The 51,454-nt window shown below is 52.5% G+C and overlaps 2 protein-coding genes and 1 pseudogene across 3 annotated transcripts; 2 read left to right on the forward strand and 1 right to left on the reverse strand.

Moving 5' to 3' along the window:
- Positions 1-11,114: 11,114 nt before the first annotated feature.
- Positions 11,115-22,439, reverse strand: LOC104580330 (vasoactive intestinal polypeptide receptor 1-like; annotated as a pseudogene). The gene is made up of 14 exons (XR_015914041.1): positions 22,397-22,439; positions 21,261-21,410; positions 17,942-18,049; positions 17,554-17,663; positions 17,359-17,453; positions 16,581-16,700; positions 16,288-16,441; positions 15,397-15,433; positions 13,152-13,175; positions 12,816-12,882; positions 12,628-12,719; positions 12,179-12,308; positions 11,562-11,603; positions 11,115-11,207 (listed from the first exon to the last, which is right to left on the reverse strand). The product of XR_015914041.1 is annotated as a vasoactive intestinal polypeptide receptor 1-like (transcript).
- A 3,047-nt stretch (positions 22,440-25,486) lies between these two features.
- Positions 25,487-28,931, forward strand: PRR29 (proline rich 29; the record flags this gene model as incomplete). The annotated part of the gene is made up of 5 exons (XM_010227816.2): positions 25,487-25,586; positions 27,539-27,654; positions 28,283-28,464; positions 28,598-28,665; positions 28,865-28,931. Coding segments are annotated over 5 exons (498 nt in total), but the record flags the coding sequence as incomplete, so codon positions are not given.
- Positions 28,932-30,770: 1,839 nt separating this feature from the next.
- LOC104580286 (1-acyl-sn-glycerol-3-phosphate acyltransferase alpha) lies at positions 30,771-34,896 on the forward strand. Its single transcript, XM_010227770.2, has 6 exons — positions 30,771-30,961; positions 33,266-33,399; positions 33,662-33,837; positions 34,006-34,101; positions 34,358-34,430; positions 34,655-34,896. The coding sequence occupies exons 1-6, from the start codon at positions 30,774-30,776 to the stop codon at positions 34,894-34,896; spliced, it is 909 nt and encodes a 302-aa protein (XP_010226072.2). The 5' UTR covers positions 30,771-30,773.
- Positions 34,897-51,454: the final 16,558 nt, after the last annotated feature.

Genomic DNA, 51,454 nt, shown 5'->3' on the forward strand with positions numbered 1-51,454 from the left:
CCTCACTCAACATCTGCTCAGCAAACACTCCTATATTGGGCTTTTCCCAGGGCACGTCATGAGCTCAGTAGCTGGAGTCTGGCACCAGCTGGGAATCTTCACAAGAGTAATTTTATAATCCAGAGTTGTCCAACAGAACCAAACCTGTCATCTGTGCCACAGACCTAGCCGTACCCCCTTGGGCAACACGCTGCAGTGCATCCTTTGCTGCCCTCTTACGTGCAGGCAATGGGTACTGCTCAATGCAAAAGGCTCCTCAGCAAGGAAGACTTGCCACTCCACCATGCCTCTAGAGCCAGAAGCATAAGACTGAAGAAGGTCCTACACCACCCATCATCTTGGTTAATAATTAAAAAATACCTCTTTTGCCTAGAAAGCCCACTAGAAGTCCTACTAGTCTATATGTTAATGGACAGGGTATGAAATACTAAGGGCATTTTGGAAGAGAGCAAACATCTCTATGTGCAACTACGGAGAGGATAAGCTTTATTTATATAGACAGGTCCCCTTTTATCTGTGGTATCATGGTGCTTTTTACAGTTTTTCCAGGGTCTTGCACACCACATCCTGTGGGTAAGGGCACCCATTCCCATTCATAAGGAACCCAAGCCTGACTGATGGTTCTGGTCATGCTCCATGGCATCAGCAGAGAACATGCTGCCAAGAATCAGTGCCAAGGACGGGCAGATATCAGTGATCACAGGGAGGTGGGTGTGGGCTGGATGGAGAATTGACTTGTACCCATGTGACACCGGTGGACTTGCTTGTTTTTAAAAGAGCATCCCCAGGAAAGAAATCTGCCTTTATCAGGCAGCCTTTATCAGTAGGTAACACACCTGGAAAACAGCAGCAAACGCACCAGACTTGTAGGAAGCTGAACTTGAACCAGAGCCCTAAAGGACTTGATTCTTAATAGATCCTTGAAGATCTATTGATATTCAAAATCCTCTATTAAAATGACTTGAAAAGTGCGTTTTACTAAGGTAATAGTACAGCTACAAGACCAAGGGGAGGGGAATTGCTCAGAGATTCTCCATGCATCCTTATGCTCAGTCCTACACTGCAGAGTTTCAGTGACTCCATTTCATAGTTTGCAGAGTTGCCTATGACTGCATTTAATCATCTCCTTTTTTTTTTTCTGTTTGAAATTCTGCTATTTTATCATGTGCTTTCACCTGTAAACTTAAAGTTAGCAATCATGAGCTTTCTGAAGAATACTCTTAGGGAAGGTGGGAAGTTTTGCTCAGCTTGGAGAAGGCAATTGTTAAGCAATATCAAAATTGAACATTGATCCTGCAAACAGCAACACCAGTTCAGACGCCTCTATATGCTATCGCTTTACGTCTGCTGAGCATATACCCCAAAAGATTCATTAACTCAGTTTCTTCTCTTAACCCTCAACTTCAAATCTTGCTATGGTTAAAACTAAGGTGGGGAAACCTTCAGCCAGTGGTAATTAATGAAACTGGATGCTTACAGCCCCTGTGGGAACAGATTCTCAGGACATAACTAGTATTGACACGATTCCTATCCCCAAAGATAAAAGCAGCAGCAAAGGGAGGTATTGATTTCAAATAGCACTGGGTAACTGTATTGAAAACCTCCCCACCATGCTCCCTTGCTATTATTCCATTAAATTTCAAAGTGGATTTTCCTCAGACCCTACCATAACCCAAGAGCTTGTGATATCCTCAGTGGCAAGGGCATTACTGACCACTTAGGGCCTGTTTCTGCTGAATGATGAGTCTCATATCTGGTGCAGCCTCTTAGACAGAGGTCTCCCTTACTGCAGTGCCCAGTCCCTACACTTGCTTCTTTTCAGTCTGACCCATCATGGGAAGTTTGATTCCTGGCCCTTTGGGTTCAGAGACTCTATAAGACACCAGAGTTTTTCCTGATTTACACCCATTTCATGCTCTGCTTGACCAGCTCTGGCAGCCTGCCCTCAGCCTTCTCTTCTGCCAAGGCCAGCAACCTTGAAACTCAGGTTAAAGGCACAAGGCCATTGAAGATCCCCTGGGGACATGCTCAGGAAACCCATGGCAAGGATGAACCAACCTCTCCTCCTAGGACCAGGAGGCTTCAAGGAGTCAGAGGAGCTTGCTGGGTTCAACAGTGTCCCAAGCATTGCAACCCTGCAGTTGGTTTTGCAGGTTGGGAAGGATGGCATTGCATCTTCTGTGGTTGTACAGTGCTCTCAGATGTTTCGGGCTCCCTCGGTGGTGCAGAGTCCATGCCCTCTCCAGAGGCCTCATGTTGTCCCCAGCAGCCACAGCGAGGCCCCATGCCCTGCTTGCCGCAATCAGACTTTGGTCCCTGGCAGAGCCCTGGGGGTGGCTGCAGCTCCAGCTGCCACGGGCTATCACCGGAGGTGTCTGATTTCAGCAGCCCCATGACTCTGCTCATTCCTCATGCAGTGAGAGTGAGTGCGAGAGGGGAGTGCAGGCAAGCAAGGTCGGCCAGCCTTCCTCCCACTCCTCCTCTTCCACTCACCAGGCTAAATCCACCGTGCTGCGCACCTGGGTCTCCTTGGTGCCAAAGGAACAGTCCTGGGCACTGTGGAGAGGGGAGATGCTAAAAGATTTTCAAAGCGTCCAGTCCCTCTCAGCCTCCTCCACAATTCCCAGAGATACCAGGCAGAAAAATTAGGGTCTGGAGCTTGTGGCCAGGAGCCTCAGCTCCCACACGTCATAGCCCTGGAGCCACCAGCAGCTCGAGGACAGCACTTCCCTGGCAAGGAGCACATTCCTCTCAGTCCCTACATTGCAGTCCACAACTGCCCGCTCAGTGGCCCATCCAAGCAACAATTGCAAGTGCCAAAACTTTGCTGTGGGAACCCGAAACAGGGAGCTGTTGGAATAGAGGAGGAGCCTGTTCTCCATTAAGCAGCTCCATGGAATATGCTATTCATAGGGAAAAAAATTTTTTACATGAAATGATGTCTGCAAACAAAACTGCCTTTCAACAGCCAACTAAAGCAAATCTCCCAGGAACAAATTTCTGCTGCTTCAGCAGCAGAAAAAGCAGAGCTTGGACTAGGTTGGAATCAGCACTTCATTATTTACTTTTCACAGTGGTGGATTTTCAAGTCAATCTGGAAGGGCTCTGGCAGCAGTAGAAATACCCACAAGTGAGCAGCCTTGCACACACACAACCCGCCACGCTTGGCTGCTGCGAGGTGATTCCAACTACTTTATTACCTGATGCCTCTTACGAGAGAGGGACTCTCAACTTGTCAGCTTGTGCATCAAGGAAGGAATAAGGGGTTTTAAGTGTCTTTGCAAAACTCTTATCCTCACCACTTATGAGCTGTTTTCTCAAATTTTTGGACTTCCAGCTAAGCTGGATAACTCCTCTTTATCATGTGAGGCATACGCCAGAGACATTGATTTTGAATAAGCTGCCCATGTCCTCTACATGGTGAGGCCCAGAGGAGCATCTTCTCCCTCCCCAGTTCAGCATCACCAAGCACCAGCAGGTGACTGAGAGCATCTCCTTGCTTAGGGAGGATGCACGGTTTTTGTCTTAGTAAAAAATTCACTTTCACTTTCCATCAATATTTTTGTTATTCTGGCACTATACAAGCGAATCAGCCCCTGAAAAGAATGGGAATGGGTTAAAAACTACTGAAGATGCTGTGTATTTGGTTCCACCTAGCTGAGACTCAAAGGTGACAGAACCTCATTTGGGAGTGCTTGGAAATCATCCTGCCCAAGCCTGTCACTTCAAGAGCACCATGAGACATGAGACACCATGAGACATGAGCCCACCGAGATCCCAGAAGAGGCCAAGATAGAAGCTCAGGGGAAGAATAACCAGAATAATTCAAGAGCCATCAGCAAGTGCAGATCAGCTTCACTCACCGGGAGGCAGCAGAGCGAGGCCAGGCAGAGCTGCAGCTCATATGCAGCACTCATAGCTGTGCTCAGCACAGGGAGGGAGCTGCACTTCACCAGGAATTGGCATGGCAAGGAGAAAATCCTGCATCAAATCTAGAGAGCAGCCAGCTCCAGCAGAGCTGGAGCTCTGACCCGGTCCCAGTCCTTGTAGCTGCTGCTCCTCAGCAGCAAGTCAACACCAGGCAGCTGGAGGAGCACCCAGGACCCCAAGACATTGAAGAAACCCCAAAGCAGTTGCACTCACAACCAAAACCCGGCACAGCACCCAAGGAAGAGGGAAAGTACAACAACAACAACAACAAAAACTCCCTAGCAGACCTGCCCTGCTGCACCCACCCTTCCCAAATGTCTTCTCCTTGAGCACCCCTAGGGCCCATCCTCTCCAAACAAAATAGCACCTCAAGACTAGCTACAAACAAGACCACCTACCCACAAGGTCCCACGTGCTCCATCCCCCACAGATTTACCTCCAGAAAGACACTGAAGGCTGGGCAGTTGATGCAACCAGGACCTGCTTGGACCACAGGGTTGGGGGATGAGTCACAGCTCAATTCCCGGGCCTTGGTCACATGAATTTCAAACACAGCTAGAAACAGGCTGTGCAAGGAAGCAACTTGCATTCACCAAGTGCTTGAGATTGGAGGCATCGAACAATGAGATGCAGGGAACTGTCCTGTCCCAGCCACATTGTGGGTGCCTAAGAAACTGCTTTGCTGGGCTGTGCAGAAATCCTGGCCAACGGCTGCCATGGACAGTTGAAACAGCCCTACCAAGCTCATGAAGTCCTTGCAATGTGCTTCCATCATCCATCTGGATATTGCACTGTCCATCCCAGCCTTCATGCTTGGCTAGGAGGGACTCCCAGTATCTGCTCTCATCCCCTCTGATGTCGTGGCTGTCCTGCAGGTTTTATGGGTTTTAAAAAAAGAATTTTCATGGGCTCAGATACTTGCTGCCTTTATCTCCTCATACAGGACAAGCCTGCAGTTCTCTGAGCAACTCATCACATGAAATGGCAGGGGGATAGAAGCTCTCCAAGCAGTGCCATCCCCATGTTGGCAGTTGGTACTCCTGGCATTCGAGCACGGCAGGACCGTGGGAAATGGCGTGCGGGTTATGGGGCACGGTGCTCCAGGCACCCTCCCTGTGACCTGCTGAAAATGCTCTCTCAAAGTCCCTCTCGTGTCCCTGCCTGAGAAAGGAAACATTTGGGTCTCAGGGGAATGCGCCCAAACCCAGTACAAGGATGAAACAGAACTCCCTGCCGAGCCATGCCCTGTGCAGGGAGTGAGACAACTCCTTCTTTTCCCTTCAGGCACCATCCTAGTGATGTAACAGCTTGAAAAAATTCCCTGATGTGTGTATTTCCCACTATGTTTTTCCAAAGATTCAGAAAAAAAAAAGTGGGAAAATTGAAAGGGCTGATGCAAAATGTTCTCCCCCAACAGAGAGCAAGAAGGGGAAGATGCGAGTATGAAGATTTGCAAATTTGCAAGTAAATGGGGTAAAGAGTAGAGACTGGAGCTGCAGAAACATTTTTAGGATGATATGAGTTTCTATTAGCAACAAGGATAAACAATTCGATCATGCCAGAAAAAAAATAGCCATTTTATAAACAAGTTTGTGTCCCTTTCTGTAACATGATAATGTGAAATTTGAGAGGGCTGATGTTTACTCCATCCAGATGTGTTGTGGTCCTCTTATGTTTTGCTGAATCTGCAAAGATATGTAAAGTCAAGCTTTTCTGCAAAAAAAAAAAAAAAAAAAGCTCTTCTGAGTCTGCTGCATGGTGCTGCATCTCTGGCACTGGTGTATTTCTGAACTCATAGCTTGGTGAAGCTGGAGGAGATATGTGTTTTCAGGAACAGCCCCTGAGATCCCAAAGTGCTTGTGGCTCTGCTTGTCTCACTGGGTAAAATACATTTCCACTGCAGGCAGCTCCTGAATGAACCTGCATCTGGCAGGACTGAAACCCCTGCTCAACCAGGCTTTCCTGGGCCAGAAAGGCTCAAAATTGGCAGCACTAGGGCAATTTCTTTCCCAGATCCCTGGCTCCTTCCCCCTGCGTGCTGCAGAACAGACTGGGGCAGGGAGGAAGACATGGGTCCCCACAGAGGGGACAATGCTGAGCTCCCGTAACTTGGACCATGAGCTGCATGGGGATTCATTTTAAGCAATTTGTTGGCTGTATGGAGGTGAATCTGCCTGAACACAAGCACTTCAGCTGTCTTTTTGGCCGTGGTCATGCCAAGGGTACCTTGATGTGCCGGACAGCGGGGGCGACACATGCATACGTTGCAAGCTGTGAAGTCCTCAGATACTCTCCCAGGCCACAGATGGAAATAGGAGGTTGCAACATCCTGCAGCAACTTATGCTAACCCCTTCCTGCCCAGAGTGGGCGAATGTTCCCACTCCCTGTCCTAGGGGCTGCTCTGAGCACGTTTCCCTGCGGAGTTGCTGCTGGGGGCTGGCGGGAAGGAGGGCATGCCAGGGATTTATCCGGGGGGCTTGGGGCAGCAGAGCGGGTGGAGCGTTAACGCGAGGACCCTGCGCTTTCCCGCTGCCTGGTGGCTGCGGTCGGGTGTCACCCAATGCTGCCCGCTCCTCCCTGCCAGCGTCTCTGATGTCAGGCGTTAAACCCAGCAGGGGGACGATGCGGGGGAAGGGAAGGGCCAGCACCAGTGTCCCCAGCGGTCCCCCATGTGTCTCCAGCCCCCCCTCAGAGGCATCCTCTGGACCCCCTCTGAACACCAGGGGTGGTTTGGAGGTCTGGCTGCCTCCGAAGGACCACAGAGGACCCTGACCGACCAAATGGGGCTCCCAGAGGTGTCACTGCATAGCTGAGCTAGGAGCACCCTTGGCTGGAGTCCTTGTGGCACCCCAGCGCTGCACTATGCTCTCCCCTGCACCCCTAATGAGGTGAAGGGGGGTTATAAGGAGCTAATCCATCCATGCAGTTGGATGAGGGAGATCTGACATGACGTGTTTGTAGGGGCTATATAAATAAGAGGGAGGCAGACGGACAGGCAGACAGGCACAGAGGCCTGAAATCCTTTCCTGGCTCCCCTGGTTCTAGGACTGGGATGTTCTGGCTTGGTTCTTCTAGCCGGGCAGAAGCATTGACCCTGGGCACCTCCTCCCCGCTCCAGGCAAAGATGCCTTGGCCAGCACCCTCGGAAAGCCAGTGTGATCCTGAATGGCCTGTATTTACCCGACACCACTTACCTGTGTGGCCACCGCAGCCCCAGGTCCAGCGATGTTTCTCTGTGCTGAGCAGGAGCGACTCTACAAGGTCCTTTGCCCTGTGTGACGCTAGAGTGACTCTGCTCCACATAGGCCAGAGTGCACAGAGCAGGACACGCTTTCCAAATATTAGCTCAGGTGAGCAGTGGTAGGACACTGTGTCCTTTGCCAGCTTCCTATAATTACTCCTTTTTTCCCCCGAAAACCCGCAATTACATCAAGCATTTTCCTAGCACAGACTGGAGGAGGCAGCTCTGATAAAGGCAGCATCTGTGTGTCCATCTCCGTGTATACAGAGCTCCTGCTCTTCCTGCCCCAGATCCCACAGCGTGGGATGTCCGGAGGAGTTGTCCCAGGGGTTTTGTGCAAGCCCGGCCCATCTGCAGTGTCTCTGCAAACTGCTTTCTCCTTCTGATTTTTCCCACTGACACTCTTGTGGCCCCTGGGAGCAAGCGTGGCAGGATGCAGGAGAGAGATGGACGATGGGAGCAATGGAAGGACCGAGGTGGCCGGTCCCCTCCTGATAAACCCAACAAGCACTGCATGTGGGGCCCAACAACTCTGAGCCTCGTGCACTCGCATCGCTCGCCAGCCGCCTCATGCAGCCCCATGCACCCACGGGGGGAGACCCTGATGGCTGTATGCAGCCAATGGGATTCGCCACCTGAATCCAACCCTGGCACTGCCTCTTCCTGGCTATTCTGAAAATTTGCAACTCCTCAACCTCCCGTTTGCCACTTTCCAGCCTCTCTTGCACCCACGTGTGCACCTGGAGCACCCAGTGGTTGGGGCCGTTCCCTGTTGGGCTCCCGAAAGGAGACACTGCGGAGCCTGGCGCAGACCTTTCCTGCAACCTTGGCTTGCCCAGGCCAAGGTTTATATTTAGACATCCCGGAGGCAAAGCCAAGAGAAAGGCGGATGGTGACTCTCCAGCAGCGCTCACAGCCCCACTGCTCTGCTCACCGCAGTGGCTCCCCAAAGTGTGCCCGGTCACATCCCCCCGACTGCCTCTCTCATCCCACCGGCCTGACTGCGGCCCGAGAGCTGCTGGACAGGGCCGGTCCTCATGTCCTGTGTCCGCATGCGGCTCCTGCCTTGTTGTGGGGACCTGCTCCCCAGTTCACGCTGTTTTGCAGCATAACCGAGGGCACCAAAAGCGCAGAGGGCCACCCCACCAAGTGCCAACTCCCAATGCTGTCCTGGGGCTCTGCTGTCCTCATGTACCCTTGAGCGGGTGGCAGAGCTCAGGGCCAGCAGGGCCCTTTTCTTGCACCCTCCTAACACCAGAAAGGGAAACGCTGGGACCCTCTAGACATCGAGACACAGGTCGGTGGCCTGGCCCAGCCGCGGAGCCAGACGTGTCACTTACTTTTTGGTGCAAAGAGCAAAATCCCAAGGCAAGAGCTTTTCAGACTGGAATTTCCCTCTCCTTCAACTCCTTTGGCTCCGCAAGTGGCTGTTGGCAGAGCAGCTGCTGCTGCTGTCAGATGGTCATGAGTGAAACCTGAGGACACGACGGGTCCTTCAGGTAGCCTCGGCCTGTCTCAGCTGCGGCATTCGTCCCCCGCAGCGCCAATCAAGGGGCTGTGTGGCTGGGGCTGGGCATGGGCACCTCACAAGGAAGAGGCGGAGGTGTCCACCAGATGCGGAGGTGTATTCTGCTGCATTTTGGCCCCAAATAGGGTGAGGGATGACGGAGCAAGACCCCTGAGCCTGGCTCTCCTTGCAGACCATTGTCTCCATTCCAGGTTCTCCTGGATCAGCCTCCGTCACCTTCCCATGGGAAGCAGCTCTGCTGGGCTGTGGACGCTGCCATCACCCATGTGGGGATGCAGCCCATGCTCAGAGCAGGATTTTAAGGACATCTGTCCTCAAGATGCTCCCCTCTCCCCCTGGAATCTCCTTTTGCAGCTCTGGTGATGTTGGGCTACCTGGAAACACCAATCCCTGGGGAAATGCAGGGAGGAGTAGTGGGGACAAGCCAGGATGAAGGCAGAAGCACCCTTGGTGTGATGGGTGGGATAAGGGTAATGCTCAGCATAGCCCAGACACCCATCCAGGGGCTCTTTGCTTGCACGTGGACCTGGGGCAGGATTTCCCTGAGCTGGGGACCCTCCATTGGCAGAGGGCCCATCCCGGAGCTGGTGGCTGCAAGGAGGAGCGAGGGGGCCACCCTGGGGTGTCTGGGCTGCACTCCCAGCTTGCCAGGAGAACAGAGCCAAATTCCAGGCTCTCTCAGCCCCAGGACAAGCAAACGCAGCCCCAACCTCTGCGTTATTCCCATTCCTGCTGCTGATTAACCCTCTCCTGGCCAGGGCAGTGAGGGGGGACACTTAAGGGTCCTCCAGGTCTTGCCATAGAGTTGGGATGTGCACAACTCCCCTTACCTGGCTCTCTGGTTGCTCCCGGAGTCCAGATGGAGTCATTTGGTGCCAGCACCTTGCAGCTCTGGGGGAGCGCAGGGGGGTCCCCTCAGTGCCGGCTGATCCTGCGTCCCGGACGGGCTTTGTGGGCATACGGCTCAGTCCAGGGCTGGATCCGATGACAGGGCTAGTGACAACCTTGCAGGGCTGCAGTGCCACCCACAGGCTCCAGGCAAAACACCCTCCTCCTTGTGGACATCCTGAATACAGGGAGCACAAGTGACTCCCAGCAGGGTGACATGGACCCTACTTGCACCCTGAGCCCTGCAGCAACAGCACCACATGCTTGGGCCCCTTGCAACTGAAAATACATGTGACACGTGGTGGCTTTCAAAGCATCATGTCCACTGTGGCATTGCTGTGGACCTGCTGTCACCACCTGCCTCATGCAACAGCCAGGGAGTCCTGCACCAGCAGCATCTTCCTTACTAGTGATGGAAAGGAATGTTTATTCCCCTGTGATCATGTCCTGGCTGCAGGCAGGCGCTGCCATACCCCCTTGGAGTTTTCCTGTCCAAGGACATAGGATGCTGCTAGCTACGGGGGTTGCTTAGCAGAGCATCTTCCATCCCATATGCAATCAGAGCCTGGGGCTCTGTGTTAACCTCTCAATGCCTCCTCCCACGAACAGGTAGTGATCTTTGGAGATCTACCTGGAAAGTGGCCAATGGATGGGTTTTTATTTAAGAGAGGACACACAGTGTACATAGAAATCAAAACATGGGAAGTTTGAGCAGCTCTGCTGAGATTGGATGGCTCAGTTCTCAGGAAAACACATCCCAGCCCAGAGGAGACACTGGGAAGTTTGCAGAAATGCATCTGAAGGCTCACTTGCTCCCATCAAAAAGCATGGCCGAGGCAGGATCTGCTCATCCATCAAGGATGCTCTTGGGCGAGGAAAGAGGGACCTCAAGGAGATTTTGGTACCAGCAGCAATTTTGGCCACCCCCTTCCCCTTTGACTGGGCTTCTCATGATCTGCAGCTGGGACAAGGGAGGGTGCATAATGAGGCCCCAGCGTGCTGGTGATCTGGGCTTGGACAAGAGCATCTCCAGATCATGGTGAGCTATATCCTTCTTGCCTTCCCCCTGCTGCTCTCTGATCCATGGCCAAGCCCTACTCACTTCTCCAGGCAAAACGGAAACAGTGCTTAGGCATCTTCTCTGAGAGAAGCAATTTCGTAATCAAAGGGAGCAGTTGTAGGAGCTGGAGCATCAGTAAATCTCTCTAGGATTGGGGGCTGCTTCAGCTCTTTCATGAAATGGTAGCTGTGGTTCCTAGCCAGTCCCCAGGCAGAAGACGGAGCATTCTTAGGTTTGCCTAAAACACTGACCAACCTTTGGGCAGCAAAGATATAACCATGTAGAAGCAATGAATGACAAGAACAGCCAGTGCATAAGCCACTAGTGATATCCCCAGGCACATTTCACATCAATTGCTGAGATACAGGAGTGGGAAATCCCTTTTATTGCATTTCTGGCTGCAAGGCTGTAGCTGCAGAGCTGCACTGCCAAGTCCTTGGCAGGGGATTTCCTACCAGCTACCCCTTCATGCTGTGAAGTCCTGCGTCGCCAGGTTGAAGACGTTGCTTTCCATGGACGACTGCCACTTGCCCCAGTTCCTCTTGATCTCAGCCTGGACCTGGATCGGCATCAGAGTAGCGCTGGCATCCACAGACACATCCATGGGTACAACACTGTCCAGAGCCCTGTCACATAACACCCAGGGCTTTTGGGGATGCAAAAAGGGACCTCCATAGATGAAAGCATATGGAGTGCAGGTGCACTCTGCCACACTGTGTTTGCCTGGTCACAGGTTCCCACCTGTAAATGCTGGCCAGCATGCATGCATGTTTGCACATGTTTGGTATGCACAGGTGTTTGCATACATGCATGGCAACATGCACACACTGCCCATTTGTGTGTACACTCACATGCCAGCACCTCTGTGGTAGCTGGTGGGTAGAGGGTGTGCTTACTGCAGGGGGGTACTCACCTCCCCATTGAGGAAACAGTAGAGTACAGCCACCAGAAAGCCCTGAAATGCACAGAAAGGACAAGCGTCACCCAAGGAAAGGGGCTGGAGCCGCATGCAGATGCTCAGCATGTGGCATCCTCCCAGAGAAGAGCTGCCTCTAGGATCTAGCTCAGAGTCTGATGGTAGAAAGGCCTGGAACCAGCTTATGGAACCTCTTATGCCTGCTTATCAACCCCATGTGCAGTAGAAGGATCAGTGTCATCTATTTGCTGCTCCTTATGATCCTAGTGGCCAAGGCCTGCCTGGGACACAGCTTTCTCCTGAAGCAACATGGATCCCCAGCACTGTGATGCATGCCAGGGGGAATGGAGGCCTAAGGGGGCCCTGGTGTGATCTCAGAAGATGATGGGAGAGGTAGGTTAGGATTTAATGGATATGTGTGAATTCTGCAGGCCATATGGCAAAGTCAAGGTCTGCATCCTTGCACAGGGAGCTAAGCCCCAGGTTCAGGACAGCACAGTGAAGAAGGTGCCAAAGTGCAACTACAGCAAAGGAGCTCTGGACTAGCTCCAAGAGAGGGTTTGAAGGAGAAGCCCAAGGAAATGGGCTTTGCTCCTCTCTTCCCCTATTAGCACCTGCTAGGAGCCAAGGACCAGCTCGAAGTACAGTCGGGCGTCCACACCGATGTGTTCAGGGAAGAGTGCGAACACAATGTAGTGCACCCCAAAGAGAGGGATGAGGAGCAACGTGGACTTGGTGAGCCTCCTGGAGAGCATCACAGCATGAGCAGGGGCCCAGATGCAGGTGGTCACCTGTACCCTGATGAAACACTCGCTGCAAGGGCACCCTGCAGCAAGGTCTTAGGAAAGAAGAGCATGAGACAACCCCCAAGGAAGAAGCATTTTGCATAGAAATACCCTCTGAGAGCCAAGACCTTCCCAAAAATATAGATGAAAACCCAGAGGGGGGTTTCTATCAAAGGCAAGTCTCAGATTCCTTTGTCAGGTCTCCCTTATATCCCCCCAGATCTCCCACAAACCCAGTTGTTAAGGAACCACTCAGCCCTCCAAGAGCTCTCCCTTACATGTACTGCTGCTTGTAGTTTTGGCTGATGTCTGGAGAGTGGATCTTCTGCGCTAGCATCCTGATGACATTGAGGAAGATGAGGAAGTTCACCTGGCATGGGAAGCCTTGTCTCAAACTCCGCAGCAAAACCCCGGCGGGGTCTTCACATTCACATGGCACTACCAGGATGCTCTGGGAGATACTCACAGATACGGCCAAGAGGATGGGAGCCTTAATCACCCATCAGTAATTGCTGGTGTAGTCATCCCAGCACCTATGGGAGGGGGAACCAGCAGGAATCTGCTGCCTGCTCACACCTTCAGCCCCGATCTGGTCCCTCCAGCCACCCCATCTCCATTTTCATAGTACCTCTCAAAGACTCTCCACCATAGCACAAATCTTTGGGCACCACCAGAAAATAGAAATAGTGTTAAAATTAAGTGTTGCTCTGGTTCTTCCCCTGGGGTTTGCCACACCAGAGGTTTGTCCCTTGGTGTTCATGGCCAAGCTGGCCTGGAGCAAGAAGAGGGTGGCATCTCTTACCCATGGCTGTCATACTGCAGCCTGGTGATGACCCGATGAGAGAGAGAGGAGGCAGGGCTGTAAGTAGCCTTGCGACGATGGACTTCAGGAGGGCCAACTTTAGCCTCTTCAGAGACCTCCTCGGTAGAATCCCATGGGCTAGTGCTCTAGAAGGAAGGGGGGCCCAAGAGAGCTGGTTAGTTTTCAAGCGGCACTTCCTCCACGTCCAGCAACAGTGCATCCCTGTGTGTAGGAAGGGAGGCAGAGGGGGCAGGCGACCTGCGTGGATGAGCCGGGAGCTTGTGGCAATGCTCAAGCAGAAGGCAGCGGTATACAGAATGTGGAAAAAAGGACAGGCCCCCTGGGAGAAATACAGGAACGTAGTCAGGGAGTGCAGAGATGCGACAAGGAAAGCTAAGGCACGTCTGGAAGGCAAGCTGGCAAGGGACGTTAAAAATAACAAAAAAAAATTCTTCAAATACATTAACAGCAAAAGGAAGATCAGGGAAAACGTGGGTCCGCTGGAGGACGGGATGGGCACCTTGGTTACAAATAACACAGAAAAAGCAGAGTTGCTCAATGCCTTCTTTGCTTCGGTGTTTACCAAGGGCAGCCCTTTAGAGCCCCAGGCCCTAGAGACAAGAGAAGAAGCTGGTGGAGAGGAAGACTTGCCCTGGGTAGAGGAAGATTGGGTCAGAGAGCACCTAAGGAACCTCGATACCCACAAATCCATGGGCCCTGATGGGATGCACCCCAGAGTGCTGCGGGAGCTGGCAGATGCCATAGCTAAGCCGCTCTCCACCATCTTTGAAAGATCCTGGAGAACGGGGGAGGTGCCGGAAGACTGGAAGAAGGCCAATGTCACGCCAGTCTTCAAAAATGGCAAGGAGGACCCAGGCAACTACAGGCCAGTGACCCTCACCTCCATCCCCGGAAAAGTGATGGAATGGCTCATACTGGCCATTGTCTCCAGGCACATGCAGGACAAGAAGGTGCTCAAGAGTAGTCAGCATGGATTCACCAAGGGGAAATCTTGCCTGACTAACCTGATAGCCCTCTATGATGAAATGACCGGCTGGATAGACGAGGGGAGAGCGGTGGATGTCGTCTATCTCGACTTCACCAAGGCTTTTGACACCGTCCCTCACAACATCCTCCTGGGCAAGCTCCGGAAGTGTGGGATAGATGAGTGGACAGTGAGATGGATTAGGAACTGGCTGGATGGCAGGGCCCAGAGAGTGGTGATCAGCGGTGCAGAGTCTAGTTGGAGGCCTGTGGCTAGTGGGGTCCCCCAGGGGTCAGTCCTTGGTCCAGTCCTGTTCAATTTATTCATCAATGACCTGGATGAAGGCACAGAGTGCTCTCTCAGCAAGTTTGCTGATGACACGAAACTGGGAGGAGTAGCCAATACCCCAGAGGGCTGTGCTGCGATCCAGAGGGACCTGGACAGACTGGACAACTGGGCGGTGAAAAACCTCATGCAATTCAACAAGGCCAAGTGCAAGGTCCTGCACCTGGGGAGGAATAACCCCAGACACCAGTACAGGCTGGGGACCGACCTTGTGGAGAGCAGCTCTGCAGAGAAAGACCTGGGTGTCATGGTGGATGACAAGTTGACCATGAGGCAGCAGCGTGCCCTCGTGGCCAAGAAGGCCAATGGAATCCTGGGCTGCATTAAGAAGAGCATCTCTAGCAGGTCGAGGGAGGTGATCCTGCCCCTCTACTCAGCCCTGGTGAGGCCGCATCTGGAGTACTGTGTCCAGTTCTGGGCTCCACAGTACAAGAGGGATGTGGAGCTGCTGGAGAGAGTCCAGCGCAGGGCTACAAGGATGATCAGGGGCCTGGAACATCTGCCCTATGAGGAGAGGCTGAGGGAGCTGGGCCTGTTCAGCCTGGAGAAGAGAAGGCTGAGAGGGGATCTAATCAGTGTATATAAATACCTCAAGGGAGGGAGTGCAGAGGACAGGGATGGTCTCTTTTCAGTGGTGGCCACTGATGGACTAGAGGAAATGGCCGGAAACTGAAACATCAAAAATTCCATAGGAACTTAAGGAAAAATTTCTTAACAGTGAGGGTGACAGAGCACTGGAACAGGCTGCCCAGAGAGGTTGTAGAGTCTCCTTCTCTGGAGATCTTCAAAACCCGCTTGGATGCAGTCCTGTGCCACGTGCTCTAGGTGTCCCTGCGTATGCAGGGGGGTTGGACTAGATGATCTCTAGAGGTCCCTTCCAACCCTAAGCATTCTATGATTCTATGATTCTATGATTCTATGACCCACACGCACACTGTCAGCATAGGGACACCTGAAAGGACGGGACCAGGGTGAGCTGGGAAGTCACTTTGGGGCTGTGGGGAAGCTGCTGTGGCTCCCCTCCATCTCCTGCCCTTTTTGCCTGTGCCTGGTATCAGCCTGGGGTTCTGAAGGTGACAGGAAGGTGCAGCCTGTCCTTGCTTCTCCAGCTTTCAGAAGGGGATGATGACCACTGATGGCGATGAGCCTGTGTCACCCCAGGGATCCTCACGGCTGTCCTTCCTGCCGCTTACCTCTAACCTGGGGTCCCTTGAAGAGTGTTTGCAGCCCCAGGGAAGTGGAACAGATTTTTCTCTATTCCATCCTGACCACATCAGGGCGGATCAACAACAAAGGCTCCAGAGTCTCTTTCATTAACAGCTTGTTGGTGTTAGCAAGTATTTTTTCACTTTCAGCAATTTTCCAGGGACCTCCATCTCTGGCCTCTGCAGTGTGTACATGGCCTCCTCCATCACCCAAACCTCTCTGGTTCAATAGCTCTTTTTCATAGCAATTTGAGACTCAAACATCAGTATGGAAACGCTAGGAGGAGCAGAGCAGGCCTGCTGAAGCCTCCCTGCCTATAAAACAGGCTGACATTTCAAATCGATCTAGTAAATGGTTCCCCTTTTCATGCACCTCTCCTAGCATCTGCCTCCCAAGAGGGGAAGGACCAGGACAGACCACCCAGTGTCCCCATTAGGCACTAGACAACAAAGAGAGCACGACAAGGCAATGTGGCAAGGATGACTATCGGGACCATCTTCTCACTGGCCAGGTGAGTCTCAGAGCAGTGAGTCCCCAGCCATAGCAGAGGACAAGGAGGATGTGTTAACCTTGCTAGAGGTGTTGATGCACCGCAGTCACCCCAGCCCATGAGGATGTACCACCAGATATACATCTTGTCAGAGGTGAAGGTGAGCAGCAGCAGGGTCTGCAGGTACATTCCCTCTGCCAACAGCCAGTAGAAGTTGGCCAGAACAGAGTAGTGGAAGAAGGCGATGGCTGCTTTGCAGTTTACCTAGTGAGGACAGGGAAGGAAAAGGCTCAGTGGTGCCAATAACCAGTTGACCTGGTCCTAGACAGTATCCCGGTTCCTGCTATTCCTTTGGGTGCCATAGCTACCTTCCTGCCTGTGTCCCCTTGGCCAAGCAGCTTACAGTTGACATTGTGCAATGGTCGATGGACTCATCTGAGAAGAGGATGGAGTCTTTGATGAACGTAGTATGAAGGAGGTGAAGAACTGGATGTGGATGGAGTTCCTGGTGCAATGTAGCTTCCTAGGGTAAGGAAGAGACGTACTGTGTCCAGCAAGAAGAAAAATCAGATAGGCAGAGAAGCTTTTTTTTTTTTTTTTTTTTTGCTAGTTATGCAGGCCCTGAGCACTGGTTTGCATCAAGGATGCTCATAAATGCTCCCACTGCTGCTAGAACACATCTGGACCAACACTTCTGAGTGTCAGGCTTGACCAGGACATCTAAGCAAATCTGTCAGGGCAGATGGCCTTACCACGACCCAAGTAACACTGCAATTCATGTAGAAGTGAGGAGGGAGGAATCAGGTCCAGGCTCTGATTCCTAGGCCCCTCCTGCCCCTGGCACAGCAGCTGGGAACCTCTTTCCTTGCTTGCACCCCAATCTGGTGAGCTGTGCCTTGGTGATAATGGGGCACAAATCCCTACAGGTTTTGCTGCTGTGAATTCTGCAAAGGAAGAGATTTTGCCATGGTAGAGGCTGCTTGCCTAGAACTAGGTGTGCTGGGGAACATGCCAGCAGCCACCTCCAGAGATCACCCTCTGGCAGCACACTGAGATCTGCCAAAATGAGAGCTAAAAGGGAAAGCTGAGGATTCAGTGAGTCCGAAGGACCATGTTGCACTTTTATCTATGTTATGCTTTGGGACAGACAAGCTCATGGAGTGGTCAGTGCCAAACCCTACCTGAAGCATGAGAAGATACCAATAGCCAGGAACAGCGCTGCCAGGGATGCAGAGTAGCCACGGGCATAAAGTGCCTTCATAGTGACAAAGCCTTCCTGATCAGCCTTCCCATATTGCATTGCCTGGCAGCACAGTTTCTCCCCCAGGGTAGGGTGATGTCAGCTGCCCCTGGGTACATCGGGGCCCTATACTTGCCTTGGCCTCCATGTCGTTACTGCTGCTGCTGACCTCCAGCTCACAGACATTGCGGTAAGGTGGGCTGGGAAAGCTCCATTCCGACTCTGTGTAGTTCCTTCGGATCAGAGATGCAGCAGCAAGAATAGACCTCAGAAGAGCTACAAGGATCAACCTGGGGACTTTCTTAGGGTGTCAGTGTCCCACCTTTCTGCTTTCACCCATCCCCTGCCACAAGTGTATTAGGCACTGAGCTATAGGACAGGGTGGTTGTCACGGGACTGTCCCATGGAGCTGACACAAAGCTCCTGGGCAAGGAAATGGGTGCAGAGCAGCTCTATCCATCAGTTCCAGGAGGGCCGCAGTCACGATACCATGTTGGATTCAGAGTCTTACACCAGTGTCTCACCTTTGGACTTCTTGAAGATATCGTGGATGTCAGGGCAGGCAACAGCTTGGGACTGGCCAACAGGCACAGCTGACCAACAGCTCACTCCATCCCATTCTGTCAGGCAGCCTGGGGACGGTCAGATGGACAAGTCAGTGCTGTCCTGGCTGGGAGACATTCACAGCAGCGATTCCTAGTGGGAAATGGGGAGAAACTCCTCCGGGCGGGGGAATGAGGGGAAGAAAACACCTGCAGTTCCATGGCGCAAGGGGGACAGCATGAAGCAGGCATGTCAATGGCTGCCCAGCCTGGACGTGCTGTAACGGGAGAGCAGGGACCATCGAGTTGTCATTTGATCTACAGGGCCATGCTGTACCATGTTAGGAATTAGGAGCATCCTGGCTGAGAATCGCATCCTTGGATCTCAGCTCTCCTTTTAGCCCCATGCTAAGCAAGGGCCTGATAATTCCTGCGGCTATGTCAGACTCAAAGCTGCTGCAAAGACACCCTGGGCTACCTGGATGCAGGGAGCACTGGGATACAAGAGCTGAGGTTGGAAGCGACCACTGAAATCACCTAGTCCCCTGCTCAAGCAGTGTCACCTAGAACCCATTGCCCAGGATCAAGTCCAGAGAGCTTTGGAACATCTCCAAGGATGAAGGCTCCACAGCCTCTCTTGCTGTACAAAGATCATCCCTTCCAGGCCGGATGAGAGAGAGGAAATTGGAGAGAACGCAGAAAAAAATGCAGGCAGCTTAGCTGAAGAGCAGAAATCAAAGCCTGTTTCTTGCTGACCTGCGAGCAGAGCTGAGCAGGAATGTGCCCTGCAGGGACCAAGTAACCACAGGGGCTCCGTGATGCCAGCCAGGATATCTCTTCATCCCTCAGGAAGAAGAAAGGAAAAAATACTGCAACACTTGCAAGAGAGCAACTAGCTTAAATACATTTTGCTTCTCTACTTAGCACCAAGCTGTGTTTAAATAACTCTCCAGTTGTCTTGGAAACGAGCACAGTCAAGGAGGTATGAAGCCTTGAAGAATTAGCAGCCCAGCACACCAGGATGACACACAGACATCACACTCACAGGACAGCTCTTCATCGCACATGGACATTATTAACCTTGTAGATACACGTTATTAACCTGGAGTCACATTTATTCTCACTCAGGGAATGGGGAAATCAGACAAATCTAATTAGTTTTCTCTGGTGTCAGCCAGTATGACTGGGAGTACCTTGGCCAGAGTCAGAGCAACACTATTATAAAGCCAAGGTCCATCTTAACTTCTGGTTTGGAGAACTGGTATGATGAATACAACTACTGGGCTAGGACAACTGCTGAGGACAGTTCATTTCTTAGAGGTTGATAAAAAACATCTGGATGTGCCCGAGAAGTAGCAGAGTAGGTAGGCCCCTAGGCAACCAGGGATGGGGAGGAAAGGTTTAAGTCCCACTCTCCACTCCTATCATCTCTGTGCAGCTGTGGGGGTCTAAAGAAACATATTTCTTGGAGCTGTGCAGGAACCGGGACATATGGAATATCCCTTTTGAAGACCAAAGAGAGGATGGAGGAGACTTCAGGTGTGACAGAGTTCAAAATACAAGCAATGAAACCACTGCAAATCATTGCAAATCTGCTAGGTGGACAGGAGCTGGAGCTTCAGCATCCCTGCAGTTCTTCTTGGGTTGGCCACATCCTCGTGTGGTCCCATGTCCCCAGGCTCCTAGACTGCACTGATGCTACAGCAAGCCAAAGCAAATCACACCAGTTTAGCCCAAGATGTCTTGTCTGGGTTGATCTATAGTAGGCCATTTAGTTTGAATGCTTCTGGTGGAAGTCCGAAATTTTCACAAGAGCTACATTACTCTTGCACTGTTTTTCTTGACACAGCAGAAAGTTTTCCACTTCCCTCACCATAAAGTGAAATCTGATGTGAAGTTCCTGCTCAGCATTTATACCTCCTATTTTTTGCTGTTCTAACTAGTATGTGGAGACCTCAAACTGATCGATCATGAAAGCCTCACTGACGGGTTTGCCAGGAGTGTAAATTATTTCTTTCCAATGGTTTTGGGGCAGAAAACCCTGCCTTTCCAGAGAGCTTTTCAGGTACAGGAGCAGATTTAGAACTGAAAACACTGCAAAAGTGACAGCAAACATAACATCTAAGCACCTTCACAATCCTTCTAAGGGTTGCTAACATGATCCTGGAGGCCAAAGTGTCTATGCTGTTCACTCCAACTGTATTGCCACCATCTCTTGGCTTGTCTGCAGAGATGGTGGGCATGCATGAAATGAGATCTGTCCATTGGGATCTCCCCATCACTATCACTTCTCCTTGCTGGACCCTTCCCACAGTGGCAAGCAACGGGAAAGGGGCACAGCCAGTCCAGTTTGGCAGTAGAGACAGACCTCAAGCATGCTTGAAATCAAGGAGAAACCTGGGATTAAATATTGTTTTTAATTATACATTCATGCTTCTTGGTTATTTTCCTGAAGTGAGATCTTTTCCCCTTGATGACATTGTATGGGTTGCAAAATGCACCCTTTCCAATCAGCTTGGCTTCTCTCTGCTAAGCAGGTTATGCCACATCTTTGTGCAGTTCCTTAACCAATCATGCACCTTCATATGCATTTACAGAGATCCTTCTTTTTTATATTTGCATTATATGAAGCACATTGAGTGACACTTGTCTTATTCACTAGGTGATAATTTTTACCCAGAGTTTGAGCCAAGATGCATTTATATGGAGATTGAAATGCAACTAAAAACTGTACAAAAGCAGCACTTTGAAACTGTTTTCCAATAAGTTAGTTTAAAAGTGCCAGAGACATAAAATTAAGTTGCTCAAAACACACTTTGCATTAAAACCAACTGAATTATTAGCTAAGAAACTATTAAGCAGTGATAGGTCCTGCATGGCTTGAAGTGCTCATGTGCAGAGCTCAGTGCACAGCAGCAGGTTGTGAGTGCAAATCACATGTGTGCCATGTCCTGGGGTGCACTTGGACAGGGGGGACACATGGACTCCGCCTATATTGGCTCTGCTCTGGGTTGATTTGATCAAGAGGAGATGTGATACAGCTCTGGGACTTGTCTCTGTGTCCATTTGCACCTCTCAGCCCACCCAGCTCCTCCTGCTGCAGTCTCATTCTCCCTCCCCTCTACAGGCATACGTTGCACCTGCACCTTTTCTTTTCCTGGAAAACAGCACTTTTCCTTCATCAGTGCATTTAAAGGGCATGCTGCAACCTAGCAAGGATTTTTCATGATGACTCCATTAGCAAACTCTCCCCATTCCCCAGCTGTGCCCCTATATGTACCCTGCACCTGGCAGCTCTCACCTTGCAGCCTAGAGTGCTCTGGCAAAGCCGAGTTCTGGCTCTCGCTCCTGATAAGCTCAAGACATTTGGCCTCTTGCTCTTGGAAATAGTAAAAAACAGTGCAGTCGGGATGCATGGCTCGCACCTGGGGGAAAGGGACAGACAGCAGGACATAGGGCACTAAAAGGACTGACCATTCGGGATATTCACCATTTCTGCTGCAGCCCGCCCTGGGAGAGCCCATCTCTGCATTTGCTCTGACATTTCCCTTGGCATTATACTGCTCACCTTGTAAACACCATAAAGAATGAGGGCAATTATTTCCAGTTCCCTCCAAAAGCATGTGATGCTTAAGGGCACCACTCTGTCAAAATGCAAGTGCTGTATGGACGAGCTTCCAAGGCACAAGGGCCTGACCCCATTAGCAGGGCAGACTGGAGCACATTCAAAGTCAGAGCGAGGAAACTAGATAGTTAGTGATAAAAAAATAAAAACAACACTGATTTGGGCATGTCCTTTGTCTGCTGACTGGGGCAGCTCTGCTCATGTTTGACACCAGGATGGGAGATGTTCCTGGCTCCCATCTGAATCCACCCGTGAGTGGCCAGCACTGTTCTGTGCATCAGTTTCCCCATGCGGAGTTTAATTTGACCACTCATTACAACCCTACCAGCATCTGCTGCAGCCCCTTGGCCCAATACAGCAGATGGGACTCCCTTGCCCATGCCGGGGAATGGCATAGCCACTAACTGTGGACTAGTTAACAAGGCACACTGTTCTCTACGGGGAGCAGCTGGTGTTCAGTTGTTCATGAGGCAGGGGCAACCATGCAGCACCTGACAGGGGCACCCAGCCTCACTGCAGCACCAGGGCATGGTGGGGTGTGCAGGGGGCTGCAGTCTGAATTATGGTACTGCTGGGGCTGATGCTCCACAGCCAGTGAGGAGCTGTGGAATGGGGGCAGCCTAGGTGCCCCCGGGGAGCTGTGAAGAAACCCATCTTCAACCTCAAATGAAGCATTTTATATTTCTTTTCCCACTCTCAGGTGCTCTGCTCGCCTGTGGGTGTGAGCACCCAACCCTTCCCCACTTCCTGCTGTCCCAGTGCCAGGGTCCCAGGGACACTCACCCAAGACAGTAGGAGCACAAACAGAAGGAGCAGCAGCTTGCAGGCATCAGGGGGCTGCTGTGGGAGTGTCATGGCAGGAGCAGACCCTGGGCCACCCTGGCTCAGCACCCAATGGAGCAGGGAGAGCCCAGCTCCTCCTCCATGGCTCTGCGTGCAAGGAGGCTCAGCGGGACCCCAGCACTTGGGGTGGCACCCCTCCGCTTCTCCCTGCCCCTTCTCAAGCCTGAATGTTGCAGCTTGGAGCTGGTAGCACCGCAGGCTCCACCCTCCACTCCCCCACCACGCCAGGGGCTGGATGTGCCCAGCAGCACAGGGTAGGGGACAGCCCAGCCTGGCACTGCCCACCGCCCGCCAGGACGCTGGCATCCCCTTATCCGCTCCCACCTGCAGCCTCTCACTGGCTCTGTGGATGCTGCTGGTGCCACCTGGCCAGCAAGGATGGGATGCAGGGACCCTGTCGAGAATCATGCTGCTTTCCAGGCAGCTCCATGCAGCACCTAGGGCTAAGACACCCAAAGGCTGCAGTGGCAGAGAGACCCCCAAATACTCGTGAGAGCACATACCCAGGCAGGGGAGCCCTCAGCGCCAGCTATTGTGGTTCTCAGGAGAACCATCTGAGGCCTTCTCTGCATATTTAAGGAAAATTTCTTACCAGTGAGGGTGACAGAGCACTAGAACAGGCTGCCCAGAGAGGTTGTGGAGTCTCCTTCTCTGGAGATCTTCAAAACCCACTTGGATGCAGTCCTGTGCCACGTGCTCTAGGTGACCCTGCATGTGCAGGGGGGTTGGACTAGATGACCTCTAGGGGTCCCTTCCAACCTTAAGCATTCTACGATTCTATGATTCTATGATTCTATAATATGCCTCAACCTCCATGCTATAAAGCACCTTTAGAAATCCCAGCCCACACCACACCATTTTAATAAAAATAACAAGAAATAATAATTAAAAACAAGGATTGCAGGGAAAGTAGCCGTGATGATACCTCTGGGTTAAAGACCCAGCCTTGGAGCCACAGAGCACACAACCCCCTATTCATCAGGATCACTGCAAGCAGGAGCAAGAGCAGAGACTGAAAAGCACCCAGTGACCCCTGCAGAAAGGAAGAGAAAGCTGATCTGCACTTATATATGGTGTGAGAGGAGGGGAAACCATTCGGGAATGGTGCTTACAGCTGATGCAGAAGCAGAGGGTCGAGCACATGCTGCAGCTGTGCAAGAGCTGCACAGGCAAATTCACCTTTGGAGATGCCCCAAGTGCCCTGGAAAGTGCCAGGTACGAGGTACTTATGTAAACACAAACACAGTACGGATCGGTGGTCCTGGTGACTCCACGGCCCAGTGGCCTCCAGCGACCAAGGTCTCCCTCAGAAGTGTGTGTCTTTAGCGCCATCTGGTGGCAAACACACGGCATGGCAGTGTCCCAAACTGGTGGGAAATAGCCCAATTTTGACCGTGCCCCCACAATGCAAAAGGTCAGAAGTGGTTTGCTCGGCTTGCAAGATGCCAGAAGAACATTTATGGTGGTTGGGCCGCATCTGGACCCAGCAGCAGCCCTTCCTGCATGCCATGTGGCATGGGGACCCCCACACAATGTCTTGTGGCATCTTTGGCCCCCATCCTGCCCTTCCTCCAGCGAAGATGACCTGGGACAGCTGACAGCTTGACCTCCCATCCTGGATTTGGATCATGGATGTATTCCCTGCTGGCTCATGGCTTTACACATGCAGAGGCACAAATGCTCCTGATTGAGGAGGCCTGGAGTGTTTCATCACGGTGTGCTGGTCTAATGTGTAAGTGGAAAACGTGACCTTATTTTCTGTCTGAGCACAGCCCTCTGGACACGACTCCCTTTGTGAGCCTCTTGGAAGAGACCGTTTTTCTTTCCAGTACAAAATAAACATCAGTTTTGAGGGCCCAGGCTCTGCCTCAGCATGGCTGCGTGCTCCAGGCAGCTGCACAGGGACAGCAGCAGTAGCAACCATGCCAGTCCCCAGCACCGTGCCATGCTGACCTGCTGCCATAGGTCTCCGACATGGGTCATACTGGACTACTTGCTAGTACTGAGTGATCAGCAGTGGGAGGAATTCAGCAGAAAAACACAGGTCCTTGCTGAGGTGACCCATGGGCACCATGACAGCCGGTCACAGGTGGCTCAGGACTGTCCTCATCTGTGTTGAGTGGCACCTGGCCCATTGTGACCGTAGCACGTTACATCTCACACCCTTCAACAGGACATCCCATGGGGTGCAAGGGCATTTTTGCCTTTAGGGAGACCAGGAACCTGTGGCATGATGCCCAGGAACCTCTGCCCAGCGGCAGAACCCACTGCATCAGATCCGACATCTGATTATCCCAGGCTCTCATTCCCAGTCTCCCTGCCGATAGCATGAACAGGATGTCCACAGTATCACCCTGCAGAGGTGCCAGGCAGCATCAGGGAATGACCTGTTGGTGGGTTCATAGACAGTGATGAGAAACATCCCTGAAAACTCTGGATCTGGTTGCCACAAGGGTTTGGCAGCTGCCAAAAGTCATTGTGGGTTCCCAGTAACTAAAATGTCTAACAACCTACTAAAGACAGGCTCGCCAGTGAGTGTACGCTTGCATCCCTGAAGGATGTGGGAAAGTTCCCTCCTGATGGAAGAATAGCATCCATGGGCACCATCCAGTCCGGCCCTAGCTGTGCTGGGAGGAGCACACGGGGGCTGGACTTACTTTATGAAATCCAGCTTGAGGAAGCTCCTTCCCTTGGCCAGCCCTCCGGGGAGGGTTTGTTTAGGTGCAGCAGCTATAGCAACGCGCCTGGCTCCCATCTGCAGCCTCCTCCATCTCTGGTTGCCCATCGCCTGCGCAAACCATGGACATGGGGGAAGCAGGGGACCCTGATGGGACCTGGACAGATACTCCGGAAGGGACCTACATTGCCCCCCATGTGGTAAGCCCTGGAGATGCAGCACAGCCTTATCTCCTGGATTTATGAGACACACCAGGCTCACAAGGGTGCAGAGTGGACCATGCACTGGGAAAATGGACCTGGACCGGCAGGACAGAGCAGAAGGAGGGGTGGGTGAGAACTCTCCTTCATCTCAGCCCTGATCTGGCCCATGTGCCCGTGGGGCTCTGCAGGTTCCCCAGCAGCCACTGATGATCCTCCAGCAGCTTCCTGGGACTGTCGGTGACCTGACCCAGCCTGCCAGACCACAGCGCGTCCGGGGAGGTGCGTGACAGCAGATGTGGTGGCATTCCCACCCTGCCACCTCTTCGGTGTTGGCCTCTTCTTTTTTTTTTTTCCCAACCTTATTAGGAGTTAAGTAATATTGTTATAAAAAACAAGTTTTGCCTCCAAGCTGTTTTGCAATGTCAAAACGCGGCAATTTGAGTGTTTGAAAGGGCTTCACTGCTCTGCTCCCCTTGCCCATAAGCAAACCCATCATGTGCCATTGGGCAGATGATGATTAGTGTCCCCATGGGCCCCCACACGATGAGATGCAAGACAAGGGCTGGGGGACCTCACCACTCACCGTCTCAGGCCTGTATCTTGTGTGTTGACACGGGTGCATGGGCTGTCGGCTCTTGGCAGAGACAGCTGCTCTGTGCTTCGATGACCCTTTTTTTGCCTGGCCTGTCTCTTTTTTTTTTTTGCCTTTTTTGCCATTTTTTGGCAGCTCTGCCAAAAATGAAGTTTGGGCTAACTCTGGGCACATCAGGGTGTTCCTGGCGGGCAGTTTGGTCTGTTCTTTGAAGTCCACCTGCGTTCAACCTCTGAAATCCCATTTCACGAAGGTGTGAGCCTTCCCTCACATTTACCATTGGAGGTCAGGGAGACCAAGGCTCCTTGGGCATTCCAGATGTGAGTGGAGGAGACACATGCCAGCCCCAGAGCCCCTGTGACATGGCAAGCAGAGCAAAGAAGGATTATCTCCAATGATTTCTCCCAACCTCATCCAATCCAGCATCCAACAAGCTGGCCCAAGAGGGGACAAAGGAGTACAGGGAAGAGCCAGGAGCTCTTGTGGTCCCTGGAAAACACCATGGGGTGAAGCCCAGGTGAATCCAAAGACCATGTGCTCTTGGTAGGTGCTATGGGACCTGCAGCAAAACTTTGCTGCCGTGAAGATGCGAGTAGCCGGTGATAGGCTCAAGAGGCTCCAGTCTGGGGCAGATGAAGCATTTCTGCTGCCCTTTGGAGAAGGGGAGACGCTGGTACGTGATGTGCCTGCAAGACCCACGCACAGCACCTCAGAGGCCTGCAGGAGGGGCTGGCTGCTCACAGCAATGGCCTGTGGGGATGGATGGGATCTGTTAAGAAGCCAGAGCCAGGCATGCTTCCTCCTCCCGGATCAACGCCTGGCTTCAGGCCTGTTCCCTCCTCACTGCTTGGTCTCTGAGCTGAAGCCACCTCCCAAGATGTGCTGTCATGCTCTTTGCTGGAGGCATGGGTTTCCTCATGGGCATTCTAGGAGCTGGATGAGCTGGGCAAGCATGCTGGGATGCGGCCGCTGCACGAAGGGCACAGGGATGCTGCGACCTCCCTTTCCTAGGGCTCCATCTAACAGACGCTCATGAATCTCATGCACAAGCACGATAGCATGCTGCAGAGGACCTTGGAGAAAGTTCCCCCAGCAATTCACAGACACTTGAAGAGATTTCAGCCATCAGCGGAGCTCTCCCATCTGGGGCTGGACCCACCGTGCTCCCTGCGTGCTGCAGCTTGCCCTGGGATTGCTGCTGGCCCCTGCTCCATGCTCCCTCCTGGTCCCAACCCACAGACACCAGTGCCTGGAGATAATCAGGAGATCTGTCAAGTCGTTGGGAGGTGCCAGAGCAATTCTCCGAATGGGCGGAGAGTCTAATACCAGTACTCCTAATCACCTTTTTTAACCAGCCTTCAGCAAGACAGACCAGATGTTCAGTCTCATTTAAAAAAAAAAGACTGAAATATATGTATTTAAAAGCATTATATAGGCAAAAATCATCTTAAAATGCCATCTGAGCCACCTGGGAGGTTCTGGCTCAGCTCCCACCATGTGGACACAGGGACAAGGCTCTGCGGCTCTGTCACAGCATCAAGGGGACCTCTGCCCAGCTGTCCCTTCACCGAGCTGCATCTCTCGTGTGCTTGCCCTGCTTTCCTCTCTCTCTGACACAGGGCCCCTTGCTCTCCGACAGATTTAATTGAGTTGCTGATGATCCAGAACTCCCAAATGCACCAGGTGGTGATGAACAGCCTGGTAGTATCAGCACTGATGTCCTTTGGGTTGGGGCCATCTCCATCCTCCGCCCAGGTAAGAGTGTCAGGGAGGCTGGATAATACTGGGGACAGGAGGTGGACGTGCCTTCTCCACCAAGGCTCTCCAAGGACTATGTCCTTAGTGGTGACTTTGCTACACCTAAAGCTGGCTGTCTTGGCTTGGCAGGGTGACCATGCCCTTATGGCATGGCTTTGCTTCAGGGACCCTGTTTTGGGGTTGCTCTCCTTTACATCCACCCTTATTCCAGTTCGTGTCCTTGCAGCTGTGCTTGGAACAGCATTGCTGAATTGTCTCAATCTAAAAACTTTCCAAAATAGCCCCATAGCGCCAGGGAGAACAAATGGGAACAGATGTAGAGATCCCCACTGTAAGGCTGAACTCTCACCTGGGAGAACAGAGTGCTGTCTCCCCACAAGCTGGGTTTCCGCACGGATGTTGGTGCCCTCCTGGGATGCTCCTGACATCCTGACATCCCTCCCGTTCGGAGCTGGCTCAGCTCTGGCTACAGCCTGGATGTTCTCCAGCTGCAAGGCTTTGTGTGGGATAGAGCCCACCCAACCAGGCCCTGGGAGAGCATCTCAGCCAAGCATGGCTTGTGCATGCTCGAGGGAGCTGGGCTGTCTAACGGGGCCACACAAAACTGCTTTGTGTCTCCCTGCAGATGACTGTGGTGCCCTGGCACACTAATGGGGAAGAGGAAGCCGCAGTGTTCCACCATCATTATGTCCCCTACCTCAGCTCTGGTGCCTTTGTGGTTTTGCCAGTCCCAGCACCAGCACAGGCCCAGGCGCCAGCTGCTGTACACTACCTGGGCCCAGTTTCAGCAGCCAGCGATGAGGAAGTGTGAGTAATGTTGCGCCACCTGCCACAGGGCTCCATGTTTGTCTGTAAAGGTCCCAATGCAAAGGGACCTCCAGCCCAGGCTGGGAGCAATGCTGGGCCAGGACTCATCCTTGTCCTTGATCCTCTTCAGCAGGGTGGTGCCTCCCCCACCACCACCCAGCGCTACAGGGACCGTGGGAGCCAATGTCCCACCAGCCTCGGGTAAGGACAAATCAACACCATGGGGAGCTCTCTCCCCGCTCCATGCATAAAGCAGCCCTCAATGTGTCCTCCAGATCCCACTTGCAGTCAGAGCCTTTCCTGCTCCCTCCCTCCATCGGTTCCTGAGCGGCTCTTGTGCAGCCCTCGCTGCTGGTGATGTTGGGACAGGACTGCTCCAGGTGCCTCTTTCTCTTTGCAGAGTACTATGACTTGGAGGAGGGCAGGTTGTGAGCTCTGTGCCTACAGAAAGGGTCTATCCTGCATATTCCAGCCCCTGACTCCAGAAGATCCCATCAGAGCAAAGACAGGTCCTTCAGGCACTGCCCAATCACACTCACCCACCGCCTCAGGATGATGCAGGGGGAAGAAGCGCATGTGTCCGCCAAAATGCACCAGCCTCAGCTGTGTGGAGCCTCTTGCTGAACCTGGGTGACCGCACAAGGCCAGAATGCGACAGGCATTGACTCCATTCCAGCATCCCTGCTGCAGCTCTGCAGTGGAGAACAGCTAGCCTGTCCCCAGCAGGACAGCCCGTTCCTGGCTGAACGATGTGTCTTTACTGTGGCCAGGCCATGAGGACTTTGTATGACAGGCTCAATGTGGGCTGTGCTGTGGCCCCTCGGGAGATGTGGACACCAACCGAGGTGGCCTTGGTCTCCATTAGTTCCTTAGGATCTTAATGCAGCACATTAACTGCAATTCATTTGCTTTGTGAAGGAAGCTGCCTGTTGTAACTAATTAAACATCTGTAACTACCCAGGCTATCGGCTTTGTGCCTGGGTGCAGAGCCCTCTCCAAGCCCACTGCAGTGGGGATGAAGGGGGGCTGTGAGCCTCTCAAGTCTGGACAGAATTTCTGCCTGATGCAGATGCTGGAGCAACATGGATGCTGAGATCACAGACCTGTCAGTGTCCCCTCTGTGCGCTATGGCAATGGTGGAGAGTGGGGGCAGATGCCGTTTGGATATTGCCTTGCTACCCCTTGACTGCCATGTCCCTAGCCCAGTCTCTCCACACCCTGCCGAAGGAATGTCCCGGAGCCTGGAGAGATGGGCAGTAATACAAGGGTGGTTGTAGGAAAGCACATCCCACCCATTTGGGAGCCCACTGAGAGCTGGGGGGTGCAAGTGAAGGCCTGAGTTTCCAAGCTTCCGCAAAACAACTCAGAACTGTCCCGAATCCTGTGTGCCCAGTGAGAAAGCATTAGAATGGGAGGAGAGGCTAATAACAGCCCTGTGCATGCTCATTACACCTGAGTAAACATGTAGCACATTGCGAGCCCTGGCTGCTAACTGGAGCAAGATGTGGCATTTCCTTCAGCACTAGGATGGGCTCAGAGCGGGTGGCAGGGCCCAGACCTGTGCGGTTACTGCCTGGGCAAAGATGGACTGGATCTTGGCAGGGGAAGCGCAGGAGAGCTCCTGCAACCTGGATGGGGGAGCAATGAGGTGATGGGAAGCAGCAGGAGAATGATAACTGATAATCTGGTAATCCTCAGGGTAAGGGTTGGATGTGAAGTAACATGCCAACTAAGAGCTATAACACATCTCACCACAGCTATGGGCATGGACCAGAGGCAGCACCTTCCATGCTGGCCTGCTGAGTCAACCCTTTTTCCTGTGCTGGGGATCACTGCAGATCTTGATCCACCAGGTCCTGATCTCCTGGCATTCCACACGGCTGCCCAGGACCCATCTGTACTCACGATCTTTGCCCTCAAGGCTGGGGTGGAGCAAAGGGGATGTGTGGGCACTTCTTTGGGCAGCAGAGCTGGCTCTATCAGCTGGAAGGCACCGGAATGGCTTTTAATCACCCAGCCAAGCATTTATTGGCAATGAGTCTCTGGGTGACCCAGGATCTCCTGTGCTGTCTCACCTCCATGTTTCACCGCCCACTCTGGCTGATGCGCCTGCCCCAGCCCGAGCCAGTCCATCTCTGAGCCTTTGTACAGAGTAGGAGACACACAGGTCCTTCCCCTGGACCAGCCCAGAACGCCTACATGCTGATACAACCCATTCATCTGCCGCGCTGCTCAGCATGTTCATGCTCAACTTGTCGTGCTGCGGGGGACATTGACTGAGCTCCTCAGCATCCTCCTGCCTTGGCAACATGATGGAGGTGGTCCTGATGCAAGGGCTGCTGCTTTTTCTCCCCTTTGCAGCCCTCTTGCTCTACCAGTACAGTGCCACTGTCCAGTACTTCTGCAAGATGGCCTTCTTCAACTGCTGGCTTGCAGCTATGGCAACCTTCCTCTCCCCCTATGCTGCTCTTCGGGGACGTACTGTGGAGAACATGAAGTGAGTATGGCCTGGGTTTGTGTTTCCATTGTGGAGATATCTGGGGTTTTGCTGTGCAGGAAGAGTTGTGCTGTCTTGTGGACATATGGTTTTTCTTGCCCTGTTATGTTATGGCCAAGAACATGTGTTGCATCCATGTGGTGAGGCCTCTATTCAGCCCTAGGTCTTCGGTGAGGGCTGTGGTCATGTCTGCGCAGTGGTGAACGGTGAATCTGCATCTTATGTGGTGAAGAGGTGCTGGCCACAGTGTGGTGAGGGAGGGTTAACTAGGAAGGAGGTTGCCAGCTGTCTAGACCAGATAAGCTTTGGAGGGCAAGATAGCACAACAATTACTCACGCTCATTACAAAGTTGGGGTTATCAGTTGGGTGACAGATACGGGGAGTTGGCAAGGTGATGGTGATAAACATTAGCGAGTTGATCAACAGCACATGTACACCCATTTCCAACGTCCTGGCAGTGCAGCCATATCTTCTCAGTGGGAAATTTGGGGACTGAGCTCTGGCCAAAGAACTCTGAGATTTCTCAGCGACATTGTCTCCTGGGTACGATGCAGCTGTGTTGCAGTGAGTCTTGCTCTGCTGTTGCTCTGCAGCAGAGAGTTGTCAGCTGCACTCCCAGGGAGTGGTGGCAGTGGAGATAACATCACTGTAACATAGGAGGAAGGTCTAGGTGCTTCAAAGGTTTTGCAGTCTTATTACTGGATTTCTGAACATGATATATAATTTTTTCAAGGTGAGAGGTGTCTGAGCCTGTAGTATTTGCCAAGTTTAAGAAATCATGTATTTGTGTTGATGTATTTTGGTCCCTTGGCAGGAATGTTTTCAAAGATCTGATGTTATCTGCTGTACTGTGTCACGTCTCTTGCCCTCATCCCTCCTCTGCAGCCCTGCCATGTACACATACTGTGCATGGTATCCAGAGGTGCTCTGAGCCACAGCATGAACATTTCGAGCTTAGTGGAAATACCCCATGTGACCCAGCCTTGAGTCACAGCTGCCGTATCTTGTACCACTGACACCTCACTCCTCTGGAGCAGCATGCCCAGCCCTGTCTCTTCCTCTGTAGCCTCCAAATCACAAAGCCTCTGCCTTGGAGCAAGTTCCTGTCATTAGTCCTGAATGTGGAGCACTGCCACATTGTATTTTCATTACATTTTGCTTCTCCCTAGGCATTGCATCTCTGCAATCTCTGAGTCTACATCTCCCCAGAGGTTCTTTGACACAACGGAGCTCCCTCTCTCTCCTTGTTAGCTTCTCATCCCTGCCTGATGCTGAGGACTTGCTATCAGTGATGTCCCCTGCAGCTGCTGCCAGATGCTTTTGGAGCATTTACTCCTGTATGTCCGGTCCCTTGTGCTTATGCTTTCTATGCCACAAGTCAGAGAATGCCCCATTTCAATCATTTCAACACTGAAAGTTTTGTCTCTACTGTGGGTGTTGTAACCCCATTGCTACATCCTCCTCCCATTCCTCTCTGTATTCTCATATTCAGTGTCATCCTTCATCAAGCACTGACATCCTCATGACACACTTCCTGTCCATCCCTCCCTGAACGGTGACTGCAGTCTTCCTTGTTCCCTTACCATGAGCACGGATGAAAACTCTGTCTGCTTCTGATCCCTTCTAACACAGTCCTGATATGGCCTGTCTTGATGCAAAGCTCTTGCTCAACAGCTGTCACGTGCAGACAATGCAATTATCCCTCCTTGGCCTTGGCAGAGCTTCTGGCAGAGCTGGTGCTGTCGCATGGCTGGCTTTGATTTTGGTTATGTAAGTGCAATTCTTTCCCTTGCCTCACCCCCATTCTCCTCTACACTTATCACCTCCTGACTTATCTCATTTCCTCTCCAGATCCTCTTTGCATAAGGCATGGTGTTGCATGAGTCTCTCCTGCCCTCTCCCTGACTTGGTGCTAGTCACACCGGAAATTTCACAGAGGGAGACTGCATCTTAGAAGTGTCTGTGGGTATCTCTGTGCAGACCACCTTCCAAAACATCTTTTTGCAGGAACATTTGTTGAGATTCCAGCCACCTCTCCTGGAAACAGGGCTAATCCAGGATGACCTCTCTGTCCAGGTTATCTCTGAGAGGTGCAGGCTAAAAATGTGCTTAGAAAAGCAAAGGACCACAGAGCACAGATGAGATTGTAAATGATTGTAGGACCACCTGAGAACACACTATTTACTCAGGTCTAACCCAGCTCATATCACACCTTCCTACCTGAGTGATTATGAAAGGCTGGGAAAAATCAAGAGGATCCCCTCTGTGTTGACCTGCTTCCCACATATATTCTTCTACCCTAGGATCCTGCGTTCTGCTATCCTGCCCCTCAAACACTGCTTTGGCATCAAGATTCGGGTGTTGGGATCTGAGCATCTCAACTTCAAGGAGCCCTATGTGATGGTTTGCAATCACCAAGCTTCCCTTGACCTTATGTGTACGTGCGTGGGAGAGGTGGGACTCATCGATTTATGGGCAACCTTTGGGGTGCTGCAGGAGCAGATCAGGCTCACTCTGCGCTCACTCTCTGTGCCTGGATTTGTACAGGGCAGTGCAGTAGACATGGAGCAGAAAAGCTGGTGGGATGGAAGCTCGGGGCTGTGAGAGTGAGATGGGAGAATGGGAGGTTTCTCCAGGCTGGATGAGAGCAGGCACCATCAAGCCATCAAGAGACTGATCCTCTCCCATCCTTCCTATAGGCATGGTGGAGATCATGCCCGATCGCTGTGTGCCCATTGCCAAGAAGGAGCTCATGTACATGGGCACTGTGGGGTTGGCCTGTTGGCTCAGTGGCATTATCTTCATCAATCGCCAGAAAAGAGGAGACGCTATCGATGTCATCACCCAGACCGCCAGGACCATGCGGCATGAGAACGTAAGGGGGACTAGCAGCAGTGGGGAGTTGAGGAGCAACACAAGAATGCAGGGAAAGTCTGGGGAGGTGCAGGAAAGAGGTACACACTGTGTCCCAGGGTACTCTCGTCCCAGCGGAAGGGCAGGCATTGCTAGCTGGCATCCATGTTCCTATCTCTGTACTGTGCAGCTCCGGGTGTGGATTTTCCCTGAAGGCACCAGGAACCAGGATAAATCCATGCTGCCCTTTAAGCGTGGGGCCTTCCACTTGGCTGTGCAGGCTCAGGTAAGGCCCTTTTTCGCCCACTATGCTTGGGTGGGCTGAGCATGCACCTGGGGTGGGAGTATATAGGAGATTAGAGCCCTTGGGGTCTTTAATGATTTGGAAAGGGCACAACACCAAGCAGAGAGGTGACAGCCTTGCTGAATCCCGGGGCCTGGTGGGAGCTGTAGTCCCCTGGGTGTTACCTAAGAAGAAAGGAAGATATATAGAAGATACATCTTCTATATGGAAGATGCACCTTATCCTCCGTCTCTTACAGGTTCCCATTATACCCGTCGTGATCTCCCCATATGGGAACTTCTTCAGCTCCAAGGATAAAAAATTCATCCCTGGTAAGTGGGGGACCAAGAGTACCATTTCCTGAGGGCAGAAATGGCAGCATGGATGGGGCACAAAGGAATTGGAGGAGTCTTTTTGAGACATGAGTTGTGGGGCGGCAGCCAGCAGCTAAGGATACTGATGGGACATCTGGGTCCAGGTTTGGGTTTGGGATGGGTTGGGACACCTGGGAGGGGTTTGCTTAACAACCTTCTTGACCTTTCCCTTTTCTCTTCAGGGACATGCACCATCCGAATCCTCCCTAGGATAGAAACCCAGGGTTTGAGCCCAAAGAACGTCCCTGATTTGACAGAGACTGTCCGCATGGCCATGGTTGATGCCTTCTCTGAGATGTCTTCAAATACCTGTGGGAACCAGCAATCCAAGCAGCCTGCCCTCCAATGCAGTGTTGGGGCCAATGCTCTTGAGGGGACAGGCAGCCCACGACATGAGGAGGATGTAACTGGGATCAGCAACTAGGCTGAGGAACCAAGTCCCTCAGCATACAAGGTTGGGCCAAGCTGCCTCCCATACTCTCTGGAGGCATCCACTGGGCTTGCAACCATCCTGACCTCCTGCAATGCAAGATGCTGCCCTGTGCCCTCGTGCACGAGGAAGCTGAGCAGGGCAGGATGGGTGCCAGGCAGCACTGTGGAAAGAGGGCAAGGTGCCTATGGACCCTCTGCAATGGCTGCGCATCCTTTGGTCAGTGCTATGTGTCCCCAAGCCCAAGTCTGGGGTAGCAAGGACAGTTTAACTCCTATGGCCAAGAGATTGGCTTCCATCTGCATGCCAGGCAAGGGACAGAGTTGCTAGACAGACCCTCTTCTTGTCACAGCGAGAACACCACAGCCCCCTTGACACACCAGCCTCTTCAGCGCCACATGCTACTGAGGGACAACCCACCAGTTGCAGATGCTGTACTAGCGACACACAAAAGCCACCTGCCCTGAACATACCTGAGATTACGGCCTGCAGAGCCTACAGTTTAGCTGGAGAACTGTGCAGCTGCTACAGGAGAAGCTGCAAGACCTTCTCCAGTTTAGGGGATTTGATGCAACATTTAAAGCACAACTCGGAGTAAGGCTCATCTTGTGGCCTCCTAGGTCTCAGTGCTTCATCCAGAGGAACCTGCAAACCACAGTCCTGCCAATGTTATTCAACCAACTCTGTTATTGAACCAACTCAGCCAACTCTGGGGTAGGGTGCAAGGTCCAGAGCTCAGTGTCCTGCAGGGGGACAGGAAATAAAGGTGACATTGCCACTTGTGTAAAGCTTTCTCTATGTGGAGCTGCAAGACAAGGGTGTAAGATTAAACCATCTGTAGCTGTTGGCATGTGTGTGGCATCCTGCCTGAGCTGGGGGTACCAAGGGATGGATGGGGAGGGGGATCTTTTCCCTACTGCTATGCTGCATAGCCAGCTCAAAGCACACAGCTCATCCCCATGGGCTCAAAGCTTCCACTGAAGACATGGACAGGGCTGATGTGAAGAGCATCTGCTAGGGTGGGAGTTGCTCTGGGGAGGGCCTGGTTAACCTTCAAGGTAGGACCCTCGCCAGGGGAGTGGTACCTGGCTAATGGCCAATTTAAACAGGAGGGATTAGCACCCTGTGGTGTCGGGACCTGATCCAAACAGAGCCATCCTTTTCATTGCCGCTACCAGCCTTGCAGGACTCCTCTGAGCTCCTGAGGTCTCCTGGCCCATTCCCTGCAGCTTGGCAGGGTTTTGGGGGCGTTCTGGTCCCTTTCCTGTGAAACAGCTCCTGCCACAACCATCCTGGGGTGACAGCAAGGCAGAGGGAAGGGCAATGTGTGAGTATCCTCAATGTTGGGTTCTTCCCTTCCTGAGGCTTTACTGTGACCTCTCCAGGGCAGAGGAAGTCCAGGCTTAGGCTACTGGGTTCCTTAGCCATGGTCATGTCTCAGCTATTCTCTGGGCTGGCTTCTGATGAGGACTGTGCTTGGTGTTCCCTGCCCCATGTTAGGACCCCACGGTTAGACCTCCGCACCCCAATTCAGCTAGCCTACATCTTTGGGCTCATAAGGAGCACAGAGTGGACAACCTTCTGCAGAACCTGCATGGTTTCAGCAACATCCCTGAAACGATCTAGCTGTCACCAGCCAGGTGTTGATGGGCCACTGGGCATGGAGGTGTCCCAAACCAGCTGCATAGGCAAAATCCTATCCTCTCCTTGTTCTCTACGGTCTCCCATGGTACTTGGGGTGAGTGGTGCTCAGAGAGGGCATGACATAGGTCCAGTGTTCAGAGACTTTAGCAGTGAACCTCTGAGAAATTATACTGAGGATGTGCAATTGCATATTTTTCAGCTTAATAGGGCATAATTTCTAATTTCTCTAAGCAGAGCTGCTTTTACTGAAATTTTAGAGACAGAAATAAGCAACTCTCTTTTGACATAATTCCTGCTCTTGGTGTGCACAGAGGCCCCAGGAGGCGGCATGAAAACCCATAGGGTCCCCTCTGCCCAGTGCGCACGCAGGCCCCGGGAAGCCGCAAAAAAGCCTGTAGGCCCCTTGGGCCCAGAGACAAGGGAGGCCCTGGGAGGGCGCATGGAACCTTGTAGGGCCCCCCTGGCCCCATGCGCACGGAGGACCTTGGAGGACAAACAAAAGCCTGTATGGTCCTCCCGGGCCGAGTGTGCACAGAGGCCCCAGGAGGCTGCACAAAAGCACACAGGGCCCCAGGGCCTAGTGTGCACAGAGTCCCCAGAAAGCCTCACGAAAGTCCATAGGGCATTCCTTGCCCCATGCACTCGGAGGCCCTTGCAAACAGCATGAAAGCCTGTAGGACACCCCCAGTCCAGGGCACAAAGAAGATCTGGGTGGTGGCACGGAAGTCCGTAGGGCCCCTCTGGCCCAGCGTACACAATAGCCCTTGGAGGCCAAACAAAAGTGCGCAAGGCCCCCCTGGCCCAGTATCTATGGAGGCACTTGGAGGCTGCACAAAAGCCCATACGGCTGCCCAGGTCCAGTACATATACAGGTCCTTGGAGGGCAAAAACCCATAGGGCCCTCCTGTCCCAGTGCGCACAGATGCCCATGGAGGCCAAACGAAAGCCCGGAGGCTCCCCCCGGCCCAGTGCATACGGAGAACCTTGGAGGCTGCACAAACACCTGTATGGCCCCCCTGGCCCAGTGCACCAGGAGGCCCTTGGAGGCCTCATGAAAGCCTGGAGGGGACCCATGGCCCAGTGCACATGGAGGCCCTTGGAGGCTGCACGAAAGCCCGCAGGGCCCCCCTGGCCCAGTGCACACGGAGGCTCTTGGAAGCTGCACAAAAGTCCATAGAGCCCCCCCGGTTCAGGGTGCACGGAGGGTCTTGGTTGCCACACGAAACCCCGTTGGACCGCATCGGGCTAGTGAGCACCAAGGTCCTTGGAGGCCGCAAGAAAGCCTTTAGGGCCCCCTGGCCTTGTGCGCATGGAGGACCTTGGAGGTCACACGAAAGCCGTTAGGGCCCCATGGTCCAATGCTGACGGAGGCCCCATGAAAACTTGCAGGGTGCTCCTGGCCCCGTGTGCTCGGAGGTCCTTGTAAACAGCATGAAAGCCACAGGGACTCCAGGCCCAGTGCACAGGGAGGCTCTTGGAGGCCACACAAAAACCCGTAGGGCTCTCCTGTCCCAGTGCACATGAATGCCCTTGGAGGCCAAATGAAAACTGACAGGGCCCCAACGGCCTAGTGCGCACAGAAGCCCTTGGAGGCTGCACAAACACCTGCATGGCTCCCCGGCCCCGTGTGCCCAGAGGCCCTCGGAGGCCTCATGAAAGCCCGTAGGGGCCCCCAGGCCCAGTTCCCACAGAAGACCTTGGAGGTCAAACCAAATGCCGTATGGTCCCCCCAGACTATGGCGCACGGAAGCCCTTGGAGGGCAAACGAAAGCTCATGGGGTCCCCAAGCCCAATGGGCATGGAGACCAATGGAGGCCACAAAAAAGCTGGTAGGGCCAACCCAGCTCAGTGCACACGGAGGCCTCGGGAGGTCGCCCACAAGCCCAGCCCCCCCACCCACCGGCCCAGTGAGCACGGAGGCTTTTGGGGGCCAAATGAAAGCCCGTAGGGACTCCCTGGCCCAGTGCACATGGAGGACGCATGAAAGTTTGTAGCGTCTCCCTGGTGCAGAGTGCACGGAGCGTCTTGGTAGCCACACGAAATCCTATTGGACTGCATCTGGCCAGTGACCACCAAGGCCCTTGGAGACCGCATGAAAGCCCATAGGGCACAACAGGCCCAACACAGACTACTCAGGAGGCCGCACAAAAGCCCACTGGGCCCTCTCAATGGGTCACCTTACAATGGGCCACCTCACAATGGGCCCTGGAACTGCCTCACAATGGGCCACCTCACAATGGGCTCCCACTTACCTCACAATGAGCGGCATCACAATGGGCCCCAAGCTACGTCACAATGGGGAGCCTCACAATAGGTTGCCTCACAACGGGCCGCCTCACAATGGGCCTCGAGCTATGTCACAATGGCCCACCTCACAATCGGCTGCCTCACAAGGGGCTCTGAGTTACCTTACAATGGGCCGTCTCACAATGGGCTCACAAAGTCTGGAGCTTGGACATATATGGCGCGACCTCTCACTTGTTGTGAAACATGCTTGTGGAGAACCTGGCGCTAAATCATTCGTAGACGACCTGATTCTGCATCCTTGTTTCGTATGTAGCAGAGCAGCTCCCTCGCTGCGATCTATTGAGAGTCAGCCCTTGACGCAAGCTTTTGTTGGATGGATAGACCTGCCTGTGCCCTTGACTTTTGCGCCGAGGCGAGAGGGGTGGGGGGAAGGGGAAAGGGACAGCGGGGGACGCTGGCGCTGTTGGCTAGGCGGCGAGACCTGGCGCCTGCGCCGGCCAGTCAGGTGGCGCAACGGATTTTGCTCCTCCCCAACCTCCCAGCCCCGGCAGCTGAAGAGCTCTGTGTAATGGTGGCAGGAAGGCAAGGTGCGAGGGAGCCAGCGGGGTGAGCAGCCCCAGGGCGGTGGTGTATTGGAGGTGGAAACTTCTTGGGTTACCACTACTGATGGCAAAAGGAACTTTACCCACAGCGGTCGGGGTCCAAGTGCTTCCTACCATAGTCAAGGGCAAGACTCAGTTGGCCTCTTTGTTTGCCACCAGGAAGAGCCTTAAGCTCTGCTATTGGCTGCAACCCAATAGGTGTTCAGCCTATGAGGGACATAAGCCATACCAGACCTTGATGTGAGTGAGGGCTATTTCTCTTTTTCTAAGTCATTTAAGAGGCAAATGTGCGCTAAGTGACCCACTGTGGATGCTTATTTTTGATCTCTACAGATCATGGGGTGGCATGTATTGGAGATGGAAATTTCTATGATCTGTAGAGCATGGTGTGAAACAAAATCCAGATGTTGAAGGGAAAACACTCAACCTTGATAATGCTCAGCAGAGGCCACTAACAAAGAAAGGTTGTAATACCTGGATCCCTGAAGAAGAATGAAAAGCAACATGCTATCTCAACCAACAAAGAAGTAGTTAAACCAACAAAGAAGTAGTTAGTTCTGCTGTCAGTAGTAGTTAGTTCTGTTGTTCAGGCTGGTTTGCAGTCAGCCTGACTACAAACTGCTGTCTAAGGAAGTTTGAAGGTCAAAGTCACTGTGAGAACAAGAAGAATAAGGGAGGTGAGACCACCAAATTGAGGGATGAAACCCCCTTCTGGAATTTGCCCAGGCACACTCTTAGAAGGATGATATAACAGAAAGGCGGAGATTTACCCACCCCTGGGTGGCCTCCTGGCATGTACCGGCCCTACGTGACCGGAAGGCCCAGGGGATAAAATACAAAGGGCAGATTTGGGGGGATGGAGACTCCCAATATCAAGGCCAATGTTGTCTCCCGCAGGGATGCCCGCTATGACTGAGAGCCTGCTGGCCCCTCCAGCCCGCTACCTTGGAGAGATGCGTGGTCTCCTAAGTCTGCTGGCAAGTATTATTCAGTAAGTAACCTTTTCGTATTCACATGTACTAGCCAATTCGTATTCGTATGTACTTGTATCTATGCTGTGTTAATCAAAGGCATCATTGTTATTAAGTCTATTTTTTGTCCTTGGATTGCTGAATCCCTAGCCCATCTGGCACAGGTGGGAGTGGCGGCACGGTGCACGAATGTGGACGCAAAGCGTTCAGAGAAGACAGAAAATGAAAGCGCAAGGTTAGAAGGCATGAGCAGCGGCAGACTGCCCTCTCCCTCTGCCACCAAGCCTGCTCCAGGGAGGGGATTGGGGGGGTTTACAGAAACTGTAACCCCTCGAGTGTATTGCCTGCCACTTCCTGAAGTGCAAGGGGAAACCCACGGAAGCAGTTGTAGAGGGTCCCTCTGATGCACCCGAGTGGCGATGTGGGGATTGTGACCGTATATTTAACACCAAAAGTGGCCTCTCTCAGCATAAGAGATCTACGCATCCATCTACTAGGAATACGGAGCGGATTGAGGAAGCTCGCCTTAAGGGAACAGGATCGAGAGGTATGCACAAGAGTGCTTGGACAGAGGAGAAGGCCATACAATTGATCGAATTGGAGAGGAAATTTAAGAATGCGCGCTTTATTAACAAGCTGATTGCAGAGAGTTTGTCAAAAAAAACGGCAAAACAGATCAGCGACAAACTAAGGCAGTTGGTGGCTGCGACCAAGACATCATCACCCATCAAAGCGATCGCGGCACGCAAGAGGGACGCCTCTCTCGAGACAGAAGAGGTTAGAAATGCCAAGAGAGAATATAGGAAGATGGTTGGAGAATGGATCCGCACTGGTTCTCTATCTGCTCCGGAAAGGTTCCGTGGGATACTGGAAGGTGTGGAAGACATCTCGGAATGCGTCAACTGTCTGCTGAAAGAGCTGGAAACCCTGGCACAGGGGAAGCTCGCCGTAAAGAGAGCCAAGTATCATCAGAAACATCCTGCCAAGGCCGGACCTACAAAGAAGGAGAGGAGGTGGATGAAACACAGGGCAGCTGAAAAGGGTCAATACCTCCGATACCAGTGGCTCTTCGCTTTGGATAGGATGAAGCTGGCTGGCATCATCCTGGAGAACATCGAGGCAGTCAAATGCCCTCTTCTGATTGAAGACGTTTATGCCTTCTTCAGGAGGAGATGGGAAGAGTTGACCCCTTTCTCTGGCGTAAGCTTGTTCCGCAGCGTGGGAATGGCGGACAATGCTGCCTTTAGACTCATGATCTCTCCTAGCGAGATCAGGAAGAACGTGGTGATGTCAAAATGCTCCGCCCTGGGACCAAATGGCCACTCCCTGAGGGATATCCTTAATATTGATCCTCAGGGCAACCGATTTGCTGAGGTGCTCAATGTATGGCTGTTGGCCGGGAAGGTCCCAGACGAGCTGAAGGTGGCCAGAATGGTATTAATACCGAAATTGATGGATCCCACGAAATTGGAGGACAGTAACAACTGGCGGCCCAACAACCATCGGGTCCATTATATTGAGATTGTTCTCCCGGATACTGAGCACTAGGCTCCGGCGGGCATGCCCAATAAATGCGCAACAAAGGGGTTTTATAGCAGCACCAGGCTGCTCGGAAAATCTAAAGCTCCTTCAGGCACTGATTCAAAGAAAGATCATAGGACTCTCGGGGGTCATCTTCGCCGATTTGGCGAAAGCCTTCAACACAGTGAAGCATCAGCGCATCTTCTGGGTCCTGGGTCAGAAAGGGGTTGATAAGCATATTATCAACTTGCTTTAAGATCTATATACGAACTGCAGAACCACAGTGAAGGTGGGAGGCCAGTGTACGGAAAGGATTAAGATCCTTGGGGCAGTGAAACAGGGAGATCCACTGTCCCCAGTACGCTTCAGTTTGGCCTTAGATCCTCTTTTGTGTGGTCTGGAAAGTAGAGGAGTTGGTTTTAAGTATGGTGAAGAGGTCGTAACATCATTGGTGTTCGCTGATGACCTGACTTTGCTCAGTGACTCTTGGGAGGGCATGAGATGGAATACTGAAGTGGTGGAGGAATTTTGTCAAGTTGCCGGGCTGCAGGTGCAGGCCTCCAAATGCCATGGGTTTCTTATCAGGCCAAAAAAGGAGTCTTACACCATCAATGTCTGTGACCCACGGTCAATTGCGGAGACGTAATTGAATATGACAGATCCGGGCAGTTCAGAAAAATATTTTGGCCTGGGGATAGACCCTTGGATATGGACATCCAAACCTGAACTGCAGGGGACACTGGCCCACTAGATTGAGAACATCGGGGGAGCCCCTTTGAAGCCACTTCAGAAAGTAGACATCTTGAGGACTTATGCTATCCCGAGGTTACTGTTCAGTGCCAATCATGCAGGTTTGAACGCCACATACCTCCATTCCCTGGACCAGACGATTAGATCTGCCGTCAAAGGGTGGTTACATCTACCACCGAGTACACGTGACGTCATCCTATACATGGGATATAAGGATGGCAGACTGGGACTTCCCCGTCTGGCGAGCCATATTCCTAATATCCGTGCTCGCAGATTGTTACGGATTGCCCACTCTGAGGATACCATCACTCGGAATATAGTCTGTCAAGAAGCGATCCAAGAGGAGGTGAGGAAGGCTTGGATCGCGGCGGGTGGGTGTCCGGACAAGGTTCCAGCACTGACGGAGGAGTTTCTCACGGTGGCTATTGAGCACTCGATAGCTGGCGAGGCCTCTTCCGAGTGGGAGAGAGTGATCCCAAGGATCATCTATACCGTTCCCTGTAGATGGAGGAAGAGAGAATTTGAAAATTGGACCAATCTGAGATCTCAAGGCCGCAGAATCAAGAACTTTGAAAACGATCAAATTAGTAATGATTGGTTGATACACTATAAGGGTATCCCCCATCGCAAATTAATAATGGCCATCCAGCTTTGGGCCAATGTATACCCTACGCGGGAATTCTTGGCCCATGGGTTGGGTGAGGGTGCGGTAAGAGGGTGCAGGCATTGTCCTGCTGAATCGGAGACCTGTGCTCACATTATTGGGTACTGCCCTGCGGTTCAAGAGGCATGGATCAAGCGGCATAACAATCTATGTAGCTTGTTGGCTAAAGAGGCACAGTGACTGGGGTGGGAGATTTATTCAGAGCCCCACGTCAGGGATAAGACCAGTGAACTCTGTTGCAGATAGTTAGGGTCCGGCGGCCAGAAGATATCGTGCTGTACGGAAAGATAGGGCCCCTAATAGCCAATAGCGTTTAGTTTATGATGTAAGCAGATGGATGTGACGTTGTAAACCTTAGCTATATAACACCTTGTTACCCATCAATAAATGCCATCTGCCGTCCACCACATTGGTGTTAGCGAGCTGATGGCCCGAGTGGCCTGGGCGTGGTCGCTGTGCCGTTCCTGAACCAGGTCGCCACGCCGTTTGTACGGCAACAAGTGGTGCCGAAACCCGGGAGTCATCGCCTGGACGGGTGAACGGTGGCCGGAGCGAGTGGACCAGCCCGGTGGAGAGGACGCTACCAGAGCAACACGGAGGATGGAAGCCCTTGTGAAGGTTGTATCGCAATTACATAAGCACTGGGGGATTGATTGTAAGCCAAAAGATTTTACTTGTTGCGAGGCTTTTAAAAATTAAGGTTATAGACCAGCCGGTGGATATTCTGAAGTCCCTGAAGTGTGTCCCTAAAGTGTGGGACAAACGTACTAAGGCATTAGCCGAAGAAACGATGTCTTCGGGTTGTGGGAAAAACCTTAAGGCTTGGGGAAAAGCTGTACAAGTCTTGCAGAAAGCTATAAAAGAGCAGGAGACCTGGGTGGCAGTAAGGGACTGTTTGTTGGCCACCCCGAAAATGGGAGTCGGGGCAACCGCACAGACTTTGCACCCCCCAGATGATGGTGATTCTGCTGACCCTAAAGATCTGCAAGAGAGCGATACATCCCCTCCATCCCCGAACCCCGCCCCGCTTACAGAGGAGCAGAAACAGCCGAAATCTGTTTGGAGCGAGCAAGCCAAGGAAGCTAGGAACATTGAAAAGAAGTCAGAGCATGGTGACGTCTGGGCCAGGCCACCACCCTATGCCCCTCAAAATGGCGCCGAGCCGCAAGGGGAAGGGCGGGGCGAGGGTGCCCCCGGCGCGAGTGAGGCGTCGAGAACCAATGGGAGTGACCGGACAGGTGAGAGAAGCCCGAGTGTGGGGCCGAGAGGAAGCCCGAGTGAGGGGCCGAGACAGAGAAGCCCGAGTGAGGGGCCGAGAACCAATCAGAGCGACCATTTCAAAAAACACGCCTCCGCGAGTAGAAGCCGGGGCGAGCCAAGAGAGGGAGAACAGCCCGCCCGCAACGGAAGTAGGTGGGGCCAGAGCCCAACGAAAAAGTACCGGAGCCCGGAAGTGACCAGTCAGTCTAGTTCCGACTCCGGATCAGATACTAGTCAGGATGAGTGGCTCACAACTGATTCAAACTTAAGGAAGGAGAAAAAGAAGGTAAACAGAACTAAGAGCCAGAATATTCCCATCCGAATTTAAGAAAAACTGCCAAGGGGAGAAACTCCTCTCACGGACTGGAAGGAAATAAAGATCGCATGTGCCGAGTGGGCCCCATCAGCCGCACTAGCGTTCCCGGTCCGGGAGACGGAGTGGGGACAGAGGGTCCACTCGCTGGTAAAATCTAAGGACGCACAAGCGATTGTTAAAGCAGTTGCACATAAAGGGATTAATTCTGCCATGGTCTCAACCCTCATAGATGGTATCTTCGGGGGAGACGATATGCTCCTGTTCGATATAAAACAAACTTGTAGGCTGATCTTTGATGGAGCAGGGATGATCGTTTTCAAACAAGAATGTGAAGACAACTGTGCGAGGTATTTAGCCCAAGTAACTGGGGCAGATCATCCATTATATGGCTCCAGCCTGCAGCGGTTAATGGATACAGACCCAACAATGATCACCCCTCAGGCGCAGGCCCGCAGCCTGCGGGCCCATGAGGTTATGACAACTACTCGTGCGGCAAGGGAAGCTATTCGCACAGCCTGTAGAGTTGTTGTCAAACCATCGCCATGGTCCACAATAAAGCAAAGTGAAAGTGAGAGCTTTACACAACTTGTAGATCGTCTCCAAGCAGCGGTTGACTCTTCGTCCCTGCCCACGGAGGCAAAAGGCCTGGTCGTAGCGGAATGTTTACACCAACAATGCAATTCGGCAACCAAAGAAATCTTGCGATCATTGCCGGCGGGGTCAAGTATCGCAGACATGATTAAGCATGTTGCAAAGGAAGAGCATCTGACCCCAATTCAGGTGGCAGTTCACACTGCAATAGCCAACGTAATGGCATGTTCTAAATGTGGCCAGGCAGGCCATGTCGCAGTAAACTGCCCTTGGCTGGGGGACTCGCTGGCAGCGCTCCCCCCACGCCACGATCGACCCAAAGGTCGCTGTCAGGAAAGACGGCAGAGTCAAGTGCTGCCTGCTTAAGTCTATTAAACCAGACCTTCAAAACAAAACTAACGAAAATTGTGAGTTTCTGTTCACAGGACCGGATCATCGGACACCCCCGTAACCCGTATGCCCCGGTGACAAGCGTCCCGCCCGAGCCTGTGAGTTCCATGCCGACCGAATCCAGACCACAACAAAACAGCCTCCGCAAGAGGGGCCCGCGATGCCTTTCCGTGATCTTAATTTTGGAGCTTGTCACTATAGGACAAGTAGAGTCACATCAGCCCTTTAAATGGGTAGTTGAACAGATCGAACAATCTCGAGTAATTAGTACAAAAATAACTACAGGGCCACCAATTTTCAGTGCCACGCCTTGCCAACTAGCACCCATTGAACCCTGTTCCAAACGCAGCTGGTACAAAAATTGGTTCACCAGTTCGCCGTGGTTAACCACCCTGATATCCACCTTGATAGGGCCGATAGCAATGATCATGATGACACTGATCTTTGGACCCTGTATATTGAATAAGCTCATGCCGTTTGTCAAGAGTCGGCTAGAGAAGGTTAACATCATGTTAGTAGAACACCGACACCTGCTTTAAGAATATATCCACTCAGTATTATCCCCAAGTTATCCCAAGGTACACCCTATTCCTACACCCTGGTATTACCTGTCATCCCCTACCTTCTACGTGCCTTCTTCTTTGTGCCTTATGTTTTTATGTCAAGTTTATGATATATAATTTTAAGATTGTTATAAACTATAACAATAGAATAAGACAGTAATAAGAATAAGTAAGAATAAGATAGTTGTATTTTAGCTAGTTTTGTTATGCATAGGGAGGGGGGAAATGTTGCAGATAGTTAGGGTCCGTCGGCCGGAAGATATCGTGCTGTACGGAAAGATAGGGCCCCTAATAGCCAATAGCGTTTAGTTTATGATGTAAGCAGACGAATGTGATGTTGTAAACCTTAGCTATATAACACCTTGTTACCCAGCAATAAACGCCATTTGCCATCCACCACATTGGTGTTAGCAAGCTGATGGTCCGAGCGGCCTGGGGGTGGTCGCCGTGCTGTTCCTGAACCAGGTCGCCGCGCCGTTTGTATGGCAACAGAACTCTTTGAGCCAGACCTGGTTTTGGTAAAGGGGATCCTTGCAATTGTAGTGGAAATTACTGTCCGCCACGAGAGTGGATTGTCAACTTTGAGTGACGCAATGGCAGAAAAAGTGGGCAAATATAAACATCTAGTTGAGGAAGTCCAAGCATTAACATCTGCCTCGGAGATAGAATTCACGTGTTTCCCGATAGGTGCACGTAGGAAGTGGTATAGTGGCAATGAGAGACTTCTAACCGACCTTGGGCTCTGCTCTAGCCGCTTGAAGAGGATAGCGAAGATCTTCTCTCAAAGGGCCCTCCTATCCTCTGTGGACATAACACATATTTTCGCGAGCCGGGCCAGGTAGATGTAGTCATCTGCCTGCGAGGGGAGTGAGAATTGGCTCACTTAATAGGCTTTCTCCCCTAATTAACACCTTTCCGCTCAGGCTCCGTACTAAAGTCTACTAACCTCTTTCCCCGACCAATAATATCTGGTCCGTTTGCAACGGCCAGACCCACCTTCCAGAGGACCAAATTAATCTTTCATCCCCTGGAACTGTCAGCTCTGGTCCTTGCACCGTTCCCCGTTGGGTGGTAGGTAGGGACAGTGGGAGTTAACATCTCGTTCCCATATGGAAGGGATGGATGAACAAGATTCCCACTGTCCCTACCTACTATCCAGCATTGCGAAGGCCCGCGGCGGGTGTTGACGCGATGTGATTTCTGCCCAGTGCTCTGAATGTCAAAGTGAAGAAATTCAATGAAGCGCGGGTAAACGGCGGGCGTAACTATGACTCTCTTACTGGGGACCGTGGTTACAACCCGGGCTTAGCTGCAGAGACAGTACCTCCACGTGGTTTCCGCTGGACCCCGTAACATCGGGTGACTGAAGCTATCTCTGCCCCGGGAGTGGTTCCTCCTTGCCCTATTCCTCCTCACTGGCTGCTCAATAGTATTCTAGGCATGAAATATAGCGACAGTCCTAGTGGTTGTCTTGTTGGGCCGTAGCCCCTTGCTTCAGGGGTTGTTCGTGAAGTCTCTCAGGAGAACTTGGGGGTGGTGTTCTTCTGGGTATAGCTAAACCCCCTAGACTGTGTCCGATCCATGGGGTCCTGGACCGTGAATTTCGTTTCGGTGGGGACTCAGATGGGAGAATTCCCTGTGGATACGGCCAGGAGGGCACCTGTGCCGTTAACATCTTACCCTGAGTCGGAATGCCACCTACCGCTGCCCCTGACATTTTGTAACTCGGACTTGACTATTTGGGGAGGGGTTCGCCCCAAACCGGTGGACTGCCTGGGAGATCTTCCAGAGGTGTATGATGCAGTCCCGGAGGTGGCTGGGCCTTGGGAATCGGTGGGTGGGAGCCCAGCGGGGGAAGGGGTCAGGTCGCCTGGGATTGCGTCACCCTCTGGTACTGCGGTCCGATATGATTTTGGGAGTCCCACCCTCGCACCGGGAGCCGAAGCTGCTGAGGTGTCTACCCCGGTAGTGAAGGTTCCGCAAGACCATCCAGCATGTCCGTGCTGTGGTACGAGGGTGGTGAAGATAACGGCGTTGTCAGAATACCTTCGGAGGGCCCACGGTCGGAAACAGGTCCTATATCAGTGCTCCCAATGTGGGAAGACTAACGAGAAACATCATAGCATTGTGTGCCATTTCCCGAAGTGCCGGAGGCCCTCAGTTGAGGAGGGTCCCCTGGGTGAATCTGAGTGGCGTTGTGAGGAATGTGGGCAGAGATTTAACACCAAAAGCAGCCTGTCTCAGCACAAAAGATCTGTGCACCCACTTACGAGGAATGTGGAACGGATAGAGGCAAATCGTCCAAAAGGGAAAGGGAAGCGCGGTGCCCACAAAGGCTGTTGGACCAAGGCGGAGGTGGCCCAGCTGATTGAACTGGAGGGGAGATACAAGAACCAGCGATTTATCAACAAGCTGATCACGGAGCATTTGCCAACAAAATCGACGAAGCAGATCAGTGATAAGAGAAGGCAGCTGGCGGCTGCGACCAAGACATCGTCGCCCGAGAAGAGGGTAACATCATCAACGAGCGGGGAGTCCTCCCCTGAAGTGGAGAAGGTAGAGGGCATCAAGAGAGAATATAGAAGGCGAATTTGAGAGTGGCTATGCGCTGGGCGCCTGCAGGACCAGACTTCGTTCCAGAAGATCTTGGAAGGTGTGGAGAGCAGCTCCGAGATTGTCACCGGTCCGCTGGAGGAACTGGCCTCCTTTGCGAAGGGGAAGCTCGTGGCAGCTAGAGTGCAATACCATCATAAGCATCCAGCTGAGGCCGGGCCTGCGCGAGAGGAGAAGAGGTGGATGAAGCGCAGGGTGGTTCGACGGGGCCTATACCTCAGGTTCCAGCGGCTTTTTGCATTGGATCGCAGGAAGCTTGCTGGGATCATCCTCGACAATGTCGAGTCTATCAAGTGCCCCCTTCTGATGAAAGAAGTCGCCGACGTCTTCCGGAGAATGTGGGAGGAGGTCGCCCCCTTTACCGGCTTGGGCTCATTCCGAAGTTCGGGGACGGCTGACAACGGCGGCTTCAGGCCCATGATCTCCGCCAAGGAGATCATGAAGAACGTCACGGAGATGTCTCGACGCTCCGCGCCGGGTCCCGATGGCCTCTTCCTGCGGGATCTGATGAAGATTGATCCCCAGGGCAGTCGCATGGCTGACTTGTTCAACCTGTGGCTGTTGGCAGGACGGGTCCCGGATCAACTGAAGGCGGGCCGAACGGTCCTGATCCCCAAATCGACTGATCCCGGGAAGATCGGGAACATTGACAACTGGCGGCCCATCACCATCGGGTCTGTTATTCTCAGAATGTTCTCTCGGATTTTGAGCGCTAGACTGCGACGAGCATGCCCCATTAACAGAAGGCAAAGGGGGTTTATAGCAGCCCCTGGCTGCTTGGAAAATCTGAAGCTTCTCCAGGCGCTCATTAAGAGCGTGAAATGAGATCATAGGACCCTTGGAGTCGTGTTTGTCGATTTGGCGAAGGCCTTCGACTCTGTGAACCATCAGCACATCTTCCAAGTCCTGGTCCGGAAGGGTGTCGAGGGACATATTATCGACATCCTAAGAGACCTGTATACCAACGCTGGAATGTATCTGGAGTCAGGTTCCCAGCGATCAGGTTTTATTAAGATCCTCAGGGGAATGAAACAGGGTGACCCGCTCTCTCCTATCCTGTTCAATCTTGCATTAGATCCTTTGCTGTGCCACCTGGAAGTACGTGGCCTCGGTTATAAATATGGCAACCAACAGATAACATCGTTGGCATTCGCGGATGATCTCGCATTGCTCAGTGACTCTTGGGAGGGTATGCAGCGAAGTATTCGAGTGGTGGAGGAATTTTGTCAACGGACCGGGCTGCGGGTTCAAGCGCCGAAATGCCACGGGTTTTTGATTAGGCCAACTAAAGAGTCTTATACCATCAATGACTGCGACCCGTGGACAATTGCAGACATGCAATTGGATATGATCGATCCAGGCAGTTCCGAGAAGTATCTTGGCCTTGGGATAGACCCATGGGTTGGTCTGTCGAAACCGGAACTGTCTGAGGTGCTGGCCTGCTGGGCGAAGAACATCAGGGGTGCCCCTTTGAAACCACTCCAGAAGGTTGATATCCTGAGGAGCTACGCCCTGCCGAGGTTGCTGTTCATTGCAGTTCACGCAGGCCTGAGTGCCACCAGTTTGCATTCCCTCGACCTTTCGATAAGATCTGCTGTCCAGGGCTGGTTACATCTACCGCCTAGTACGTGTGACGGTATTTTTTACGTCAGCTACAAGGACGGCGGGCTGGGTCTTCCCCGTCTGGTGAGCCTGATTCCGAATGTGCAGGCTCGCAGGTGGGTGCGGATCGCCCAATTGGAGGATGATGTCATCAGGAGTGTGGTTCTCCAGGAAGGTATCCAGGAAGAGGTCCGGAGAGTCTGGATCTCGGCTGGCGGGCGACCCGAGAAGGTTCCATCTGTGAAGGGGGAGTTCCCAGTAATGGAGGCCCCGGTGGCCGACGAGGGCCTATCCGAGTGGGAGAAACGAGCTCCACGGGTCATCTTTCCCATTCCCTGTAAGTGGAGAAAAAGAGAGATGGACAATTGGACCAATCTAAAATCACAAGGCCGCGGGATTCGGAATTTTAAAAATGACCGAATCAGTAATGATTGGCTCCTGCATTATGGCCGCATTCCTCACCGCAAGTTAATTACAGCTATCCAGTTGCAGGCCAATGTCTATCCCACACAGGAGTTTTTGGCCCGCGGTCTGGGCGAGGGTGCACCCAGGGGATGTAGGCACTGCTCGGCTGAGTGGGAATCGTGTTCCCACATAATTGGCTACTGCCCAGCTGTCCAAGACGCCAGGATCAAAAGGCATAACGACATCTGTAGTGTGCTGGCTGAAGAGGCTAAAAAGCTGGGATGGGAGATATTTTTAGAACCCCATCTCAGGGATACCACCAATGAACTCTTCAAGCCAGATTTGGTTTTGGTAAAGGGATCCTGTGCGAAGGTAGTGGATGTAACGATCCGCTATGAGAGTGGGTTAACAAC

Source organism: Tinamus guttatus, unplaced genomic scaffold (genome assembly GCF_059628265.1).
Source record: "Tinamus guttatus ecotype Peru unplaced genomic scaffold, ASM5962826v1 Tinamus_guttatus_pri_ptg000732l, whole genome shotgun sequence".
Classification (NCBI taxonomy): Eukaryota; Metazoa; Chordata; class Aves; order Tinamiformes; family Tinamidae; genus Tinamus; species Tinamus guttatus.

Coding starts and splice junctions, on each gene's coding strand:
- LOC104580286 (XM_010227770.2), top strand. CDS start 30,774: ATGATGGAGGTGGTCCTGATGCAAGGGCTGCTGCTTTTTCTCCCCTTT. Junction 30,962..33,265: donor CGTACTGTGGAGAACATGAA/GTGAGTATGGCC, acceptor CTTCTACCCTAG/GATCCTGCGTTCTGCTATCC. Junction 34,102..34,357: donor ACTTGGCTGTGCAGGCTCAG/GTAAGGCCCTTT, acceptor CGTCTCTTACAG/GTTCCCATTATACCCGTCGT.